Consider the following 72,089-nt stretch of genomic DNA (forward strand, 5'->3'; position numbering starts at 1 on the left):
TCACATAAGGCATACAGTACTACAACACAGTACAATGATAGAATACAGATACTTGAAAGGAGTAGTGGAATAGCAGTTTAAATAGCCGGCGAAAACCGGTTTGTCACAGAAACACCAGCGCTGATGCGCCTGACATTTACTAAAATGTGACAGAGAGGATCATGGGGAGTGTAGTTCTGTTATTTCCTCCGAGAGTGCTTTTCTCTCTGCGGTTTCACAAAGGATGTAATTCCTAAACAGTATCACTAGTAGATGCACACAGATTCAATCTACTTATTCAGGCACATGGCATGTGGCACACACAGTTACTTAACTGCAGGCACACAAAGACTTGATTCTACGAGTGAATGCAAAAGATAGAACTAGAACAGCTAGAATAGGTGGCATGTTTACATAAGGCAAACAGTGCTAAAATAGAGTACATTGCTAGAATACAACATGTCCTCCAACGTCCTCAAGACTATCTGGTACCCGAGAGGGATAAGATGTGGTCTGTCTAGACTTACAAATAGGCTATTCTACCACCTCTGCCATATATGTTGTACCCCACAAGAAAATGGATATAGAGGCATTTCCCCTTCTATCTGGTAGAGATGAGATAAAGTTTATCGTACTCAATGTTTTCTCCACTCAACAGACTATTCAACGAGGCAAGGTACTGGGAAGCCTTGCACACGAAACCATGCAATATTCCCCATCTAAGGGGACCACTCAAAACATTAGCAGGTTGAATAAGTCTCCAGTAGACCATCCCTTCCTCTGCCCAGAAGATCCAAATCCCGCAACACTGGATGTAGAAACCTGAATAGATCATCATCTCCCTTGGCAACGGAAGTACAAAAGTCTGTTGCTAAAGAATCTACCCGCTACCTCATACCAGGCAAGAGGGAAAGATGCACAGGATGCATCTCATTCCCAAAGTTGTAGGACAGAGGAAGAGGGAAATGTGGTGGTGGAAACACCCAGGGAATCTTAGTTGAGAGAAATACCCAAAGAGAACCCAATATATGAGATCTTCGGGGAAATACCATCTCATGAAACATCAGAAAGAGGTATTAAAATCCCTTCTACAGAAAATAATATTCTGGAACCCCATCGTCACTATTAAGAGGGGAAAATAGAGAGCGAACCATTAAGGAAAGAGGTGGAATAGCCAAGCAAGGAGATTCAAGAAGAACACAATATTAACAAAGAGAGACACTCTAGAGAACCCTAACACCCTGGAATTGATTTTCTAGCCCCCTGAATAAAAAGAGGAAATCCTTTACATCTACCAGGTCTCTAGGGGAAGAAGAGACTTCTTAAAATCGAACAGTGCCTATTCCATGGAGAGTGGGGCCACGGTGTGGAAATTGGCCCTGGAAAATTAGAAGAGGCATTAAAGGACCTTAGAGAAAGGGGAAGGAAAGTAGACAGAGAAAGAGAGGTGAGCCAACTTTCAAAATCATCTCCCACGTACACCCGAAATGACCAGGAAAGGGTTGAGAGTCCCAGAGGTTACAACCTCAGTATATGCTGAAATACTTGGACCAACAACCTGGATGTTCCACCATGGGATATCCAGATGAAACACCACTGTCCAACCAGCATAGGGTAACGGTATGTGAGATACCCGAGGGTGTCTCACATAGCAAACCTCAAGAAACCCTTATTCAGGTAGCCAACGAGGGGCTGATCCACTCAGATCCAAACTCTAGGGGTGAAAGAGAGAGAAAGAATTACTGGGATGGGGAAGCCCATGGTTGTACTCGGGGGACTAACCCAAGGGAGATGCAGTATGGTACCAGAGAGGAAGAAGAGGAGGGTGAGATCCCTGAAACCTTTGTAGGTTGTATTACATCTGTCTCCCTTTCCCAGTAGATCTCTCCTGTCTCAACCCGAAGTCCCCTCCATATCTGGTAAATACCCTATGAGCACCAAGCCCAGTAGACCCAAAAACCACACTACGAGAAACCCTGCTTTCCCACCTTCTACTTAAAAACTCTTAACCATTCTTCTTCCTGTTGCTCAGATTATTTTCCACACTCCCAACCTGCTCAAATAAAACAATACCGTTCCCAAAAAAAACCCTCTCTATTACTGTTGGCCTCACAGACCCTCATACTCATTTCAAAACCCCTCTAATACAAGGGTTGTAATCCCATATTCACTGTTTCTCCATCCTACCCAGTAGAACAATCTAACACTCTAACCCCCCTTTCTGACCCGAACACCTTTTTCTCCCATGAAAGACAACAGACTCAGAGCTGTTTACCTGACATGTCCTGACACAAGGGTCAGGCAGAGTCAGGCAAATAACCAGAATCACACACACTTGATGGCCCTTTCCCTTCCCCACAGGGATATAAAGGTGGAGCACAAGAGAACATGACGAGCAAGGCAGACAGCATGATGTGAAGGCTAACTCAGCATGGCAGTTCAAGAGGAGGCGAAAGACGGCGAATACCAAGAGGGTGACAAGGATAGAAGTGACCTTGTCTTTTCCGGTCCCTGGCCCGTGAAACCTCTGCAGATGGTAACTTAAGACCGCAAACAGAGGCCAGTGTGTGTTGCAGCATATGTCTATGGCACATGAGACCCTCCTCTGCTGATAACCAAGCCGAGGAGAGACACGTTGTCTCAGTGGCACGAACCTTGACTCCAAAACCAAGCAGTTCATCACAGCCGGTGATTCAGGGGGCATGTCGATAAGAAACCGATCTGTGTTGAAGGAAATGTAGCAAGAGCAAAATTGAACTTTGAAAATCAGAATAGGGGCAAAACCAACAACGGAGGAGGCCGGCACCACGTAGGTGCTGAGGCAGGATTACTCTGGGCGATTACCTGATGGTAGAAATACTACCATAACCAGAAGGCCTTAGGAAGAGGCAAAGATAGGTCAAAGTGGTCATACAGGGGTCTTGTCAAATCCTCTGTAACCGTTGAAGGTCTTTCACCAGCAGATCATTGAGAAAGCTAAGGGAAGTGAATCCCGCATGGTGAACATTAATACATGAACTTTGTTTCATAAAGATTGGCAAGAGTGGACCCGGTAGAGGGATGCTGATGAGGAGGTAAAGTCTAAAGTTCAGAGAAAGAGTGTGTTGACAAAAGTAAACCCGGCAGAGGGACGTCCACGAGAAATATTTGAAAAGACATTAAGACTGTGGAAAGTTAAAAGGGTGAACTGTTTTTGTGCAAACTCATAGTGAACCTAGAAGAGGGAGGCTGAGAACTGAGACAAATATTTGAAAGGGGTCTGTGCATAGAAGAGGGGGACTACAGGGTGAGGAATCTTCAACTCGAGTGCAAAAAGCAAGAAGCATTGCAATACAAGGGAAGTGTCGCCCTGTCATTTGGGATCTGAGTCCAGGTGAGGGAGATCCAGGGGTGAAAAGCTATCACCCGAAGTTGACTGAGAAGGGAACCGTCTTATGAATTTATTGAATAGAATAGTGTGAAAGGTCTGCTCGTGGAAGAGGGGAACCAGGAGTGAAGTCATCACCCAAGGTCTACATGAAGCAGAACGTTGTTCTTGTTTGCTGAATACATCAGGCCTCAAAGGAAAAGAGACTTTTATTGAAAAGAGACTTTACCATTGAAGAACCTGATAGCTGTTACAGAACTGTCAGCTCGTGCTGAGAAGGCTTGAGCGTGTGCTGTACCAGCAAGAACGGAACTGTCAGCTTGTGCTGGGAAGGCTCAAGCGTTTGCTGTGCTCTAAAGCCCCGTGTCCCATGCAAAAACTGTGGGGTAAGGAGACCTCAAGTCAATCACATCCTGACTTATTATTTGAACACTGTTTCCTTTATTTTGATACCCTATCCCACACTCTTCCTGTAATAAGCTGTAAGGAATTGGCTCTATTGTTTTTCTTAGTATAGGTCTTTTTATTTTGACACAATGCCACTAGGACTGCCTTATTTTTCATTTGATGGTTGATGCTTGCTCCCATTTTAGATTTAGGTTTAGGTTAGGTGTTTTTCCATCCTGCATTTAAAGTTCAATAAACACGCTTGAACTGTGATCCGTTGTGTCTGTCTTTACTGTTGCCACTGTGAGTTCCTTAAACTGCCTAACATTGAATTAATACATTAATCAAAATATATCTTACAACTTCACATGTGCAGGAACCAGGAAGATCTCCCTGCATCCTGGTTCCTGTTGCTTGGGAGCCTGAAGTAAATCATGGCCGGTTGCTTTTAGAGTCTAGGTGAGGCTGTAGGTAAGAAGAAAAGTAAATGTATGTATGTGTGTATGCATGTTATGTGTGCATATGAGAGTTTGGGTCTGTGAGTGAATAAATAGCTGTGTAAATATATTTTGGTCGATGTATATATATTTCATCAGCGGTGGGAAACCCCAGTCTACTAACCCCTACAATTCTGGGCAACAAGACACTTGAATTTAAATAAAGGCAACCGTGGTCTCCAGCTTTATGCGGGGCAAGTCAACATAATATGACACAATCACAGAAAGCAGGTATGCAAAAATGAAAATGTCTTGCCTGCATTTACCTCACTATTTCTCACACACAAACATTCATTTACATAATCAATTATATATCTAGATTACCTTTAAATTACAGTAGGTCTGACACCTTCACATCTGCAGCTCATCAACCAATATTTCAACATGTTGTTTGTATTAAAACATTTCAAAATTACACATGAAGTTGCATTTGAAAATGATACAAACACTTTGCTTTTCACAAGGACAGCAATACAGGCTGGAATAAAATACCTTTTTCAGGTGTCTTGCTTCCTTTGTAAATATAGTACTGTGGGCTGCTAACGTGTGTTCAGTTTACAATATGCTTATAATGACTTTGGGTAAGGTACTTAATGTTTTCAATTTAGAATGCACAGACTATTTTGACTCACTCACCCAACCTGAGCACAGTTTTCATATTGTATCGAAAACATGTAAATACCCCTGCCCTTTCAAATCGCATATTAATCTCAAAGTTGAATTTCAGACTGAGGTTTTGCAAGCGATTTACTTTTGCACTATTTATATCGGAATAGAAAGGACTCCTTTAAACTTGCCCTCACTTATCTCCTATTCCTTATTAAATAGGTAGGGCTGTCAGTCCGTCACAGAAAACCTATTATCAAGCCTATCTTCATTAGGCTCTGCTGTGGATGTCTTCATATCACAGCCCAATGTTAACTATTTCTGTGAAAACACTTTGAGTACAATTTATTGAGATATACTTTTTAAAGAGCATTGCACCAAATGCACAAGAGTGCTATCAGTTTGACACTACACTATCAGCACAATGCAATCAGTTTTTTTTTAAAGGGAAACCTCATTTCGCTGTTAACTATAGTGAGAAACCAAATGATTTCACATTACAATATTTCTGTATTCTATTGGGAATTAACATCTCCTAGAACTGACAAACCACCAACTACTGGGACAGCTAAAGGGCAAATGTGATTTCCATTAGGGTATTGTCAAGACCACAGGCCCTAGAATACAAAAACCACACTATCTAGTGATGCAGGAAATGGGTCACTTGACTCACTTATGTCCCTTCGGGACCCATAAATACAGGGGCCCTGGCTGGAATCAATCCTGGCGCCTTTGGCGCCTGGCTCATATAGAGATGTGAGCAGGAACACTTTATTTCAGTTCAGGAGTGCTTTTATTTTACAAGAACTTTCCAGGAGCTGAAAACCTTTATTCCAGAGAACATCCTCATGTGCTGACTCATCGAGTGTGGCTCCGTAGGCCTGGTCGTCATCTGCTGACTAATCAGGTGTGGCAGGCAGGCTGAACCTGGTGGTTGTGGCTTCAGAAGCTCAGCTAAATAAGCTGCTCCATCCTTAAGGCCGGTGCTTCACGTTACTGTGAACTTGCGTGCAACGTGATGCTCACCGCTGCTTGGACCAGTTTACTTACCTTTGAAACCAGGCGTTCTCCTGCTTACTCACCTCCAGGAAACCGGTGCTTCATCGCTTCATCTGCAGACTCATCTCCTGACATCCAGTGATCTTGAGCCCGACGCCGCAGCACCGCACTCCACATCCACAAACTCAGACTCAGTGATTAAGAAGAAAGACAAGGTTAGAACATCCAACCTAGGGCCACGCCACATTTGAACCATGCGCGCCCCCTAGTTAACAATTTACCAGCTACTGTACTGCCGCAGCTTCGTTCCTCATTCCCTTCGGCTGCCGCCTCAAGCTCCGCAGCTTCTGCCAGGCTGGCAACATCACCTGCAAGGGAAGAAAGCAAAAGAGCAAACATCAAATGTGGAACGGACAGCAATACAAGACAACAAACTTTACAATATAACAAAAACAGACAAGGAAAGACAAAGACAAACAGGAACACTTAACTAAAGTATTGTGGCTTAGTCGCAGCAAGACTGGTCTACCATGTGCAAGGGACCAGTGAAAGAACTCGGTCTAGATCATACAAGCACCCCTGCCAGAAGAAGTAGGATGGAGTGCTCGCCAAAACTAATCAACAGTTGAGCTTTCCAGGGACAGCGCATCCCACGGGTACCACGGTTTGGGAGAAGGGGTCTGGAAGGGGATCAGGCACAAGAGCTGGCATACTCATGCCCCCTATTCTCCACGCAGGAGCAGTCCTGAGCAGCATCACCTATTACCACCAGTCACAACATAAGCGCAGAGGACGAAGTTGGACCATAGCAACCACACCCCCGGGAGGGCTGCAACCGTGCCCCAAAACCCCTGCAGAGACCAGGTGAGTGTAACAGAACACAAAGCCTCTTCAAATCTCTGCCTGGGCATTATGGAAACTTCTGAAATGGACCAGTTGGCCCGATTACTGGGAGAGTTATGGGCTGAAGTTCATGCCTCAAGACAGGAAACCAATGCCCTAAGGAGAGATCTAGTTGTGAACTAGGAGCAGACAGATGAACTAGCAAGGCAAGTACTCCAGGCACAGGCAGGCCAGGTCCCACTGCTGGGGTATGCCCCTCCTGCCGCGCCTCCACAGCCCATGCCAGTACAGGTGGTTCTTCCGGGGGGGGTTCCCCTGGCCCCACCAAAACGCTTCACAGTCAATCTGAATAAGTACAGCATCTTTATGAATCAATGTCGCCTACATTTCTTGTGCAGACCTGTGGCATTCCCCAACGATCAAGCGAGAGTGGCATTTGTACTCTCATATTTGGGAGGTAGTGCAGCGGACTGGTCAATACCCTTGGTAAACCAGGATGATCCTTTGCTTCGAGACTTCAGAGGTTTCCAGCATGAAATGGAGAAACTATTTGCATGGCATACTCAAGGGCGGGCTCTGGACAATTAACTGTTATCACTACGGCAAGGTTATCAAGACTTATTAACATATATCACTTCCTTCAATCCTCTGATAGCACAAACAACTGGCCAGAGAAGAAAAGAACTACGCTCTTTTACCAAGGCTTGGAAGGGGAACTTAAGGACGTATTAGCCCAAGTAGTAAAATCCCCCAGAAAGATGTGCTGTATTCATTGACCTGACAGTGCAGCTTGATCACAGATTGCAGGATCGGAAAATGGATCAGGCCAAGGCCGAGGGGCAGTCGGTCTACATGCGACCCTGTGAAAATCAAACCAAATCACACGATTTGTCCGAGCCAATGCAAATCGGAGGCTTGCGGAGCCCACTCACCAATGTAGAAAGGGTGAAAAGGAGACAGCAGCAGCTTTGTTAGCACTGTGGTAAGGTAGGTCACTATCTCCAAGAATGCCTGGTGAAACCACAAAGGAAAGCAGTTGGAGGAACTGACAAAGGTGAATAAGAAGAACAGGACTTGGGAAACTCCAAAGCCCGGCAAGCGTAGGGGTCCACTTGTCGAGTGGTGAAAAGGAACCTATACAGACCTCACATCTAGTCACCCCTCTGCTCCTGGTAAACCACAAGCAACCATCAAAAATACATGCCTTGGAGGCATACATTGACAGTGGGGCTGTGGGAAATTACATGGACCAAATCTGGCTACCTGGATAGGCCTACCTCTCTGACAGAAGCAGGTTTCGGAAAAAAACGTCACAGTAGTTGATGGATCTCAGCTATTATCCAGCCCAGTGATGCATTACACCGAGAAGGGCACGCTTCTGTGTCAGGACGGTCACCAAGAGGACATCACCTTTGATCTCATCAGTGCTCCTCAGTTCCAGATGATATTGGGAATGCCCTGGCTGGAGACCCACAATCCCAGGATTGACTGGCATAAATGAGTTCTGACCTTTCCCCAAGACTGTGCCGACACCTGTTATAGCATGGGATTCTCATTAAACGGTCTTACCAACCCAGGGTCGTTGAAGAAAGAAACCATACTGGGCCTCACCAGTTCACTACCACCTGAATACCTGGATTACCAAGATGTCTTTCAAAAAGAGCAAGAAAACACCCTACCTCCACACAGACCGTATGAATGCCAAATTGATCTGGTACCTGGAGCTCAAGTTCCGTGCAGCCAGATTTACACCCTAACAGAACAGGAAAACCAGCATCTAAAAACCTACCTCGATCAGTATCTGGCAAATGGCTTCATTCGTCCATCCAAGTCCCCCGCATCCTCGCCCCTCTTTTTTGTGCCTAAAAAGGCGGGAGACCTGAGAACTTGCATTGACTACAGAGCACTTAACCAGATCACGGTAAAAATAACGGTACCCGTTACTGCTTATCGCCGAGCTCTTGGATCAAGTTAAAAACGCTCAGATGTATACAAAACTAGTCTTAAGAGGGGCCTACCATCTAGTAAGAGTCAAAAAAGGAGACGAGTGGAAGACAGCTTTTCGCACGAAATATGACCTTTATGAATATCAGGTTATGCCCTTTGGACTATGTAATGCCCCGGCGGCGTTCTAATTTTTCATAAATGACGTGCTCCGCAAACTGTTGGACGTCTGCGCTCTTGACTATATTGATGACATTCTTATCTATTCGACCACCAAGGAGGACCACGTCAACCATATCTGGGCAGTTTTGGGAAACTGCGGCAACACCGGCTATATGGCAAATTGGAGAAATGCTTCTTTCATGTGACAGAGGTAGAATTCCTTGGCTTTATTCTCACACCACGGGGCTTATGCATGGATACGCGTAAGATAGATGCTATCCTTAACTGGCCCTCACCGACATCCATAAAGGGAGTGCAGAGTGTACTCGGGTTCGCCAACTGTTATGGCTGGTTCATTTCCGGGTTCTCCCAGATCATCCACCCAATCACCTCTTAACTACGGAAAAATAAACAATTTAATTGGACCGCAAAGGCATAGAAAGCCTTGCAGGAGCATTTACCACAGCACCAATTCTACGGCATCCTCGACCAGAACTACCATACAATGTCGAAACTGATGCTTCCAATATAGCAATGGGAGCAGTCCTGTCACAACGAGACCCCGAAACAAGTCAGTTGCATACTGTGGCATTCTGGTCTCTCAGGTTTTCAGCCCATGAATTGAATTATGCAATCACTGATAAAGAACTGCTAGCAATTAAGGCAGCGTTCAAAGCCTGGAGACATTATTTTCTTGGAGCTAGACATACAGTCAGCGTCGTCACGGATCATCGCAATCTACAATATCTGAAGACCGCTAAAGCGCAATCATCATGCCAACTCAGCTGGGCTCTCTTCTTTGCAGAATACGACTTCATCATCACCTATAGACCCGGAGTACGCAATGGAAAAGCGGACGCCCTGTCTCGCATGAGTGAGGGAGAAGAGGCATTAACTACACCAGACCCCGTGGCCATCATCCCTGAAGGCATGATTACTGCATGATTACCGCAACCACCACTCTAGACAACTTAAAACCTGACCTGCAACACTTGATGAGTCCACCAGCACAAAAGGAATGGCTAGGGAATGGCTAGGGAAGGGAGACCGGTACAAGATCATGGACAACCTACCATACTAACAAGGACAATTGTACATCCCAGATAAGAAATTACAGAATCAAATCATCGCAAACTATCATGATTCATTAGTAGAAGGGCATCCGGGAATAGTCAAACCCAAGCTAAAATAAAGAAAAATTACTGGTGGCCAACTTGGCGAAAGGACATTGTCCAGTTCATCGCAACCTCTGGCACCTGTGCACAACACAAGTCCCAAAAACAAAGTCTGCAGGTCTTCTACATCCTTCAGAAGTACCCCAGCACCTTGGCATACGCTATCAATGGATTTTATTACAGACCTTCCCTCCTGTAACGGATACAATACCATCTTAGTCATCATAGATCTGTTTTCCAAAATGGCCCACTTTATTCCCCTGAAAGGTCTCCCAACTGCTTCTACTCTGGCTACCGTGTTTTTGGAACAGATTGTCTGGCTACACGGGTTCCCATCAATATTGATATCAAGGAACTCAGTTTGTCTTTGCATTCTGTGGGATATATTGACCCACTCAACATCACTGAGGTGCCTGTGCACAAGAAGCAGTAACCTGGCTGCGCTGGCTCCTGTTCAGCCAGGACCTCAAAACTGCTTTTGGCTGCAACAACAGAAAAATGGGTGCACCATTTTGCCTCACACACTTTGGGCAAAGTGGAACAAAGGGACACACTGAAAAATAGGCCAGTGTGTTCTGAAACATATATGGAATCAAGTGAAAAGGAAAGCCTGCCATTGCTGCAAAAGCCAAAATCCCTTTCAAAATGAAACCGTTTTCACCCTTTCAAAATGCTGCTTTGATGCCAATTTCATCTGTCATTGTGAAACCACTGTGAGTAAAAAGGCCCAGTTAAAACCAACTCTCATAGAAATCAAAAGCAACTTAATTTTCACTCGCATGGGAAATATGCATTTATTTCTTGACAAAATGTATCCAGGCACAGCAGTTCAAAGAGACTTTTTACCCTCTGAGCCAGGTCAAGGAAAACTGTATCTATACTTTAGAGAAGAGTCCTGCTGCAAGGAAAATGACTACAGCTGCCAAGACAGTGTTGATTTGAGGAGCTGCAAACCGAATTAAAGTAAGAAATTAAACAGTTTAAAACACATAGGCTGGAGTTGCAAGCTCTCAGAAATCTCAGAAACCTGTAATTGCAGTTGCCAGCTACTAAACCCCTCCTAGGACGTGAGATACACCCTAAATCCAGGACACTTAGGTGCTAAGTACCAGCTTTAAAAAAACTTTGAATGGGATAGGACAATGACAGTTCACATGCTCATCAGACATTCATCTTTGCTCCAGGCTGGGACAATAGCAGTCCTGGGACACTCACCTGTCAAGTGTGAAGGGCAATAAAACCTTCAATTAAGAGAGAGACCCCCCATCCTAATTGGAAGAAACTTTTAGTTGGTGTTAGCTGGGAAGAAAAAAATGACAGACAATGACTCCCATTTGTCTTAAGACTATTTTATAAAGAACTTTAAAAAGACTTATATCTCAGCTGTCAAAATTGGTAAAAATGTGGAATTTTAACAGCGTAAAAGTGGAATTGTGGCTGTGTTTGAAAACTTGGTAGAATGTCGTGGCACCCTCTGGACAGAAACGGTGATATTGCTGTATTACCAGAAAAGCATCCATGTTGCAAATGTCAAATTTTGTACATACATCCATGGGGACAATTTGCATCTGTGTATAAAATTGGGGAATTGTGGGCCAAATCTTTAATGAGTAAAATTACCAAAATGTGTCAGAAAGGCGAAACAAGGTTGCACAGGTTGGGGGTTTGGACTAATCTGTGTTGCACAAAAAAATGTAACCTGTCTATCTGATTTACTAAGAGGTGGCAACTGCATAAATATATGTTTTTGGCTAAATCAGATTTTCAGTAAAGGATATGTGGGAGTGTCTAGATACAGTAAAAATCACCTCATAAACATGACATCACTTTTCTGATATCCAACCAATTGTGAGCAAGACAGAGACTATGCCCTTGCCCAATCCTATTGTTAGGGGCGTGGGTAGTGAATCCTGCCCCTGTCATATACTCTAATGATGTCATCTGGCATTATACCTAAGGACCCTGACTAGCACTCAAGACACATACTGATTCCTGATTCCTATGCCGGCGTCCTGTTCCCGTCTGTTCCTGTCTTCATCTTGCATCTATCCATCTAAACTCCAGATCCCAACCCCAAGGCCAAGCATTTGCTGATCCTGCTTCAGCTAGGCCTCAATTCTAAAATAATCCCTATAACCAAGGGAAGCGCTGTAGTGTTTTGGAGAAGCATCCTGAATTTACCTGGCTTGCTGCCACTCACTGCTATCCTGCTATCCTGATGCCCTATGGGATCCAGTAACCAGAACTGCCAGTCCAGAAGAACTATCCTTTGGTATCCAGTCCCTGCCCAGCTGACTCTGCCCTGCTGAGTTTGTCCGGCTGCCCTGTGTTAGACCAGATCTGTGTGGTGATCCAGAGCACTGACTGTCCAAAATCCAAACTAAAAGTGGACTGTGAGTATCAATAGGAACCAAAGAAACATAGTAAACCTTGTCTTGCTTTGTTCCATCCCAATCCCTAAATCTTCCAATCCTTATCCTGATAACTGTAATATTGTCACAATCATTCTTGAAACCCTGCCTTTGATTCCTTGTGCTAGTGCAACTTCTTTAATTTTTTTATCTTGTAAAATCCTAAACCCCTAATCCTCCCTTGGGTGATCGGACTGGATCCGCCAGGGCGAATGCAGAGGTGCTAGGGTTGATTAAGCGATCAACTCCGCAGCTTACTGTGTCTCAATCTGGTCGCCTAGCCTGAATGCCCTAGTGTAGAGTAAATCTGTCCTCGTCAACATTTATTTCTGTTCCTTTTTCATGCCTTTATTTTTCCAAAAAATGTGCCTCTTTCTATCTTGCATAACTCACTCAATTTAACAGCTAGAGACCTAATTTCACTTTTATATTGCACCTAGGATCCATAGCTACCGGCCCCAAAACCGCATCCAGATTTACAATATTTCACCCGTTTTTATCAAAAACCGTTTGGTTAATTTCAGGCGGGAATGAACATTTTTGCAAAGTTTTACACATGTTATTTTTACTATCAATTGTTTTAAACCTTCCATTCATTTTCGAATTGCATGCTTTTGCTCAATCTATTGCTTATGATTGCTTGTAACTTTCCAGTGTTGCTGCCGTATAGAATTGTACTTATTTAAGGATTTTTGCACACATTCATTGTTTTATTCAGCCATTTCCGAGTGCCATGTCATCATTGCAAGGGTTTCAAATCTGTTTTTCTCTCTTGTTTGGAGAGAGAAGGTTGGATTCGAATTGTGTTTATTCCTGATGACCTGCTGCTTCCTTATATCTATTTAGAATTGATTATTCGTGGGTTGAGGAATATTGCAGGGGGAAATCCTAACTTGAGTGCTATCTTTCCCAAAATTCAAAAGTGTCTCGATTCCCTGGTGTTTTGTAGTTGTATCAATAGAAGGTTAAACTAAGTGCATTGCTTACATTCATATTGTTCTAATCACCCCATTGGTGATTGCTGCCCCATATTAAAATGTGTGTGATTTTCTTGAATTTCTAAATAAACAAATAAATATTACCTTTACCTACCAGCCTGGTTCCTGGTCCATTGTGACCCGGGGTATTAGAAAAGGGGGTGTGATATGAGTGGTGTATCTCTCACATATTGAACCTATATATATAATAAAATAAGCATTTCAGTTGTGCGCTGAATACCTGGCCGAGACCAGGGTGCATCGCGTGATTGAAATACCTACAAATTTGGGGGTTCGAGTCCGGGGACTTAGTTTGGTTACCACCCGTGACAGTCTAAAACAGCAGACTAACCTGCAGAGTAGTAATACTTTGTGGGGTTGGAATACTGTGCTACACTGTACAAGTGCCTCTCAAAACAAATACTCCAAAACCAGGCCTGTCTGTAAAAGTAAAATTAAATCAAACCCAAAATAATTAATAAAGAAAGCACCTCTCCAAAATGGTTGTTCCAGTAGAAATCAGCATGGCTAGGGAGCAGCCCCTGCACAAGCTTTTTGTCAGGGGTGAGTGGCCAGAACATGATGAACATGTCTGTCTACAGGAAATCACACAACAGGTCACTGACATGAACATGGATACATGGCAGGACAATGGCCTATTACACCAAGCTCTTAGTGAATTATACATGGCCCCAAAAGGTTAAAGAGGAGCAAAGCAAAATTGCCAGAATTGCGGCCTACCTATACCTCCACCTAGGAGTGATACGGGAAAAGCATGCTGAAAACACAGTTCTGGCACAGAATCAAATTGAATCATTAGAGAAAATCCAGACTGATCTAGACTCAGCAGAACAAAGGCTACTGAAGAGCCAAGAATTAGAGGCAGCATCTAGAGATTACATCACCAAATTAAAAGAGGATTTGGCCCTCCTATAGCACAAGATTGCAGATCAAGACACCCAATTACAGGCATTGAAAGAGGAGTTTAAGGAAAGGGTCGACTCTCTGCAAGAGAGTCAACACAAGCTGGCACAACAATTCAATTATAATAGAGCCTGCGCAGAACAGATAGTTACCCTAGAAAATCAGACAGAAATCTTGAAAGAGGAAAATAATAAATTAATTGTAAAAGACCTCCACTCTCAAGAGGACTTTGATCAGGAGCTCCCGAAATCTAACACTATCAAAAAACAAAGAGATGATCTGGCGGAGCAGAGGGGCACCCTAAATCAAGAGAAAGACGCTCTAGGCCAGGAAATAAGCGAGTTACAAACCGAGTTACAGGAAGGTAAGTTGGCCCTCCAAGAGCTAAAGGAACTACGAACAGCACATGGGAACCTACTACAGCACACCAGATGGGTAGAAGGTGGTTTGAAAGAGAACACCCAAGCCAAAGACACGCAAACCCAGGAGATGAATCACTTGTAACAGAGAATGTCCCAGTACTCCCAAAACATGCAGGAAGACAGAGGGACAATGAGGCCCTCTCTGAAAAGATTGATGGACTCCACCAACAACTAGCAGTGCAAGAGCGAATCATTGAGACCAGTAAGGCCTTGATAGATGAACAAAAGGCTCAGATTTTTGCTTATCACCAGGAAATAGGGGCTGAAAAAGAAAAGGCAGCAAGATTGGAGAAAGAGGGTGCTAGACTAAATTCTAACTGGAGGGTCCCTGAAGAGGTAGAGAGGGACAGGGCAACCCCTGATCATAACATAAGGACCTCTGTACTCAGGGACTCAAACCCCTTCAATACCATGAACGCTGCCAGCTTCATGTCTACTGGCTCATATGAACCGGGGGCCATGGGGATGGCAGAATTCAATGGGGTTGGTAAAATGGGACTGATAGATCAGCGTCCCCAGAAATTAATGGACGGGCGTCCCTGTACAGATACCCTGATATCTCTGACAAGGAAGACTCCTATGAGGGGAGGGTCAGGGAAGTAGATCCCCTAAAATACTGACTTCCAAGGGACCAGTTTGTGAAATTAGGTGGTGAACTGAAGGAAATCAAGCCCAAAAAGAGTATTCTGAAGGCCTCTACCCAGTTAGAGCAGTCTGGGGGATACTCCGCCAATCCTGGGGATCCAGAATCACAGAGTATGTGAAATGTATATTCTTCCCTGGAGGACCAGAACAACTCAAGATGGCCTACCTACAGGGCGGCCATCTTGAAACATGTCTCTGCACACAGAAAACCCCAAGAGGCCCACAAGGCTGCCTACAATCTGCACAGCGGGGAAGATCAGGCCCCACAAGAATTTGTGCAGGAGCACAAACGTGCCTTTGCACAGACCACAACGAGGGTGCGCACAGATAGTCAGGAGTTCATCACCACCTTCTTTCATGCACTCCCAAAATACATAATGACCCAGCTGGTGAGGGACTTTCATGAGAAAAGATCACTGGATTAGGTCATAGAACAGACGACCCACATTTATGAGGTACGAAAACCGGCGGATAACAAAAACACAAACAAAAACCCCAAACCAGCCAACACCCCTGCTGCTGCTAAGGCGGCAGAGGTGAAGGTTGCCCCCATTTTAGATCTGGAAATGGGTGGGCCCAAAAATATACGTGTACCAAATCTACCCAATGAAAGACCCAGAAGGCCCTCAGGCCAATCCCAGACAGGTGGAAGTCAGGGAGGTAATCCGACAAATGGGACCCCTAACTCCCCTGATTACATCAGCCCCCGATACAAGGGTAACAGACCAATCCTGGGGTATGCATGGACTCCCCCCTCCCAAGGGGGGGATCCATCCAGGTAAGTACTGCCCCAGGAAACTACCCTCCTAACTTTCCCCAGGAGGGCAGTAATCCCCCAAATGCTGGGTTGAGTTTCTTTCCCCGGTACCCACAAAACCTCAACCTGCAGGACAACCCTCCTTTCTTTCTCCGCTTTCAGGAGCCCAGACAGCTCAATCCAGGAGAGGGAAGGCCAAGGGTGGAGGGTTACCAAAATTCTCAATACCCAGGGTACTATGGGGGAAGAGATAGTTACCCTTCCCGTGATTCACCTAGGGTTGACTAGAGACCCCGTACCACCCGGAATGGGTGTCACAACTGGAGCGCCAGGTCCAGAACCTATCCCAGGAGCTGGGTCTCATGTTGAGGGCTCAACAGAAACCTCAGATGAACATGATGGCTCAGAACTCCGCAAAGGGTCAGGTACTCCAGAACAAGGATGTGGGGGAACACCCCGACAACTCACCGGTTCTAGAGTAGGAGGCATGGGGGAAGGGAGGTGTAAAGCCCTAGAGGAAGTGTCCTTCCTTACCCGTGAAAAGCCCCTGGACACCCAGTAACCAGAACCAAAATCTCCTGCCCCCAAAAACCTGCCACACAAGGAACAGAGGGTGGGTAGGAGAAATCCATAATCCAAAAAGGCCCATTTTGTGGAGGAGGTTAGTGTCCTCCAATTTGAAGGAGAGGAATCCTCAGAGGATTCTGGGAAAAATATCCTCTCCTACAGGGATGGGGGAACTCCTCCCAAAGACAAATGGGTCCCAAGAGATCCAAATGAAGACATGGGGAAAGTGGGGACTGAGTCAAAATCGCTGTCATTGAACTCCAGAGTGAGCATCCTGGAAACCACATGGTCCAAATCAAGTCAGGGGACTGCCTCCAAAGGGGGGGGGGCAGAATCAGAAGAAGGGGAGCCCCAAACTCCCCACATATCCCGATGCTAAATTCTCAGTTCAAATCCCCAAACTCCAACACCGAATCATGACCAAACTACCCCTGTATCAGAGTCAAAAATAAGGAAATTGACCACCAAACTTGCCCAGAATGCCCATTACCTTTGCCCATTGGAGGAGAAGGAGGGTAGATTGTATGCCTCAGTCCAAGTGCAAGGGCAATGTACATTTTCAGCACTGGTGGACACTGTATCCCAAGCCACTCTTGTGTCAAAGAGGGCCTTTGACCAGCTGAATTCAGGAAGGGGGGAGAAATATCAGATCCCTCTCACCCCTCTTCCTGGACAACTTCAGAACTTCGATGGGAATGAAATTCCTGTCGAGGAGACTGCGGATCTGGAAATAAAAATTGGGCAACACAAGGTGAAAAACCCGGTCATAGTTGTGACTGCAGAGGGCACACCCTGTCTATTGGGGAATGACCTCTTGCGTAGGTTGTCCCCCTAATAGACTGTGTGAACAAGGTCCTCTGGACCCAGACTAACAGACCGATAAAATTAAAACATAGCGTCAACCATGTTAGTTTAAATGGCACATGCCACATGGTTGAACAAAAACCAGATCATATTAAGTTTCATCTCCAGAATAATGAAATACCCGACGTTACAATAATTGCTGTGGGACAACAAACTCCTGATGGGAACTCCTCTCCATTTCTGAAAATCAACCTTCCTTCCATTCTCAAGTGGCATTCCACCCAAGAAGGAAATACTTTGAAATTTTATACCAATCCACAATCTGAAAATCCCAATTCTATAGCCAAAATTGATGACAAACCAGCACCAAGTGTGGCTGGCATTCAGAAGAAGGGTGAACAGCTCTTTTTCCCGATTCAGTAAAATGACGGGAAGGAGTCTGTCCTCGCCCGAGTTGACTTGAATAGCGAAGAATGCTTCATCAGCAAAGTATTATTCAAGAAACTTCCATAAAACCAGACCCTACCCGCTGTAGAGTCAGTTTATCAATGGGTATGGGGCCTGGAAATTCCCCGTTCCAAACATCTTCTGCTTAGCAGTTGTATGATCAAAATTTCTAAAGGTGACAAAAGCATAGAACACAATTGTTGGGTTGTGCGAGTTGTTCCTTCTGCCTTTTACATGGGCTGTGACATCCTCAACCGGCTTGAGATTAATTTGGATCCCAGTTATTGCCAAGCCTAGTCCCAAATGGAGAGTAAATCTCAGGGCCCTGGCAGTCCTAAAGAAAGCCTCCCGGTCAGCCCCAGTGCTTCTGTAGAAAATCAAAGTTCAGAAATGGAGGAGAGGTAACCATACCAGGCTTCGCCTACAGAATCTGCATCCCCCAAGGTGACTTGACAGAAGAGACGTGGGTCCACATCAATCAGCTAAAGAGTTGCCACCCCAGGCACGCTTTGCAACAGATAGAGGAGTCCATAGAAAACACAGTGGGGGATACATCTGAAGCATAGGAATATTAAAATTGTCACTGAATGCATGCATATCCCACTGCTGTCATCCCAATTGGAGGACAGTTAGTGGAAAATTGTCGTAACCGGTTTGTGTTCTCTTTTATAGATGTGTACTGGTTGAGCCTAACTAACAACCAAGGAGGACGGCCCTGGAAACCTGGAAGGGAGAAACCAAAGGATATCTGGAAGTGTCACTCCACACTATGAAAGGAAGATCCCAGGGAAAGCGAGGAGGTGTCGTTTCACGTTCCGACCAGAGACATCAAGAGGAGCAGGACTCACCGTTCTCTGATGGAAGAGGGACTTACACCTGCCTGACCCTGCTGTGACCCAAGGAGAAATCCCACTTGCCCGACTCCCCCTCGACTTGGAAAGCCCAGGAGAAGTCGGGGGGATGTGTGGGATATATTGACCCACTCAATGGCATTGCCTCACATCACTGAGCTTCCTGTGCGCAGGAAACAGTAACCTGGCTGCACTGGCTCCTGTGCGCAAACGGATCTCAAAACTGCTTTTGGCAGCAACAACATAAAAATGGCTGCACCATTTTACTTCACACACTTCGGGCAAAATGGAACAAGGGGAAACACTGAAAAATAGGCAAGTGTGTTCTGCTGCTTTGATGCCAATTTCATCTGTCATTCTGAAACCACTGTGAGTAAAAAGGCCTAGTTAAAACCAACTCTCAGAGAAATCAAAAGCAACTTCATTTACACTTGCACAGGAAACACACGTTTATTTCTTGACAAAATGTATCCAGGCGCAGCAGTTCAAAGAGACGTTTTACCCTCTGAGCCAGGACAAGGAGAACTGTATCTATACTTTAGACAAGAGTCCTGCTGCAAGGAAAATTACTACAGCTGCCAAGACAGTGTTGATTTGAGGAGCTGCAAACCGAATTAAAGTAAGAAATTAAACAGTTTAAAACACATAGGCTGGAGTTGCAAGCTCTCAGAAACCTTTAATTCCAGTTGCTAGCTATGAAACCCCTCCTAGGAAGGGAGATACACCCTAAATCCAGGACACGTAGGTGCGAAGTACCAGCTTGCTCATCAGACATTCGTCTTTGCTCCAGGCTGGGACAATAGCAGTCCTGGGACAGTCACCTGTCAAGTGTGAAGGGCAATAAAACCTTCAATTAAGAGAGAGGCCCCCAATCCTGCTTGGAAGAAACTGCCAGTTGGTGTTAGCTGGGAAGAAAAAAATGACAATGACTCTCAGTTGTCTTAAGAACTTTAAAAAGACTTATATCTCAGCTGTCAAAATTGGTAAAAATGTGGAATTTTCACAGCATAAAAGTAGAATTGTGGGCTGTGTTTGAAAACCTGGTAGATGTCGTGGCACACTCTGGACAGAACAATGATATATGTTGTATTACCAGAAAAGCATCCATGTTGCAAATGTTACATTTCGTACATACATCCCTGGGGACAATTCAAATCTGTGTATAAAATTGGGGAATTGTGGGCCAAATCTTTAATGTGTAAAATTACCAAAATGTGTCAGAAAGGTGAAACAAGGTCGCACAGACTGGAGGTTTGGACTAATCTGTGCTGCACAAAACATGTAACCTGTGTATCTGATTTACTAAGAGGGGGCAACTACATAAATATCTGTTTTTGGCAAAATCCGATTTTCAGTAAAGGAAATGTGGGAGTTTCTAGATACAGTAAAAATCACCTCATAAACATGACATCACTTTTCTGATATCCAACCAATTTTGAGCAAGGCAGAGACTATGCCCGTGCCCAATCGAATTGTTAGGGGCATGGGTAGTAAATCCTGCCCCTGTGATATACCGTAATGATGCATTCCTAATTATAAATAAGGGCCGACCCAGATATTTGGGACCCTACACTATCAAGGCTGTGATCAACCCTGCGGCCATGAAATTAGAATTACCGGCCTACATTCGGATCCACCCAGTGTTTTATGTCTCCCTCCTAAAACCATTGAGACCAGGTACGTGGATCAATACTCCACCGGATCCTGAAATAGTTGAAGGAGAACCGGAATACAAAATTAAAAGGATCCTAGACTCTAAAATGGTCCAGTCCATGTTATACTACCTTATAGACTGGAAAGGTTATGGACTCCAAGATCAGACCTGGGAACCCAGTGAGCATGTCCACGCTTCACGATTAATCAGGCAGTTCCACCACAATAACCCCACTAAACCATGGCCAGGGGGGAAACCACCCATGAGAGGGGCCTTGAGGGGGAGTGCTGTCATGGCCAGAGGCCCCAGAACACAAAAACCACACCATCTAGTGATGGGGGCAATAGGTTACTTGACTCACTCATGTCCCTTTGGGACCCATAAACATAGGGGCCCTGGCTGGACTCAGTCCTGGCACCAGGCTCACATAGAGATGTGAGCAGGAACATTTTATTTCAGTGCAGGAGTGCTATTACTTTATTTCAGGGCAGGAGTGCTTTTATTTTACAAGAACTTTCCAATAGCTGAAAGCCTTTATTCCAGAGAACATCCTCATGTGCTGACTCATTGGGTGTGGCTCCCTAGGCCTGGTATTCATGTGCTGAATGTGCTGACTCATCAGGTGTTGCAGGGTGTGGCAGGCAGGCTGAACCTGATGAGCCGTGGCTTCAGAAGCTCAGCTATATAAGTTGCTCCATGCTTAAGGCCGGTGCTTCGCATTACCGTGCACTCGCGTGCAACGCGACGCTCACCACCGCTTGGACCAGTTTACTTACCTTTGAAACCAGGCGTTCTCCTGCATACTCACCTCCAGGAAACCGGTGCTTCATCGCTTCATCTGCAAACTCATCACCTGACATCCAGTGATCTTGATCCCGATGCCGCAGCACAACACTGCGCATCCACGAACTCGGACCCTGTGAAGAAGAAGAAAAACAAGGTTAGAACATCCGTCCTCGGGCCGCGCCACATATGAACCCCGCTCATCCCCTAGTTAACAATTTACCAGCTACTGTACCACTGCAGCTTCGTTCCTCATTCCCTCCGGCTGCCGCCTCGAGCTCTGCAGCTTCTGCCGGGCTGGCAAAATCACCTGCAAGTGAAGAAAGCAAAAGAGCAAACATCAAAAGTGGAACGGACAGCAATACAAGACAACAAACTTTACAATACAACAAAAACAGACGAAGAAAGACAAAGGCAAACAGGAACACTTACCTGAAGCATAGTGGCTTAGTCACAGCAGGACTGGACTACAAAGTGCAAGGGACCAGTGAAGGAACTCGGTCCAGATCATACAAGCGCCCCTGCCAGGAGCAGCAGGACAGAGTGCTCGCCAAAACTAATCAACAGGTGAGCTTTCCAGGGACAGTGCATCCCATGGGTACCACAGTTTTGGAGAAGGGGTCTGGAAGGGATCAGACACACAAGCTGGCATACTCACGCCCCCTATTCTCCACGCAGGAGCAGTCCCGAGCAGCATCACCTATTACCACCAGTCACCACATAAGCGCAGAGGGCAAAATCGGACCCGAGCGACCTCACCCCCGGGAGGGCTGCAGCCGTGCCCCAATGCCTCCACAGAGACCATGTGAGCATAACAGGTATTCTTTCACTGTCTTGATATTAATGGTTTTAGTTTATGGGACCAGCATCAGTTAGGCATCTGGCCCCCCTGGTCTCTGGTCCCCACTGGCACAGGTGAAATCTGTCACTACCAGCTTCACTCTGCCTCTTAACAAGCCTTCTCATTTCCAGATATTCCCAGCTCAGCACCCTTCCAGTTGGTCAGATTGCTTGTTGTTATTCTTAAAAAGGTGGTCCGAATGTAGGCCGGTAATTCTCAGGTTTGTCGTCCAGGGACGCCACTACCAATTCAGAGCACTGCCGTTCGGATTGAAGTTGGTTCCCAGGGTCTTTACCAAGTGCCTAGCACCAGTGGCGGCGCGGCTGCACCTGCAGGGAATTCACGTCTACCCCTACCTGGACGACTGGCTCATCCGCTCAAGGACGAGGGAACTCGCCGTCGAACACACCGCGAGGACCGTCCAGCTACTCACAGACCTGGGATTCGCCATAAACTACCCAAAGTCCCACCTGGTGCCGTCGCAGGTGGCCCTGTTTCTGGGAGCAAAGCTCGATACAGTGAGGCGCCTGGCGGCCCCGTCGGAAGAACGGACGAATACCATTCTAGGCAAAGTGCAGGGCCTGCTAGCCACGGACGTGGCCAGGGTGAGGTCCATCAAGTCCCTCCTGGGGATGATGTCCTCTTGCATCTACCTGGTGCGCCTCTGCAGACTACGGATGCGCCCTCTTCAAGAATTTCCCGATGCCCGTTGGATGCAGGCGACGGGCACCTTCGAAGACAGGGTCCCCCTCAACGAGGTGTTCCGGCGGGCGATTCAGTGGTGGGGCGTTCAAGCGCACCTCACGGCGGGCAAAGACTTTCAGACGCCGGCGTACCAGGAGACGGTGACGACGGACGCCTCCCTGGAAGGTTGGGGTGCCCACAGCGGAGATCTCCACGCAAGAGGCCTCTGGCTCCTGGAGGAGAGGCTCCTGCACATCAACGTCCTGGAACTCCGAGCCGTGTTCTGGGCTCCCAAATCGTTCCTCCCGTCGCTCAAGGGCAAGGTGGTGCGGATATTCATGGACAACACCACGACAATGTTTTACATACGGAAGCAGGGAGGCACCAGATCCCCAACCCTATCCAAGGAGGCACAGGATCTGTGGCACTGGGCGGTCGCCCAGGGGATGTTCCTGGTTCCCTTCCACCTGGCAGGAGAAAGCAACACCATCGCCGACTCGCTCAGCAGGGACCTGCGCGCGTGTCACGAGTGGGAACTGCGCCAGGATCAGGTGGATCTATTCTTCCGACGATGGGGCAAACCCCAAATCGACCTGTTCGCAACAGCGATGAACTCGAAGTGCAAGAGGTTCGCCAGCAGGTTTCCCCAGCCGAGAAGCATGGGCGATGCGTTCTCGTTCCCCTGGGACGGCCTATACCTGTATGCGTTCCCTCCGTTGCAGTTGCTGCTTCGACTCATCAGCCAGCTCAAGAGGTCCCGGTGCAGGATGATCCTCGTTGCACTGCCGTGGCCGAGGCAGATCTGGTTCCCGGACCTTCTGGACTTGTCAACTTCCCCTCCCATCAAGCTGTCGGCGGACGCGGACCTTCTCTCCAGAGAAGGAGGCGCCATCTTCCACCACGACCCGGCGTCGCTGAACCTGCAGGCTTGGCTCCTGCAGCACTAGAGTTTGGAGGCTACGATATACCGGCCGATTGCAGAGAGGTTCTTGCAAAGGCCAGGGCGTCCTCGACTCTCAAATGCTACGGTCATAAGTGGAAGAGGTTCTCTATCTGGTGCCGAGCACAGAAGATCAACCCCCTACGGATTACGGCCCCTTAAGTGCTGCCGTACCTGCTATCGCTGGCAAAGGCTGGGCTAGCCCATGCCTCCATTAAGATTCATCTGGCGGCGATCTCCAGATATACCAGAACCACAGGACGGACGTCCCTGTGGTCCCATCGACTGGTAAAAGAGTTTATGAAAGGACTGTTCCGGTCGTTCCCGCCGGTGAAGGCTCCGGCCCCGGCGTGGGAACTTTAACGTGGTGCTGACCAGGCTCATGGGGCCCCCATTCGAGCCGATGCACTCCGCACCAATGAATTTTGTGTCGTGGAAGACTGCATTCCTGGTGGCCATTACCTCCGCATGACGAGTGGGAGAGATCCAGGCCCTATCCTGCAAAGCACCGATCTTGACTTTCCATGCCTCGAGGGTGGTGCTTAGGACGCACCCCTCCTTTATGCCCAAGGTGCCGTCGGACATCCATCTTAACGATCCCTTGGTGTTACCTGTTTTCTTCCCGTCTCCTTCGTCGCCGGCCGAGAGGACTTGCTGGATGTGGCTAGAGCGCTGAAGTTCTACGTGGACCGCACAAAGAGTTTCCGGAGGACATCACAGCTGTTCGTGAACTTTGGACCTGTGAATCAAGGGAAGGCTCTCTCGAAGTCTTCTATTTCCAGATGGCTCTCCGGCTGCATCATGCACTGCCACCGGTTGGCTAACCGACCGCTGCCAGGCCGTCCGAGAGCCTATTCGACCAGAGTGATCGCTGCTACTACGGCGTTCTTGTCTGGTGTGCCCCTGCTGGACATTTGCAAGGCTGCTACGTGGAGGTCGACGCACACCTTCACGAGATTCTACTGCATCGATCGGGATTCCAGGGAGGAGTCCAGGGTCGGCCAAGCAGTGCTGCGCAACCTGTTCGCTTAAGGTGAGCCTGGTGAGGAGGTAAGAGATGCTTAATGTTGAGTTTTTTGTATTGCTTAATGTTGAGCATTTTGCCACCCCCCGTGGTTGTGCATGTGTCTACTGCTGTTTATTCTTATATTCATGAGCATGTGACTCCATGCCAGACCCCATGCTGGAGAAGGAACAAGTTACTTACCTGTAACTGTTGTTCTCCAGCATGGGTCTGGCATGGATTCACATGCGAGCCCTCCCGCCTACCCCTCTGCGGCTCTTCACTTGGTCATACTGCCTCTTCACGTGCTACCAAATCTGAAGATGGCTGCCAGAGGCGGGGCTTAGGTAGAGGGCAGTCATTGGCTGTGGTCAGTATGACGCAGAGATCAGTGATTGGTTACTACTACGAAAGACAGATCAGAAACGAAACTGATACTGATTTTTTCTTTACCGAGGATTCCCAGCCTGACGACGGGGAATATTCATGAGCATGTGAATCCATGCCAGACCCCATGCTGGAGAATTAATATATTATTGACATGAGCAGAGGAGGGGTCTTATTTCACTCGTACAATTTACATGCTAAATTGTTTTTCTTCCATAATTAATGATAGCAATATGCTAATTAAATAAAATCAAGACTATTGGAATGTGTACCTGCAGATGCATGCTTGGGTATGCAATATACTATGTGGCATATTGCTTCATTAAACTATGATTTGTTTTCATTGTAATAATGAGCCACATTACGGGTCTGGCGGTAACCCTGCCGGTGCCATAATATTTTGCTGGCACATGACTTCCCGGTGCCACCGGGAGATTATAACTCTGGTGGCCTGGGAAGTCAGGCACTGGCAAAATGTAAGTCCCCAATCCCATAGAGTCCAATAGGACTCTATGGGAGTCTGAACACGGAAGCTCCGGCACCGTTGCTAACGGTGCCGGCGCTTCTGTGAAGTATTTGACTACCATGGCCGCTGCGCTTGGCAGGGTCAGGCCTGTCGAGTACAGTGGCCACAGCAGGCAAACACAGAGTTTGCCAGTTAGCTTACTGTCACCCTTGTTTCCGGACCGGCAAATTTATAATGAGGCCCAATGTCTGGTTGATGTATAACATTTGAATTGTCTGGCAGATAAACACGTTGTTCTGATCTTTGAAACACACTAAGGTTCATGTTCATAGTCCTTGTGGTTCAAGAATGATGAACACTCCCATCCCTGCACACCGTTAATACTGCTCAAAGTCAGTCAAAAATGAAAGTAACATTAAATATGTTTCAGACATTGCATGATCATAATTATAAAGGGGTAATGCAAAATCTTTGTACATATTCATATTTTCAATAAATGTTAAAATATTGCTCAGCGCGTTTGGGTAAATCCCTTCATTAGGAGCAAATTTCAATGTGAGGTATTTCAAAATTCATTATGAGTCTAAAGAATAAGTAAAGTATACCGTCAGCGCTCTATATACGATTTTGAAGTGGGAGTATTTTACACCCTATTTTTAAAAGTTGCTGATAAAAAAATTTTGTAGGTTGTAAAAATGTATGTCCAATTCCAAATGGGAGTATTTTAAAAGTGAATAAAAATATATGCTTTAACTGGAAAACAGAAATGTAGTTGTAACAATTTCTTTGTACCTTGTTATTCATGCACATTAAAAGATACATGTTTACTTCTTCCGATCAGGCAATAATAAAAGTATTTTCTTTTTGTGGTAGTATGCACACTACTGATACAAGCATATTGATGGAGCTGTGTGGGTGAAAACAGAGGCACAAAGCACTATGTGTGTTCCACTTTTTTGTTGGGAGTATTTTTACTCCTTATTCTTATTTTTTGGGAGTATTTGCTTATTTTTAGGGAGTAAAAGTGGCCAATACACCCTTACATGTAGGGCTGCGGTCAGTACCATTAGTTTATTAAATCTCTCTTCATATATTTTAAAATCTCATATGGTACTCAATGTTCATTCACATGGCTGACTCTTAAGGTACTACGATCCATGAGATAACTTCTCTTGGGATGAGTAAGGAGTTCTGTTCTTAAAATGTCCTAGGTATTCCCCCACGTATTAAGAACAATTGAAATTGAAAGAATCAGTAGATTCATTTGTATGTAATCTGAATTAATTACATCAATTCAGATTGTAGATAGATATCTATTTTAAGTATCAGCATAGAAGCTTACCTCTTGGCCAAGAGGGTATATTTAGGCAATTCTTTGTTGACTTTGTTTGAATTCAAAATGTGCTCAATTAGGAAATTGCTGTTATGTCGTGTATATAGTTCTGAAATGAGAATTTCTATTATTATTATTATTATTATTATTATTATGAGTATTATTATTATTGTATTCTATAATAATCCTCTAATAATTTCAGCACTGTACCTTGGTATTGTCATTAGATGTGGTCTTAAAAGTTAAATACTTGATGAGTCCACTCACCATTTAATGTTGAAATGATTGTTGACATCTACGATATTTCATGAAATCAACGGTATGCGTTTTCAGATCAGTTTCTCTATAAATGAATGATAAGACCCTCACAGGAAATCTTTCTTCATTATAACCAAAACGGGGCTATTCGATTAATAAACTCACCTGAGCAAGTTTAAATCTCATTCAGACAGTGTTCCGGATTGTAAAAAAATGCCACGTTGTGCGTGACAAAATAGCCGACTTGTATACAACGTGAGTGGGCGTGCTCACCTAATCACGTGATGAGTCATAGATTAAGTTCACTGTAGGATGTCACTGTAAAGTAAACCAATGGGGAGTATCTGTTAAATATCCAGAAAGTGAATAATAATAATTATGCTGTGCCTGATGGGCGAACAGTACAACAACCATAGGGGGTCTACACACAACACGTTACACCATTAGGTGCTTATATATGTGTGGATATTCAGATTCCACAGTGAACACGACAAAATGGCAGTCTTAAACAAAGCATGAACGGCCATGCTCACATTATCAATTGGTGATATCACTGTTTAAAAAAAAAAAAATTGGGAGCATTCAGATCATTTCCATTTTATGAATCAATTTAATGAGTGTCGCCTCATCTATGTGTAGATATTCTAAATCCAGGCTAGAATAACTGTTAAATCAACATTGAAAACTATAAATTAGCCGACTTTAACAAAGTGTGAGCAAACATGCTCACATAATCAAATAGTGGTGCCATGAGTTATGATGATATGATATGATATGGCATTTGTAACGCGCCTATACACAAGTGTTTCAAGGCGCGACGAGGCAGGGAGGGGGGAACAAGGGGAAGTCAGACAACGATCCTACTAGGCCAGGTGTCATTCAGACCGCGCAAGTGCAGGGGTAGGGGGAAGGGAAAAAGTGCAAGGGGAAGGCGGAGGGGGGGGGAGTGCAGTACAAATAAGTAGAATAGAAATAAAATATTAAATAAATAGGGCCAGCTGGTGGCAAGTGCAAGGTAAGTGCAGACAAGTGCTGGGGGGGGGCTGTAGTGATACAGAGACAGTCCCGCAGTGCAGGGGTTGCCAGGGAGGCAGTGCAAGTGAAGAGTGACTGGGCCCAGGACGGAGGTCGGTGAGAGTGGCCCAGTTGCAGAATCAGTGCAGTGTTGGTGAAGAATTTAGCAGGGGAGAGGGAGAGAGAAAGCAGAAGTGAAGAGGAAGGTTTTGAGGTGCTTCCGGAACCGGAGATGGTTCTCCTCAAGTTTCAGGGAGGCAGGAAGGCTGTTCCAGAGGGAGGCCCCTGCCGCGGAGAGAGATCTACCCCCAGCTCGTTGCTTCGAGAAGCGGCTGACCCTGAGGGAGTTGGAGACGGATGAGCGTAGGGCTCGGGAAGGAAGATATTTAGGAAGAGAGAGTTGAAGGTATTTAGGCCCCAGGCCCCAGAAGGCCTTGTGGACAATGCAGAGGGTTTTGAACTTAATCCTCGCAGCCACAGGGAGCCAGTGTAGAGATTTCAGTCCTGGAGAGATACGGTCCCTGGGCTTGAGGCCAAGGACAAGTCTCGCAGTTCTGTTCTGTTTGAGTTGCAGAGGGCGGAGAGTGGAGGCAGGCAGATTAAGATAGAGGCTGTTACAGTAGTCCAGCTTCGAGAGAACCAGGGCTCGGGAGACAGTGAGCTTCTGGGGGAAGGAGAGGAAGGGAAGAATACCTCTGAGGAGGTGCAGCTGGTAGTGTGACTTCTTAGAGATGTCAGATATATGAGGAGAGAAGGAGAGTGTGGAGTCGAAGATGACCCCGAGGTTTTTTGCCTTGCAGGTAGGAGCAGGAAGAGGGCCAAGAGAGGCCGGCCAGAGAGCTGCAGGGAAGGAGGGAGTGGGTGTGCCGACTAGTAGGATCTCAGTCTTACTAGCATTAAGGCAGAGGTCATTGGCAGCACACCATTCCTGGATAGGAGACAGACAGTCAGAGATGAGGGAGGGAGAGGAGGAGGCCGAGGGTAGCCTGAAAATGAGCTGGGTATCGTCCGCATAGCACTGAAAGTTGGGGCAGAGGGCGGCGATGCGGTGGGCAAGGAGTGCCAGATACTGGTTGAACAGCCAGGGAGAGAGATTAGATCCCTGGGGAACGCCACAGGTGGAGAAAAAGATGTCAGAGAGGAAGGGCCCAAGTTGGACCTGGGAGGGTCGTTTGGAAAGGAAAGAGGTCAGCCACACCAGAGCCTGACCAGTGATACCCAGGTTATCACGGAGACGGTTGAGCAGGATGGCATGGTTGACAGTGTCAAAGGCAGAAGAGAGATCGAGCAGAATGAGAACACACGGAGTGTTGAAGTCGAGGTTCAAGAGCAGGTCCTCACGGATGTTCAGGAGAGCAGTTTCCGTGCTTCTGGCCGCTCTGAAGCCAGATTGATGGTCATGGAGACTATCAACAGCTTCAGCATGGAGGTTAAGCTGGGAGATGGCCAGTTTCTCCAGGAGCTTGCCCAGGAAGGGAGTGATGGAGATTGGGCGATAGTTAGCCGGACAGGAGGGGTCGGCAGAGGGATTCTTAAGGAGAGGGTGCACAAGGGAGTGCTTGAGGGGGGAAGGGAAGACTCCAGAGGCGAAGGAGTGGTTGCAAAAGTCAGCCAGGGCAGGAGCCAGGGAGTCGATGTGGTCCTTGATAGTTTTGGAGGAACAGGGGTGAATCTGTTTAGACGAGACTTTCATAGATCGGACTTGTCTAGAAACCTCGTCAGCAGAAAAAAGGGGAAAGGCAGAGAAGGAGGGTGGAAGGGTGGCTGCAGAAGGGCCAGAGGAAGAGCAGGGAAGAGAGGGGGGGAGGTGATAGGAGGAGAGTGAGGACAGGATTTCCTGAGTTTTAGAGATGAAGTGGGAGGCCAGTGCAGTGCAGGGGGCCTGGGAGGGGACAGGAGAGGTAGAGACTGCAGCAGGGTTGGCAAGCTCCTTGCAGATTTTAAAGAGTTCAGCCGAGTTGTTAGATGCTGCAGAGATGCGGGCTTGGATAAGGGCTCTCTTCTTGGTGAGAACAGAGAGACGGTATTGCCTTTGGAGCAGGCGGCAGGCCAGTTTGTCAGAGGATGAACATGAAGCACGCCATTTCCTCTCTGCCACTCTGCACTTGCGTTTTAGGGTGACGAGATCCGAATCATACCAGGAGTTACATTTGGCTTTGGGCTTCAGGCGGATTTTCATGACAGGGGCAAGGATATCAAGAGTATCAGATATAGCAGAGTGGAGCAAGGAGAGGGCTGTGTCAGGGTGGGAGTCAGCCGAAGGGGGAGGGGGGGAGCGAGAAGGTGGCAGCGAAAGCCGCAACTGACACGCGCTTCATGGGTCGGATGACCGAGAAGGTGGGTGGCAATGATGAGGGTGGCTTTGCCTGTGGGGTAGGGAGGGTGAGGTGGGAGGATAAGAGAAAGTGATCACTCCAGGAGAGAGGAGTGGAGAGAGGGACAGAGAGGGGAAGGTCAGAAGAGATCAGAGCATCAAGAGTGGGCCCTGCAGAATGAGTAGGCCCAGACGGGAGAATAGAGAGTGAGAGAGAGTCGCAGAGGTCACGAAAGAGTCCAGTGGGGGGACAGGAGGCATCTAGGTGGATGTTGAAGTCACCAAGAAAGAGGAGTTGAGTGGTAGAGGACAGGAGTGAGGAGGAGAGGTCAGCCCACTCAGAGAGGAAGGAGGAAATTTGACCAGGTGGCCGATAGATAGTAGCCACGGTAAGGCAATGGCTAGGAGAGAGAGAGAGTCGGCAGACAAGACATTCAAAAGAGGAGTAGGTCTGCGTAGGAGTGACAGTGGCAGGAATCCACTCAGGGAAGATAAGGGCAACACCCCCCCCCTACACGGTTGGGCCTGGGCACAGAGAGGATCTTGTAACCTTCAGGTAGGAGTGTGTCAGAGCTCGTGACAGAGCTGGCTGTGAACCATGTCTCAGTGAGACCGAGGACGTCAAGGTCCAGTTCCTCAAGAAGGCGACAGATATCGGAGGAATGCTTGATGGCAGAGCGAGAGTTAAGAGTGGCAAAGTGGAGAAGGTTGCCATCCTTGAAGGACTTCCGGGGAGGGGTACAGATCAGAGGTACGCCCTGCGGAGGTGTAGAAGAAGGAGGTGAAGTGGGAGTGCGAGAGGGGGCAGGGAGGGAGGGTAGAGGCAAGGTAGCCGAAGACAGGGGGGGACAGCAGGGGAGGAAAGGAAGTTGATGAGGCGAGGGAAGCGTCTATCAAAGAGGTGAAGGTTGGCCTGAGGGCCTTGGACCAAGACGGTCCCATTAGCGTAGACATTAATGATGGCCTTAGAGGAGCGGAAGGGGGCCAAGAGGACATCCCAACGGGTGCCACCATTAATGGGAGAAGAGGAAAAAGGAGAGAGCACAGAGACCATATGAAGGGTCCATAGGTCAAGTGAAGGCACGAAAAAGAGGATGTCAGTGAGAGTTTCCTTAGAGCAGGCACTAGTGTAGGTGTCAGCGATAGGGAGGCCTGGGTTGGAGACCAGGATGTCCTTTTTAAACTTTGTCCTACCAGATTTAGTGAGGAGAACAGGATAGCCAATAGAGAAGCAGTTAGAGAAGATAGGCGAGATAGAGAGCACCATGGAGTAGGAGGGAGTGTGGGGGCGGGAAGACAGACGATACGAGAAGCACGCAGGCAGGACGTGAGTGGCAAGCCCAAGTTTACCACATTTCAGAACAGTGAATGAGCATTAGGTACAGAGGCCACCTAAGTTAGAGAATCCTGCGAGGGGAGAAAAAACCCAAGTTTACCTCAACTGTGGAACACAGTGAGGTGAAGACACCATGGGAAGGAAGTGACCAGGTGTAGGTGGGGTGGGCCGCGGGAAGGTGGAAATGGCAAAGTACAGGCGCCTTGCGTCCCCTGCGGACACCTGCAGACACACAGGGAGCCGCAACTGAAGGAGTCGCCCTTGGCCCTGGGGCCCTAGGCCGCAGGGGGCTGCCGGGCAGAGGGCTGCCGGGCAGAGTGCTGCCCCAAAGGGTGCAGTTATAGGAAGAGGGAGAAGAGGAAGGGGAGGGGGGGGTGGGCGGGCAGGGAGGTGGGAGGGATAGGAGAACCAGGAAGTGGGAGGGAAGGGGGAGAGCAGGCACAACAACGCGCTACGAGCGCAGATGAAACTTTGCTCTTTTTTAAAAAAAAAAAAAAAAAAGCAAAACACAATACAATCAACTCACGGATGCCGAGGCAGAGCTTCCAGGCCTGCAGTTCCCTCGGGGCCACCGGCGACCGCTCTCCCACGCTCAGCTACACAAAAGAAGCGAGCAGGGGGAGCGGGTCGCCGAGTAGCCCAGAAGGGAGGCAGGCAGAAGCCAATCAGAGGGGGAGGTGGGCGGGCTTGGGAGGCAGGAGGGAGAGGAGAACCAGGAAGTGGGAGGGGAGGGGGAGAGCAGGCACAACAACGCGCTACGAGCGCAGATGAAACTTTTCTCTTTTTTTTTTAAAAAAAAAAAAAAAAAAAAAGCAAAACACAATACAATCAACTCACGGATGCCGAGGTAGGGCTTCCAGGCCTGCAGTTCCCTCGGGGCCACCGGCGACCGCTCTCCCACGCTCAGCTACACAAAAGAAGCGAGCAGGGGGAGCGGGCGCCGAGTAGCCCAGAAGGGAGGCAGGCAGAAGCCAATCAGAGGGGGGGGTGGGCGGGCAGGGAGGCGGGAGGGAGAGGAGAACCGGGAAGTGGGAGGGGAGGGGGAGAGCAGGCACAACAACGCGCTACGAGCGCAGATGAAACTTTTCTCTTTTTTAAAAAAAAAAAAAAAATGCAAAACACAATACAATCAACTCAAGTTAAATACATTTTTGAGTATCCATTTATGATGAATCAAATATACATTACATATTCAATTAAGTAAGTACTACTAAATTCATGAATAAAACCTCCTAAGTTATCATCAATATTTGATTGAAGGGGATAGTCTACCTGAGTACAATGAAAATTGAGTTCCCACATTGACAATGTATGATTCCTTACCAAATATGTCCATTATAGATCCATAGACAGTCTTATTACAACAATTGCATAGTTACTCATGACATTCTACTGATGTTGTAGATATATAATTAAACATATTGTTCTACTCATAGACACTTAATGCTATCCATAATGTATGCATATATTTAGCATTCAGTCGTTAACATATTGTTACATAAGTATGGTATCTGTATACTCATTCAGATCTAGATATCCAATACATCATATATTACATTGTAGTGTATATATGGGTGTCTAACCCAAGTCTCAAGTGGTGAAATGTTGGTTGACTGAACTTTCATAAGAGACTTGACTTGCTTAATGGACACAATATACATGGAAAAAACCATAACTCATATAATTGTAGCAGGGAATTTGAATTTGCATTGTTTGGGCTTGTCCAAGACCAGTAGCAAACTGACATCATGGAATCATTTTATTGAGTCACATAGTTTGCAAATACTGAATGGTACTTTTATAGATGGCATACCCCCACAACCAACATGGCACAAAGTTAACACTTCAGCTATTATTGATTACATTTATGTGAGTCAGGCACTCATTGCCGATGTCATCAAATTTTGTGTCAATGTCAGAACTTTGAGTGATCATAATAGCCTATCCCTGAACTGGAATGTGATGGAAGTTGTGAATGACAATAGAGTCATGTGTCCGGCAAATCTTATAACAGTTAATGCTGGATGTAATAGGTTACGATGGTAGGAAACATCTTTGAAAAGGTTTAATCAATTTTATGCGTTAGAACTTCACAAAGTAATTCTGGGTCAATGTAAGGAAATTGTCTATTATGATCTAATGCAATTGTATCAACGCAAAACTAACAAACAAATGCTAACCAAAGCTAGTCCACTACATACTCATACATATAACAAGGAAATGGAACTAGCAAAAATTATGTATCGGTCAAAAAAACGGCAAGCCCTGAAACTTCCATTAAATGTCAGAGGAGTAGCTCTAACCCAATTGAAAACAACACATAAGAATTGGACACGGAATTATAAGGTTGTTCTGTACCAAAATGATGGGTCGAGAATGCTGAGTGCATTAGCAGGGAAGAATACGTCACAAATTTGGGCCATCATTAATCGACTGCAGGGCATCACATTTCTTTTCAATTAAATAATGTAACTGAACAGGTTTGGGTTAAACACTATTCGAATCTATACCTACCACCAGCAAATTCATGTTGCCCAAATATAACACACATCTCCAACAAGTTTCATTTAACTTTTGATAAGGAGGACATTCTTTATTATATAAATAAAGCAAGTCAATCGAGAGCCCCAGGGCCCGATGGCCTCTCTAATTATACCTTGAAGCAATATCCTGCATTATGGTGTGACATACTATACAATTGTTTTCTAACATCATTCAGACACAAACATTACCCCAGTCATGGAATCATTCCATCATGCTGTCCGTTTACAAAAAGGATGACAGATGTAACCTGGTGATCTACAGGCCCATCACCCTCTTAGACGCCCCGGAAAAAATCTTCAATCGCATTGTTCTCAGGGATCTGAACAATTGGCCGAGTAGTCTCAAAAAAAGGGACCCATTTCAAGCAGGTTTTCGTGTCTGGGCTAGGGACCTTGCCAAACATCATTACTCTGAATATGTTAAAATCTCGATGTGCTGCCCGGAATCAGCTGCTGTATCTCACATTTGTTGATTTCTGGGTGGCCTTTGATTCTGTTCATCGTGAACTGCTTTACAAAAAACTGGTTCACTATGATTGTCCATCTTCCTTAATTTCCATAATAAAGCAACTACATATGAACACATCTTTGCAAGTTCGACTTACAATAGAAGGTCAACTTGCTGAACTTATTTCTAGAGGGCGAGGCCTCAAACAGGGCTATATCTTGGCATCCTTTTTATTTAACTTCTTCATTCTCGATCTTGGTGAATCATTTTCAAGTATCATAAGTGATGCACCAAAATTGGGCATTCAATCTATACTCTGGATGTTATATGCAGATGATCTCGTTCTGTTATCACAAACCCCTAGTGGGCTCCAAAATCTATTGAGCAAATTATCCGCATATTCAATGGAAAACAACTTGATTATCAGTATAGAAAAGACACAGGTAGTGGTCTGTCGTGAAAAACAAAACACCTTTCAGAGAAAATATAGGTGGCATTTGCAAAATGCGGATTTAATGAATGTATAAGTATCTAGGTTTGACAATCTACAACACCTTGTCTGAAACCACATACATCATAACATTGAACCACAAATTACAAACTCTGAAGTCACAGGAAAACATATTGGTTGCCAAATATGGCAAGTTTTCATACAATCTTATAATGATGTTTTATCAAGCCAAAGTCGTGCCCATCTTATTGTATGGAGTTAAAACCAAACCCACAATGATGCCCAATATCTGGGATCTGTGCAAAGCACGGTTCTGGAAATTTGCGTTAAAATTACTGAAATGCACCCCACTTCCCATGATCCGCTTCGAACTGGGCTTGATCTCGCTTTCTGCGTATAATGGAACATGGAAGATGTGTAGCCTATTTCGGAAATGTCTATTAGGCCTTGCGAACAACAACATCTTAAGTGCAGTAACATACCATCTTGTCAGCTCAGCGCAGACTTTCTCATATAAATGGAGAAGTCGTATACTAAATGCGCTAGCTGATGCTTCAATATCCATAGAAACCTTGTTATCAAATCCAGATCGTGCTAAAACAAAATTATACCAACATGACTGGATTTGTAATAGAGCTAAATGTTGCACTTATAAGGATTTCAATGAATATCTATTTGGGGCAAAAAAACTTCGAGTCATGTCTGATTATTTGATAAAGTTTCCATCACCCTATGTCAGACAACAGTACCTGCGATTCAGACTCAATCTTTTCCCAACAGGTGAAATTTTGGCGAGGAGGAGCCTTTTACCTAAGGAGTCAAACCAATGTCGAGAGGCATTGCAACTTTTGGTAGTGACTTGACCAGCATTAATTATGGCAAGAAAAATCTATTTTAGTAACTTGTTACATCTGTATGTCTCGTTGAATGAAGATGAAATATGGCATAGAAAATTCACTAGTAAAGAATTGCCAATTAGAATCGCCATTATGCAATATCTAGATCTCATCTTATCATCAGTAAACATTGACCTCAAATAGTGACTGAAATGATAAACCAGATGAATATTTGCATAGAACCTGCAATAGTTTTGTTTTAATCACTATATGATTTGCCTTATAGAGTCTGCACATGAAAGCATAATTTATGATGAACTAATTATGCTTTGCGCGTTATACAATGACTATGATTTCATTCAAATAGTTGAATATAGGAAAATTATACATGCAATTGTTGCTGTTTATATCTCTGTACGTTTTTATTATATTTGAAAGGAGGATTTTGTCAGACAAACCAAATTTAAAAAAATTAAAAAATATAAAAAGAAATGTTGGTTACATTGTTGAATGAAAATCTACAGATTCATACCAACTCAAGAAACTTGATCAGGTCAAACATTTATGATTACATCTTAATCCAATGGAAAACATTCAAATCAGTAGGTCTGATTTTTGTCTAATCATAGGAATGGAAGAAAGGAAAATACTTTGTTCATTCCTGTCGGGTTAAGTGAATCCCCGCTGTGGCAGTGCACGGATTAGTTCAAGGACAATATCCCTTAGTTGTGCTATTGTTTGTCGCTTTAGGGAAAAATGTCTAGCTACTGGGGATTTTTGATTATTAGTACGTATGTTACATTTATGTTCTGTGATTTGTTCTTTTATCTTCCTTGTTGACTGTCCTACTTATATAATTATTATTATTATTACGTAATACATGCCACAAGAGCAAATCAAAAAGGGCACATCTCACAAAACCATACCTACCAAGACAATTTTCAAGATACTTACCATTGAAGACCTCACTGCCACCCTCTCATTGCTCAAAGCCACATTGTATGTGAGCAACATCCTCTCTGCCTCTGTACTCAAGATCCTTCCCACTGAAGCACTCCTTCCTTACCTGACAATCAACATGTCCCTAAGTCAAAGCATCTTCCCCTTAACCACCAATACTGGACAAATCCCCCTGCTTCTCAAGAAACCAACACTGGACCCTGAAAACAACTACTGACCCATCACCCATCTTCCCTTACTAGGTAATATCCTTGAGAAAGCAGTAGCCATGCAACTCCTCCTACATATTGAAGCCAATAACCTCCTTCAGTCCTACCAATCTGGCTTTAGAACCAGATGCAGCACAGAAACAGCTACCATCAAGGATATCAACAATGCCCTTGAAATCCTCAGTGATGGCCATCCTTGCATCCTGGCTCTCCTTGACCTCTCAGCAGCATTTGACACAGTAGAAGGCCAGACACGCACCGACAATCTACATTGTTGTATGGAGATCAGTGAAATTGTCCTCTGCTGGTTCAAATCGTACCTTGCTAATCTCTAAAGTCAGCACAGATGGATTCCTCCAGATCACCATCTCTATCATTCACTTGTGGAGTCCCACAAGGATCCATCCTGTCCCCCATGATCTTCAATCTTTACATGGGACAGCTCAGAGCAATTCTTGCTCGACCCAACACCCACATCCACCAATACACTGATGACACGCAGATCTACCTCAAGATGTGTTCCATTGCTTACCTGAATCTCAAACCCTCCAAGACTTAATTCCTACTGCTGATCAATAACACCGAACACCCTGACATCCAGACCTGGCTCTCTGCTATGAAGCTAGAGCACTTCACACCTGTTAGGATCATCCCCCACCCTGGATGGGGTGTCAATCACACCGCTTACCCTGGAAATTCGGAGTGTGTCCTTACCATCATCCACTGCGCCCTTAGGGACAGATGTAGAAACTCACGGCACCATATGCAAACGTGTCCTTTCCTCAGATTCGAGAACTGGAGACCAAAAAGTACCAAGAGATGCGTATCGATTCATTCTTGCAAGGTGTTGTTACCTGCATTACAGCTTGATACAGAGCCAACCTGGTATTTAGGTAATTAGAGTTTCCTTTTTGTGTACTTGCTTGTCCCAAGTCCTGGTTACTGCTGCAGATCCAGGAAAAGCTATGCGTCTTCATTGTTTTGATTTCTGGCATAGACACCCTACTTGCTACTTCCATTCTTCTATCTTCAAGGTTGACCTACCAGTAATCCTATGCAGTTTCAAGGGTCCTATGCAGTTTCAAGGCTCCTAGGTGAAATGGGGGTGGTGGGAAGGAGGTACTTGAACTTCCACACTTTGCATTAATCCCTTCTTTGCTTCTTCCCCTTTTTAGCATCTTGGGGGGTTATTGTTCTGCTCAGGGGGTGTGTCTAGTAGCACTCCTGCAACGGGGAATTGTTTCACAGTTGTTTTAGTATTGCTTGTGACTCTGGTTGGGGTGTGCATTACTTCCTGGTTCCCAAGACATTCGTCAAGCTGTTCGAGACCTGACAAAACCTCAAATGGCTACCTGCGTCAAGTCCCTTGGGTTTGACATAAACAGACAAATCACCTTCAAACAACACATATCAAGGAAGAAACTGACGGCTTTGTACTCATTTTCTCTGCTGAGGACAATCAAGCCCTTCATCCCAGAAAACAACTTCAGATCCACTGTCTAAGCTTTGGTCCGTTCCCGTCTGGATGGTGGCAATGACATTTTGGAACGTCTTCCAGCGACTACCTTGGCATCTCTGAGATGTGTCCAGCATGCAGCAGCACGACTCATCAAAGAACTCCGCAAATTTGACAACACATAGTGATCCTCATTGAACTGCACTGGCTCCCGCTGCAAGCCTCACATCCTCAAATCCTGTTTCATCATCTTTAAGGCTTTCACATTGAAGTCCCAAACTACCTCACTGAGAAACCCTGCATCTCCAGAGGCATGCAATCCACCAGAGGTAAGGACATGTGCAGACTTGCACTCCACGGGGTGCATCAAGGAAAGAACCAGAAGACAGGCCTTCTCTGCCTGTGCTCCAAGACTCTGGAACCGTCTCACTGTCATCATCAGACTTACCCATCACTTCTACATCAGACTCACCCATCACTGCTACAGTTCAGTAAAGAGCTCAAGACATTCCACTTTAAAGAATGGCTCCTACCTAATACCTAGGTCCACACACCCTCCACTCCCCACGCTACCTGAAACTCAGTGATCTGCTCCTCAGGGTTTCCTCTAGTGTTGCTTGTAGTTCCCTTGTTTCCAATTGCCTGCCCTCCCCTGTTGTTAGCTCCCCATTCCCTTCTTCTCTGCTTCACTTACTGTTTTCTCCCCCGTGATTGTAAAACACTCCATTGTTTCTCGAAGCTAGGTCGGCACTCTATAAATATTATAATAATAATAATAATAATAATAATAATAATAATATTCATAATCTTAATCATAATAATAATAATATCCCCCCTCTGACCACTCACTTATTCACTTCACCATCTTGGTACCTACCCACTTGCATACATCCCACTCCTGCCCCAGCTATCACAAAGAGAAAGTTAAGATTCACCTCCATGGCTCCTATTCGGACAAAGTAAAATCCTCTCTCTTAGCCCTCTCTCCACACCTTAGACAATCAATGAACTGGTCTTCACAGAGTTCAATAACACTCTTGCCACCTCCTTTGATTATCACTACCATGTGAACTGCTTTACCCTCCTTTTTCCCTCACCATTAAATAGGGACAACCCCAGCAAACCAATAGTTAAGGATATTCATGCACCTCTACCTGAGCTGATGGAATAACGACCACACCCCTACTCTACTTGCTGCTTATAATGATACTCTTCTTTCCCTCACCAGTGCCCTACACTCTGCCAAATAATCCTACTACACCAACCTGATTTCTTCTATCTGCTCCCACATTTGTAAAATCTCCCATCACCATCCATGCATTTTTCTCTCCTAAAAAAATGTTCTCTTCTCTCAAAGCTGACAACTTTGCCTCTTACCTCTGAGGTTAGGGCCCTTTGGGAACGTGCATGCAATGGATGGGTTCACAGAATATCTCTGAGTCCAAATAACCGAACCAACTAAGGAAGATGGCAAAGTACTGTTTTATTAACAATACATTTAGCAGCATGTAAGCCCAGTCCCAGGTGCACGGAGGTTGGTCTGACTATCTCCCCACCCAATTATCCCAACATCTTCCATCATCCAAGCCTTCTGCCATGAAGATTGTCTTGGAACTTGGCCTCACAAAGTATCCTTGTCTCTGAGAATACATGGGAGTGCGAGCAGTCACTATCATTGTTCTAGGACTCCAAGTTCGACTCTATTTTCATCCTTGGCTCACGTGATAGGAGACCACGATTTGGTCCATTTTGCACGTTTTAAATTTCTTAAATGAATAGAACTTGTTCTTTCTCTGCACCTTAACAAGGGATGATTCATCCTTTGCACTTTCACTGCTTTCCAGAATAGATAGCCAACCTTGGCTGCTTCAGTCTTGACTCCAGCCAGACAACCTTGTGATGCAGCTCCACGATTACAGCTTATTCTTACTGCAACACAATTCTTGCTTTCTTCTTCATGGGTCCTGGCTTACTAAAATTAATGATGCAGATGTCCAGCTCCTGTACAATGGTGGCTCTACCTGCATTCTATTTACTAGTGTAGAGGAGGTCCCAAGTACGGCTCGTACTCCAACCGTCCATTTTGAAGTACCAGGAATGTTCACGCCGAAGTATGTGACGTACGAGGAGCAAATAAACCAGCAGAGTGCCGCAGTGGGGCTCTGTCCAGTACCTATCAGAAGAAAGGCACCCATTGAGGTACCCACACCTAAGAAAACCTGGACAGTAATGTATCCATTGAGAAAACCATATCAACAAATGAAACGGAATGAAGATTGTCAGAGTATAGTCCCTGAAGAAGCCAAAAAAGTCTTAAAGAAAGACGAATGGTGATGTCACAAGACACCAGACTGACTCACATATAGACGGTATGACGACCTGCGAATGACAAAAGGAGATGAAGTGCCATGGATAAGGGACATCGTGAACCAAAAGTGAAAGGACAATGTCAAATATAAGAAGCTTATGCCATGAGCATGACGAAGAGATTCAGTTAGTTTACACGTGTACATATGCTTGGAACCACAAGAGAGCTAAGAAAATCGTGCGGCTTGCTATTCTTAGTAGTGAGATAGATTGCGGCAAGCGCCACCTATACATACCTACCTCAATAGAAGCACGTTATATAAGTATACTTCCACTACGCACAAGGGCAGAATCAACCATGGGTTACTAGAGGTCGCATGAGGAAAGCTTCATAGTTAACAAATCAAGAATAAAAGACAGAAGCTAAGAAAGAGGCAAATCCTGCCTGAAAGCCAAGGTCGTATCAGCTAAAATAGACCAACAGTAGCTACAATTAATGAAGCAAGGAACATAATATCCTGCTCAGAAAGGTCAAGATAAGAAGCAGAAGGCAGGTAGTGGACAAAACGAAAATCAAATATACAAATTACACGGAGAATGAGACAATTTTATGGTGTCTGAATCATTTGACCAGCCGAGCGAGAAGAAGTCCGACTTTCACACCTACGCATGGCGGTGTGCCATGCAAAGATATCAGAACATTTCCAGACAGAGATGCAGTCTCAAGGCCAACCAGCGTGAAATAATTGACACATGACCACTGAAGTGATGATTGATTGTAGCGATAATTGGAGAAAGGCTGGGGGAGCTGACGAGCACTCTGCACCTGGCCGACTATTCTGCATGCTGCTAGGCAAAGTGGAAAAGTATGAGTGGGGTTGATGCCAACCCAATCATAGTCTACCAAGTAATCTAGGGTCCTATAGTTAATAGAGCCAATGAGACGTCATACTTTTAGTGACGTCTATCGCAGCCATTTTGAAGGAAGGGCTCAGATGCCCCACCTGACACTGTTTATCCAATCCCCTCACTTCTTTACCATATACAGAGAAAGTACCTATGTTAAAGTTACCTTCCTAGAACCAATAGAATTGCACGCAACATTTTAAGATTCACTATGTGCAACAATAATTTTTTCATTTACATCAGTTGTTTCCACATTCATTATGGTTTCGTTTTTGGATGCCATAGGTTTGGCCTCTGTGTCTGCAGCTTGATTTCCTCGTGAGATAAAATCTGCCCGCTTTGTGTGGGTGGCACATTTCATGACTACAATGCCCACTGGGAGCTGTAGTGCCTTAATGAGCCTATCCAATAGGGCTGCATGCTGTACTGGCGTGCCGTCCGCTTGGAGGTAGCCCCTCCCTTCCCAGCGCCCTAGGCCTGCGTGCACCGTTGATGTCACCTAGGCGGAGTCACTGTACACCATTACTCCCTGGTCTGAGTGATTCACAATCGCGATTATCAACGCCAATAATTCTGCATCTTGTGCGGAATAATGAGATGGTAATCGTGCACTAATGAGTACTCGAAATTCTCTGTTTGCTGTGTGCTTCACCACAGCAGTGCCTGTATATCTTAGCCCATCATTTTGATTGATTCTCGAGGAGCCGTCAATGAAGACAATTTCTCCTTCTGCCAATGCATTTTCTTTCACTCTGGGAATCTCATCATAAAATTCTTCTTAATTCACACAGTCATGTATTGGCTCTCCCTCAGTGACTGGTTCTGCTATAAACATAGCTGGGTTTACTATCTTGCATTGAATTATTTTAATCAATGGATTTGATATGATCACTTTATAAGCAGAAGCTTTCTGAGATGTCAATGTGCCCTTTGGTTCCTCTAGAATAGCAAATAGCGCGTGCTTGATGTACAACGTCATGGAGCATCCCATCACAATGGTTGTAACTTTCTCTATGGCAAACGCTGCGGCAGCTAAACTTTGTTCACAAGGGAAGTGGCCTCTCATCACTGGGTCCAAATTCCCGCTGTAGTATGCCAGGGGTTTGTACCCCAGTGTGGTAGAATTCCTCTGCATAATTGGGAATCCCTAAAACTGGCACAGTGCAAATGGCTCTTTTGAGTTCAGTAAACCTGTTTTCCATGGTCTCAGACCATGGAATTTTCCCTTTCGTCACATGTGCCTTCTTTAGGGCCTTTAACAAGGGCTTGGTATATGAGCTGTAGTCAAAGGCCTAAACCCTGACATAATTGCAAAGACCTAAAAAACTCTGCTTAGCTGTGTTCAGTATGGCTTCAGCCCTTTCAGGGGTAACCCTTTTCCCTTCATGCGAGATCAGTTGGCCTATGTACAGCACTTCTCGCTGACAATATTGTAACTTTTCTTTGTCAACTTTATATCCTTTCTCAGCCAATATATTCAAAAGCTGAGTAGAATCACGTCTGCATCTTTCCTCTGTCGTGCTGCAAATTAGGATGTCACCCACATATTGCACATATTGCAAGACAACACTCTCTAATACAATATTGCTTAAGTCCATCTGCAGGACTCTGTTGAAAATTGAAGGAGACTCAGAGTACCCCTGGGGCAACCTTGTGCTTTTCAGACGTATCTGTCTGAATGTAAATGACGTCAAATCTTGTGAGTCTTTGTGCAATGGGATTGAGAAAAATGCATTTTTCAAGTCAATGACCCTGAAATATTGTGCCTCAACAGGTATATTAGATAGGATTGTGGCCGGGTTAGGGACTAAAGGGAACTCGGCCTCTACAATATCATTTATCGGGCATAAATCTTGAATTAGTCTCCAAGACCCTACCTTTGATTTTTTGATAGGGTACACTGCAGTATTGCATGACGACTCTGATGTCACTAAGATGCCCTGTTCCATCATAGCCGAAATTGTCTTGAAAATTCCTTCATCTGCTTCCCTAGACATGGGATACTGTCATGCTTTGGGTAAAATTGCTCCTGGCTACAATTTAATTCTTACTTCTCCAACTCTTTGCAATATGCCTACGTCATAGGGGCCCGTGGTCCATACTGAGACAGGCACCTGGGCCATGTCGTCCTCAAAATATTCAGAACAATTCTGTGCCAACATCATTCTCTGAGGCATTTCTCTTTTGACCATTTTCACCCAGAAAGTGAGATTTACCTTAACTGTTGTTTCTTCTCCATCTGCTTTCTCGTCAAACAGATCGGCATCAGTGACGTCAGTCAATCTGTACCCTTCTTCAATGGCAATTACTGTGCACCATTGTCAGCCTTCATTATCGCAACCATCGATGAAGACCATTTTCCCTCGCACTATAGCTGTTTGTATCGCCAAGGCAAATACTTGTCCCTTCTCCTTGTGCATAGGTATTCTTGGCCTAAATAGAAATTCATCTGGGGTCCTCATGGATTTTTTCTGCAAGGCCTAGTAGCCCTGCCATTAACACACGTACTCCATACGCAAATATTTCTGGCTGCAATGGGGTAGCTTTCATAGCTGTGTGTCCCGCATATGCTTTAATCATCTTGTATACATTCAAATAGTGCATTCCTGGAGTTGAACCTATTATGCCCTTCTCCGTGAACGAGATTGTCATGTTTAACTTTGTCATTAGGTCTCATCCCAAGATATTTACTGGGGTTTGTCTCGAATATAACATTAGTATATTCATATACATTCTCCTATAGAGACTGGAAGTGTATCTGTAAAAGGAACACGACTTGTTTCTCCTGTGAAGCCCTGAGTATTTATAGCATCGCCGGACAAGGAAAAAATGCCTTCAACTATACACGATCGTGTTGCACCTGTGTCAACTAAGAAGGAATATTCTTTATCCCCTATAACGGCATCCACCCTTGGTTCCTGGTGAGGGTCTGGTGTCACTGATGGATAGAACACATCAGGTTTCCCATTGAGCTGTCCTAGTCCATATACACCTTTGTCCCATTTTGTGTGACTGGACTTCCTCCATCACCAGTGTTAGCTCTTATTCCAGAGTTCACAGCCTGTCCTGCACTTACTGTCTGTGCCAGTTGTATTGGCAACTGTTGAGACTGTCCTTGTGGAAAAATTATCAAGTTCTGAGGCTGCAAGCTTTGCTGTGCTCCTGGTGTTTGCTGTTGCACCGTGTGATTCTGTGCAACTCCATTTCCTCCCTGCTGTAAAAACACAGGTGGATTCACCATACCTCCTCTTGTTCCTTGGTCGTTTTGCACCATGCCGTGACTTCTGCATGTGCATGCTAGATGCCCTGTCATCCCACACGTCCAACATATTGGCGGTGGTCTGATTATTTGCCCATTCAACATATCCTGATTGCCATTTTGCATGTTTCAAAAGCCTCCCTGATTGTTTTGAAAACCTCTCTGATGACTCTGCCATCCTCTTCCTCTAAATCCTCTCCCTCTGGGGTAAACCCCATTATTGCCCTGAATAACCTGTAGATTATTGACCTGCTGTATGTTCGATCCGTCTGTGTTAGTTATCATTGCCCCTTCAATGGCATATTTTGACAATTTTTTCTGCACTAATTTTGCCTCTTCAGCTTTTCGTGCAGCCTCTTTTTTCGCAATTCTTTTCCTGCAGCAGTCTGCAATAGTGCGCAATGGTCCTTTCAGACCACGGTTTGGCCTCGATTCCTACCAATTTCTTGAGCTGCTTCTGTACCTGATCTGGCAGCCCTTGGCATAATATATGGTAAAACACGGGTATAGATTTCCCCCAAGATTCCCGCTTTAACAGTACCCACGCTTCTTGGAAATTCTGGATGTAAAGCAAAGGGTCCTCTGTCTCCTTCATCTTACGTGTCATTATAGCTCCCATGTCGGAAGTATCCGGATATAGCAATCGTAATGCTTTCCATACCGCGGCTCTGCAATTGTTAAATGGCGCTCCGTTGTGCGCATTATTAACTGTAGTTACGCCAGGATAACCTGCGCATGTCCACACATCGTCAGGTCTGTCACAAAGTATGGCAATTAAAAGACCCTTGATATCCCCTATTACTAACGTGTTCCCTCCCGTCATTTTTTCTAGCTTGTGTATCCATTTTCCAGCTCCCGATGTCAACATTGGAAGCTTATTTTTCAGGTTTTCCCGATCCATGTGCGGCCATTGAATATACTGTGGCCTCATTCCTCCTTTCTCGAGCAACAGAAATTGTGACGCATAGCCCTCCTTCTCTTCTCTCACCATTTTTCTGTCTATTGCAGGAGTAATATTCCTGCATCGCCGCCTACCTGGTAATGTCCTTCGTCGGGTCACATAGGTTGGTGGAGACACCCCCCTCTGACCGTAAGATACTTCTTCGTGTTGGTCTGAGTGTGTGGCTGACTCTGAAGCCTTAGGTGCAGACTCGCTAGAATCTGACCATCTTATCCCTTTTCCTCTGGAGAAGCATTTTTCACGTCTCCTCTCTTCCTCCTTTTCCTCATGTTCCACTCTTTCAACGTCTGATATCGTCTGTGCCTAACTCGTGCAACTTCCTATTGATTGTCAACCAGTCTAGGGACAGTTCTCTATTTCTCCTACTTCGAGAGGCATCCTCAGCATCGTACAGCTGAGTGCTCTCCAGGCGCTCGTCCTCTCCTTTCCCTTGGAGTACTTGTTCTAGCCCCATTTCATCATATAACCTATTGATCGTCTCTCCGATACTTCTGGTGTCGAAGTCATCCTCGATATTTGCCCTAGACATGCCTGGTACTGAATCGTACTCAGGAAAGAATTCTTCGATGTCTTCCCAATCTACTACTGGATCGGGTTTTTAACCTCTCTTTCCAGATATTCAAGATTGCATGCTCTCTGTCTTCGTTTGCGCTCTACATCGTCATCAAATTCTCTGCACTTCCTTGCTTCCTCTCTGACCCTATCTTCTTCCCTTTTCTTTTCATCACTACGTTCATTTGCCCTTTGTATTTCCTCATACCTTCGTTTCTTCATTATTTTTTCCGGTATCTTTTGCTCTTCTTCTTCTATTCGCTTTTGTAACTGTCTGTCCTGATCATTAGCTGTTCTCTGTTTATGATTGCGTTGTCCTTCTTGCTCCTTGCGATACAACTGCTCTCGTCTCTGCCTATCTTTCTTCCTGATCCTTTCATCTCTAAATCCTTTTTCCTTTTCCTTCTCTTTTCTCTGTAAACTGTCTAGCTTCCCCTTTTGTCTCACGTCGTCGATGCCTTTACCATCGAGTTTCGATAAAATCTGAGCTCCAATCCATTTGTTCTGTGTGAATGCTATCTCATCAGTTCTATCCTCATTTCCTTTCCATCTTTTGCCCTCTCTCTCTGTATCGAGATATGTACTTGCTTGTGCCTGGTCTTCTTTCTCGTTCTCGCGCCTCTCTTTGTCTCTCAGGACCTTGGTGGTGATATCCTTATCTCTGTCTTTGTCTGGGTTTTCATCACTACTTTGTGTAGCTGACTCATATGCCGGGTTGCTATACCCCATGGCTGCCTTAAGTTCCCTTATCAGGTATAATCCTTCGTCTTTACTGACTTCACTTTTTGTTTCAGATGGGGCGGGTGGTGCGGAAGGCGTCTCACCCCCCTTTGTGCATACGTTAAGTATCCAATCTACTGGCAGCTCCTCCGCCTTATCACCTTGGTACATCTTCCAAAGCTCAAAACTAGCTAGGCGTTTGTCTAACTTTTTGCTAGTGTATGTGGCATGCAAATATGTCATCATGTGCTGCAGGACCATTTTAGACAGTGATTCACCCAGGGGCCATGGCATAAACATTTTGATCGCGGTTCCTTTAACCCATTCTGCGCTGTACTTTTTTAGCTTAGGTGCATGTTTTGGCAACTGCTTGCACAAGTGTATTAATGGTGTCATGTCTTCTATGCTTAAATCTGTTCACCTTCTCTTTATATAACACTTGTTGTGCTTTTCTGTTTCTTTAAACAACTCCAACAATATGAGCAAGCACCAATCGTCGCAAGCTCCAATCCTGTTTTTTCACAAAAACATATTCTTTCTTTTTCAATGAACAAGCATCAATTTGTATCCTACAATATCTCAGCTAAACAATCGTGTAATTTTTATGCTAGTTCCTCAAAGGAAAAACATTCATCCTATGACGTCACAACAAACAACACATAAGACAGATGTTGACAGACTAGACAGACTCCAGCTGGCTACACATCTCTGCACCTAAATTTTGCTCGCGACATGGGGTGTAAGCCCATCCCTTTCCAAAGGATCTTTAACCGCTTTGGTCTCCTATTTATTCTTATTTTATTCAGGACTTTGAATGCAGGATTCTTCTAACCGTTATATTAAGCATAGGAATTTGGGCGTATCCTCTCTTCTCAGGTGTCCGCCCCGGTATCTCTCTTTTCTCGGGTGTACTGCCTGGTATCTTTTTTCGCTATTCAGTCAGCCTTTGAGTCACTATTTTCTTCCCCTTATATATATAAATGCATTCTACTCTACTTCTAACTGTATTTTTGTTTCCTGCCTCCCTCCATTACCTTCCCTTACTTGTTCTAAGTCATGCACTTTTTTGCCAGAGCGTTCAGTCTTTTTCACTCACTGTTTGCATGTTTTCCTCTCTGTATGCTTGGGATCACTGCCTCCGTCACTGCCTCAACTGCTCTTCACCCGATCGGCTGCTTGTAGAAGTGGGAAGGGGTTTGTGGGGGAAAGTACAGATTCCTTCAGACCTTAACCTGCAGGTTTTACAGTTTATTCTAACCACTATCTAAGTGGAGCTTCTCGGTCTACTTAGCCGGATGGCAAAGGACTTGTGATATTGCCGAGGTCCTAGAGTTACTTTATGTCGACGGTCAATGGGTGTCTTATCTAATCGATAATCGATAAACCATCCCATCTCTGCTACCAATTGTGCACTAGGACCCCAACCGGCCCATAAAGCTGGGGGTTGCCCAATAGCACTTTAAGATGAAGTAGCAGCACCGTTGAGATGGATGGGGATGCAGTTTAATACTCTAGGATCAAATCAATAATGACAACTCAATGATTTGGCAAAGGGAGTCCGTTTAGTGACAAGTACAAAAAACGGGGAGTTTCATGAATATCAGCGGTTTCTTGATCTTCCCTCCCGCTTCACAACTCCAACGAACTTCATAAAAAACACATAATTTATACTAAAAACTCATCATCATTATCTGTATATGGTAAAGAAGTGAGGGGATTGGATAAACAGTGTCAGGTGGGGCATCTGAGCCCTTCCTTCAAAATGGCTGCGATAGACGTCACTAAAAGTATGACGTCTCATTGGCTCTATTAACTATAGGACCCTAGATTACTTGGTAGACCATGATTGGGTTGGCATCAACCCCACTCATACTTTGAATCTGAGAGCTATAATGGGGCAAACCCAGTTAATGGAACTCCAAGGGGAGGCATCACAGGATTAGAACCACCTCTGGAAGCGGCAAGGGTGTTTTTTAAACCCCTCTGAAAGCTTGTGGTGACAAGACAGCACTGGTAAACCAGTAATGCTTATAGCCTGTTAAAATTAGCATTGGAAAAGTTGCATATCCAGCACACATGACAAAAGAGAATCTTGCAGCAACGCTCGCTGAAGACTGGCTCATACCGAACTTAGCAGGGCACTTTGCATTTTTTATGATGAACTGTATTATCTGCCAGCAGTTCACAGCAGGGCATACACTACAAGTAATTAGAGGAGTCATCCTAAGGCCCAATGGACCTTTTCAGCACTTGCATGTCGATTACATCTATATGATTGAAGTATAACGGGTACAGGTACCCAATTGTTGTGGTGTGTCCATTCTCTAGATGGATCGAAGCAGGTCCATGCACACATCCAGACTCTACCTGTGCGACCAAATATCTGGTGAGAGAGGTATTTCCCAGGTGGGGAGTATGTGAGGTTATGAGATCAGATAATGGGGCTCACTTTGTTAACAAAGTCTTTGAACAGATTAGCTTGCTGCTTGGTATAAAGCACAAGTTCTTGTCGGCGTATCACTCGCAAGGTAATGGGATATGTGAGAAGCACAATCACTTGTTAAAGGAAAGGATAGCCAAGTTGAAGCTTACTCTAAGGAAGGGATGGTTACACTGCCTTCCTTTGGCAGTGTTTGCACTCAGAAACCAGTCTGGTTCAGACCATCATCTTACGCTGCACGAAATAGCAACAGGCAGAAGGATGCACACTCCCCTGACACCCCGAGACAGAGCTAGATGTGATGCACAGCCAACAGGAGAAATCTTAGGGTCTGAAATGCAAAATGACTTGAATTGCATGACATCTTGTCTTACTGTAATTTCAGGCCAGCTGCAGTAACGACGAAAAGGGTACAGGGCAGCACAGAACACAGAAGGATATAATACTGCAAACACAGTTCTGAGTTTATGTGTACCATCAATCTTCCCTGGAGACACAGGCCTGGTGAAAAACCAAACGAGAAAAAAGTGGGACGAGCCAAGGTTTAACGGACCCTTCACAATGGAAGACATCACTCCCTCTGCAGTCAAGCTACAAGGAAGAAGAGCTTGGCTCTTTCTGGGTGACATCAAGCCATACATCGGAGAAGGCCCCCTGCCCACACCCCAACATGTAGAGACTACAGACGACGGGGCAGTACCACACACCGTGCAGACGAGATCGATCACGAGGAAGAAGGACGCATGACCAGCAAAGCAAAGGCAAAGGACTTTTGTGCAAGGTTGTGGCTTAATTTTGGACATTTCCTCAATGCAAAAAAAAGGGTAAGGACATAAAACGGACACTCTGTGCATCCTAGTTGCAGGGTGAAGAAGAGAATTGCATGCATAAGACAACAGAGGTTATTAACTTTGAACTTTGGACTGAGGCACACTGAAGCCTTGGTAAGAAAAGGATATGCTAAATTTTGAATGAGGACACACAAATGGGAAGAAAATACAGTATCCAGACTCGTTCCAAACGGAAATATTGTTCGGACTTATGGTGCCCCAAAGTAGCAACATCACCAAAGACATCCTGAGTAATTTTGTCCTAAGGTCATACCCATCATTGGTGGGAAGGCTCGCCAGCATCACTGAATTAATTCAAGATCCTGAAAATGAAAAGACAATAAGGAGGCTGCTCACTGTGATTGCCGAGCAGTTCCTCCTGCGTCCGGAGTACAGAGAGGAAAAATCAAATGTCCCAAGCAGAAGAAGAAGTGAATAGGCTTGTCAGCGTGCTGTTCTTTTGCTTAATTGAAGACTGTCCAGATCTTGTCAGGAGAAACACAGAAGCTTTGACATTTCTTCGAGATACAGCAAACACAGAATGTTTAACTATAATCCTGAACGGAATTATAATCCAAGTTGCTCTCCACACACATCGAGATTGCAGAAACTGCTCACAGTGAGCGAGGGCCAAACAGTTCCAAACTTTAGCAAGGGCAGGACAAATGTCCCTGTCATCAGAAGATAGCAGATTGGCAAGCAACATCTTCTTTCGCCTAATTGAGTATTTTCCAGAATTTGTGGGGAGACCCGCCGGTGTTGATGTCCTCACATTCATCAGAGACACAGCTAATTCTACACAGATGAGCATGCTCTTGCATGTTATTGTGATGCAGGTGAACTTTCTAACCATCAACAGAATTATCTGCAAAGATTTTAAACTTTCTGCTGAGGGACAGATCGAGGAGGTATTGCCAGAGACTTCACTCTTGTTACACTGACAAGGATGCAACATGTCGTCTGGAGTAAAGCAAATAAGAGGCACTAACTGGGAGCTTGTCTACTTTGAACATGCACAGTAAAGAGACTTGCTGAACGTATTACCTTATTTGATATTCTCATAACCGAACAAAAGAACTGTATCCAGAGATGACAGACAATCCATTGTCCAGGCAAAGAAGGATAATTGTTTCTGTATCTGCAACCTACAAGTAGAAACAGTACAATCTGGATATAATAACATTGCATAGAATGTATTAAACAGTTAGCTTTCTTTCCTCAGATGATCGAGATGGGCAACCAAAGTAGTAATCTTGTCATCCCTCAGGAGGAGAGACGCTCAAATTGTCCTGGAACTAAGTGTTGCAGGTTAACCTATAGAGGAATCATGTACCTATGCATTGTATTCATCATTGTTTTACTGTCACTGATGATTAGAACTGCATTTTTTATTGGTGCACAAAGTGTTCCGATTCCAGTGCAACCACCTAATGATGTACACATGAAACCCACAAAGGCACCCAGACCTTACATAGTTATTACAGTCCCTAGAAGGTCTGATAGCGGAATGAGTGAACTTGAGATGGATGTGATTAGCAATGACACACACTTATGGTGACAAACAAATTAAAAAGCCGGAGACAGGGTCGTCAGAGTAAGAATGAAAGAAGGTTACTGACAACCACACGCAGGCAAACGATGAATGCAAACACACCAGGTCTAGTGTCAATAATTACAGAACCACAAGCCAAAGAAGATATGAATGTTGGACAACCAACAATGAGAAGCTCTACTATAAGTGAAGTTAAAAGCAAAATGAAGAAAGCTGAACTAGTGAAGAGACAAAAGGAGTTGGAGAGGAAGCCAACTGAAACAGCATTAATGAACACCCCTGATCCAACACCAAGAAGGGCAAGTGCAAGCCCAGAGAAAATCTCACATGCACAAATGATAGCAGAATCATTATGGCCGTTCATAGCCAGAGCCAGGAAAGGGCAAGAGAAAAAAGAAAGAATTGCCAGACTTTTGCCTCCTACTCAATTGGTGCAGATGAAGAGGCCCGCACCATGGATTGAGGTACCCGAGAATCCTCCAGCTAGAAGAAGCCATACGGATTCCTCCAGCTAGAAGAAGCCATACGGATGTGTTCAAGGATGTAGTTATAACAAACTACATGAGAACCTTGAGAATCAAGAGAAGCATACAAGGAGATGACAGTGAGCTAAACGACTACTTGGACGGCACAGCACAGCACAGCACATTTGGGAAACAACATATGGTACCAGCATATGAAAGAAGTTGGAAGACGGAATTCGGAGGGGGAATGCTTTGTTTATGCACTCCTACCTTACAGCATGGGTATTGATGTCCAGAAAGCACACTGTCTATCACACGTAGCAATGTGCACGATCATGGGCCAGTTCATGGGAAGTGATGCCTCACTGAAATGGGCAACTAAAGCAACTGATCCAAATGAAGATGATTATGTCCAGGGCATAAAGACAAGGAACAATGGGAAGACAAAACACATTGTGATCAGCTACGAGAAGCCTGGAGTTAAAGGAGCATAAATCAGAAGAGAAGCAAATCACAAACTAAACGTTCAAGGGAAGATGCCAGAAGAGGCTCGAAAGTGGAAAAACAGAGGCCAAATGCAAATTTGGGGACCAGTGCTTTCACCGGATGGATGGGAGAAAGGAGTAGTGATAAGCAGGGCATGGATGGTCTTTGGTCACTACAAGCCCACCAACAACATAGTGCAAAATGGATGCAAGCCATTATGGCCAAAACTTGCTAAACTATTGACCTGGGTCGAGGACAGAGGAGGACCCTTGCAGATAGTGCCATTGGAGAGCCCAAAATTCTACTTCAGGAATAATGGCACAAGGAAGATGGGGGAGAATCAGAACTGTGGACGAGTATTTGACGCTCCAGGAATGGTACATGGTACTGCAGTGATCATGGATCATTATTGGGCATGTGGATCCAAAGCATATATCAGACTGCCGAGAAACTGGTGAGGGATATGCACAATACTGAATATCCACGTTCCAGCATTGGTGATTCTGAAAAGTGCCTGAATATTGACAGTTTCCCGAAAGCAGATGCTCACCTGAGGAAGAAGAGATCTGTGGAATTGATGAACCGAATGAAGCGAGAGAATTACTTTTCTGCCAAATCCATAGAAGCTTTTGATGCTATCCCTTATGAACATAGACTGTTCAGTCAGACTTCTTGAGTGTTCTCAACATTTTCATGCCGAGAATTCAAGTTGGAGCAAATACTAAATGGTTGCAGGTCACCTGATGGGAGTTATTGCAGACCATCAACACGACCATAAAGGGATTCAACACAATCAAGGAAGAGTTAAGAGCGATTCGACTAATGACTCTCCAGAACAGATATGTCCTTGACATGATCACAGCCATGGATGGAGGTGTTTGTATAAAAATCGGAGAATCATGTTGCACCTTTACACATTCTTACGATGAAGAAAATGGAACTCTAACAGAGGCCATAGGTATGCTGATGAAACTACAGAATCAAATGATTGAGGAAACTGACGAAGTGGACGACGACAGTTGGTTTGGATAACTATTCTCATGGGTTCCACAATGGATGGCAGACGCATTCAAATTCCTAGGAGCCCGGCTAGTGATGATATTGCTCGGATTCTGTATTATCAAGATATTAATCTCTCAGTGTCAGAAAACTGCGAAAAAGGCCATAGGGATGAAGTTCATGATTGATGTTGAACCAGGGTGTAAGCCCAAAGACCTGAGCAATGAAGAAATAAGGGACTTTGTGAAAGCCAGCATTTATGCACCAGAAGGAGCAAAGTTTCGATATCCCAGAAAACATAGAAATTATTTGGGAAGATGATCTATTGCAGCCCAAATGGACAGTGTCAACTAATGACGTGGAACAAAGATGAACAGTAAGAACAGCAGGAAATCTAAAAGGAGTCATAAAAATATGGACCCCAAAGAGACATTTCTTCAGACCGTCATGTATGGACCCAGAAGATGAAGTAAAAATGAACCCAGAGGATGAAGTGAAAGTGAATACAGAGGATCCAAAGAAGATGGATACAAAGGAAGAAATAAAAGTGGTTGATGAATCGCCCAGAGGGGGGAGTGTAGAGGAGGTCCCAAGTACGGCCCGCACTCCAACCATCCATTTTGAAGTACCAGGAACATTCTCGCCAAAGTATGTGATGTACGAGGAACAAATAAATCAGCAGAGAGCCGCATAGGGGCTCTGTCCAGTATCTATCAGAAGAACCGCACCCATTGAGGTACCGACACCTAAGAAAACCTGGACAGTAAGGTATCCATTGAGAAAACCATATCAACAAATTAAACGGAATGAAGAGTGTCAGAGTACAGTCCCTGAAGAAGCCAAAAAGGTCTTAAAGGAAGACGCATGGTGATGTCACAAGAAACCGGACTGACTCACATACAGATGTTTATGACGACCTGCGAATGACAAAAGGAGACGAAACGCCATGGATAAGGGACATCGTGAACCAAAAGTGAAAGGACGATGTCAAATGTAAGAAGCTCATGCCATGACCACGATGAAGATATTCAGTTAGTTTACACGTGTACATATGCTTGGAACCGCAAGAAAGCTAAGAAAATCATGCGGCTAGCTATCCTTAGTAGTAAGATAGATTGTGGCAAGCGCCACCTATACATACCTACCTCAATAGAAGCACGCTATATAAGTATACTTCCACTACGCACAAAGGCAGAATCAACCAAAGGTTACTAGAGGTCACATGAGGAGAGCTTCATAGTTAAAAAATCAAGAATAAAAGACAGAAGCGAGACTCAGACAGAGACAAATCGTGCCAAAAAGCAAGGTCGTATCAGCTAAAATAGACCAACAGTAGCTACAATTAATGAAGCAAGAAACAGAATATTCTGCTCAGAAAGGTCAAGATAAGAAGCAGAAGGCAAGTGGTGGACAAAACTAAAATCAAATACATGAATTACATGGGGAATGAGACGATTTTACGGTGTCTGAATCATGTGACCAGCCAAGCGAGAAGAAGTGGGACTTTCACACCGACGCATGGCGGTGTGCCATGCAAAGATATCAGAACATTTCCAGACAGAGATGCAGTCTCAAGGCCAACCACAGTGAAATAATTGACACATGATCACTGAAGTGATGATTGATTGTAGCAATAATTGGAAAAAGGCTGGGGGAGCTGACGAGCACCCTGCATCTGGCCAACTATTCTGCATGCTGCTAGGCAAAGTAGAAAAGTATGAGTGGGGTTGATGCAAACCCAATCATAGTGAACCAAGTAATCTAGGGTCCTATAGCCAATGAGACGTCGCACTTTTAGTGACGTCTACGGCAGCCATTTTGCAGGAAGGACTCAGATGCCCCACCTGACACTGTTTATCCAATCCCATCCCCTCACTTTGTTACCATATACAGATATAGTACCTATATTAAACTTACCTACCTAGAACCAATAGAATTGCATGCAACATTTTAAGGGTTACGCGCCAGTGATGACGAGTTTTTAGTATAAATGATGTGTTTTTTTATGAAGTTCGTTGGAGTTGTGAAGTGAGAGGGAAGATCAAGCAACCACTGATATTCATGAAACTCCCTGTTTTTTGTACTTGTCATTAAACAGACTCCCTTTGCCAACTACTGAGTTGTCATTATTGATTTGATGCTAGAGTATAAATTGGCAACCCTATCCATCTCACGGATGCTGCTACTTCATCTTAAAGTGCTATTGGGCAACACCCAGCTTTATGGGCCGGTTGGGGTCCTAGTGCACACTACATACAGCCAGCTTCTCTGATGACCTAGTCTACCTTGCTTTTCAGCATTTGTACAATTATTGAACGTTTCATTCTCTTCAGCACTTTGTGCACATGTAATAGTCTTTTTTATATTAAAAGGGTCACTTGGCTCTTTACTTCGTCATTCGATCCATACATCTCTTTAGCCAATATCCAGAGACGTTGTTCAGACATCTTTGCTCTTTTTCATATTGCTTCAGGGAGTTGTTCCTCCCTCTGATTATAGTCCCTTCGGGGATACATTCGAGAGGGATGTCTCAGTGGGTACCTTCTTTCGAATATACGCTGCAGTATTGGGACAACTGCTGGTGTCAAACATGGCATAATCTCAGAGTTCCAACATATAGGAGGTAGGGGCAGGATTTCCTGCAGAGGCATGCAGCTGCTCCTCTACACTTCCCATGCCAAATCAAAAAATGTGTCACACCTTAACACACCTTCTATTCCTCCCTCCTACTTCCTCCTTCTTTGAATTCTGATCACCACCTCACTCTCCTCTTTATCTCACTTCCCCCTTTTCCCTCAATGAACTTCTACAACTCTTCTGCTCAGCAAACTGTTTCTGTTAACCTGTTGACCACGTATCTTTATTTTTTGATTGTTTAAAGCTCAGATCGAGCTAGAGCGCAGCAGAGTTCTATACAAATTGTGGGTAGCAACGCCTTCCTCTCAAAACACAGGACTATTCCTCAGGGATCTCATGGCAACTGTGCTTCAAAGGCAGCACCAACATAACAAAGTCAGCCTCACACAAGCATGTGGATAATTGGTGTCCTTTTGAAGCTAGCATGCTCTGGAAGAAGGCCAGTTTAGAGTAGCTAGAGATGGAAGGTAGCCCCGGAGAAGGGTCCCACCTTGTTTCTTTCTTTGCAGGTTCTCTTCCCTTTCCTGTTCTCTCAATTTTTTGTAAGCAAGGTTTGCTGGATGTGATGTCAAGAGGCAAAAGTCATTTGTTACTATGAAGGGGATTGGACCTCTTATTGCTCTGGACCAATCCCATGTTTCTTTTAAAAGGACAATGCACCCCATCATGCTTTGATTCATCTCTGGCTGCTACAAGAACAAGAATAATTCACCTGGAACTCTGTTGTTGATATATAGGAAAGTGAATAACTCTGAATTCCTAGCCCCTTTTATGGCAGACATTGACAAAGGGACAGGGTTGCTCATAGCAGTTAGAGCATTGTGGTATATAGGAGTCTGGTGGCGGCTGTGGGTGGGGTGTCATCCCGCTAGGTTATGACAGCAAGTGCAGGTTCAGTGGGGTGGACATGTTAGTAAATAGATTTTAAAAATACTGTAGTATTTGAATGTGATTCTTTTCCCCAAGTATATGGATGTGATATACTAGCTCCTATGATTAAGTTATTCCAAACGACACTGCCTTGGCACAGAATCATGCACTTATTAAAAGGGCAAAACTGTTGTTGTGCATCTTCTCAAAACCAGCCATTTTGTTTTTAGACCTGGAGGAGGGTTGTTTATCAATATCAGCTTCTGAAAAGTTTATCACTATTGATTTCATCTGACCAAATGGTGAAATGTACTCCTTTGTCCTTCCCTATTTTCTGGTTATTCAGCAAGAGGTGTTTCCATTGCAGTGGCTTCAACCTAGTGTTGGCTGATGTCAAGATTAAGGGCCTCAAAACAAGTTTGGCGGTAACCCTTAAATCCGGCGGTAGCGCTATTACCGTCGGATTTAAGGGTCTGCCAAATCCGCCGAAATTTCGCGCTCTTACTGCCGGCGGGAAATCCGCCGGCGGTAAGAGCGTGAAAATTCCCCATTGAGCCTAATGGGGAATGAAAATTCTTGAATGGGCTCAGTGGAGAATGGGCAATACCCGTTCCACCAAAACTGTGATCTGGCGCTATTAGCGCCGGGGGGTTTGGCGGTAGGGCTAATAACGCCAACGCTAATAGCGCCGCCATGATAAGGCCCTAAGGCTGTGTTTCCGAGTTTGGAGGCATTCCACTGGTATTTCTGTCAGAATGCCACCAAAACAGAATCAGCATTCCTGCCACCTGATATCCCGGTATTACTGATATACTACGGGTGCAGGAAGGCTGGTAACTGGACTCCATGGAGGGGATTGCCGCAATTAATGGTACTGGTAGTCCGGTGCCGTTAATTGTAGCATTTTATTGCTGTTGGGGGCCTGATCTACAGGCAGATCAACGCTGATGATAGATTTGTGGCCCTCACCAGCAAACTTCCCTGGTCTGGAAAAAAGCCAGTATTACCAGCAATTTTACCAGCATTTTGTCCGGAACGGGAACACTGTGATGATCCTGTTAGGCAGAATCACATGCAGTACCCTTGGGGAACACTACATGCAATGAAGACTGCAAGTGTCAGTACAATTTCGCCTTTGGTACAAGCCTGTACTACACAGTAATGTGGTAGCAGTGGCTGAGCAGCCAGACTTATCTCAAGAGTTGAATGAGCAGTAGAACAAGTTACACAAAGGGCCAACAAATACAGTGATTCAAACAAACACTTAGTCAAGGTTTCTTGGTAAAAGAATATACATTTATTTACACAGTCAGTTTGAAAACATTACACTAGCAAGAGCAGCTCAATATCATATACTAATATACTACAAATACACAACCAATAAGTTACTGAACAAGTTCAGCTCCCCTGAAGTGGGAGCAAAATGGCTTGTCAGAAGTGAATAGGCTTGTCAGCGTGCTGTTCTTTTGCTTAATTGAAGACTGTCCAGATCTTGTCAGGAGAAACACAGAAGCTTTGACATTTCTTCGAGATACAGCAAACACAGAATGTTTAACTATAATCCTGAACGGAATTATAATCCAAGTTGCTCTCCACACACATCGAGATTGCAGAAACTGCTCACAGTGAGCGAGGGCCAAACAGTTCCAAACTTTAGCAAGGGCAGGACAAATGTCCCTGTCATCAGAAGATAGCAGATTGGCAAGCAACATCTTCTTTCGCCTAATTGAGTATTTTCCAGAATTTGTGGGGAGACCCGCCGGTGTTGATGTCCTCACATTCATCAGAGACACAGCTAATTCTACACAGATGAGCATGCTCTTGCATGTTATTGTGATGCAGGTGAACTTTCTAACCATCAACAGAATTATCTGCAAAGATTTTAAACTTTCTGCTGAGGGACAGATCGAGGAGGTATTGCCAGAGACTTCACTCTTGTTACACTGACAAGGATGCAACATGTCGTCTGGAGTGAAGCAAATAAGAGGCACTAACTGGGAGCTTGTCTACTTTGAACATGCACAGTAAAGAGACTTGCTGAACGTATTACCTTATTTGATATTCTCATAACCGAACAAAAGAACTGTATCCAGAGATGATAGACAATCCATTGTCCAGGCAAAGAAGGATAATTGTTTCTGTATCTGCAACCTACAAGTAGAAACAGTAGAATCTGGATATAATAACATTGCATAGAATGTATTAAACAGTTAGCTTTCTTTCCTCAGATGATCGAGATGGGCAACCAAAGTAGTAATCTTGTCATCCCTCAGGAGGAGAGATGCTCAAATTGTCCTGGAACTAAGTGTTGCAGGTTAACCTATAGAGGAATCATGTACCTATGCATTGTATTCATCATTGTTTTACTGTCACTGATGATTAGAACTGCATTTTTTATTGGTGCACAAAGTGTTCCGATTCCAGTGCAACCACCTAATGATGTACACATGAAACCCACAAAGGCACCCAGACCTTACATAGTTATTACAGTCCCTAGAAGGTCTGATAGCGGAATGAGTGAACTTGAGATGGATGTGATTAGCAATGACACACACTTATGGTGACAAACAAATTAAAAAGCCGGAGACAGGGTCGTCAGAGTAAGAATGAAAGAAGGTTACTGACAACCACACGCAGGCAAACGATGAATGCAAACACACCAGGTCTAGTGTCAATAATTACAGAACCACAAGCCAAAGAAGATATGAATGTTGGACAACCAACAATGAGAAGCTCTACTATAAGTGAAGTTAAAAGCAAAATGAAGAAAGCTGAACTAGTGAAGAGACAAAAGGAGTTGGAGAGGAAGCCAACTGAAACAGCATTAATGAACACCCCTGATCCAACACCAAGAAGGGCAAGTGCAAGCCCAGAGAAAATCTCACATGCACAAATGATAGCAGAATCATTATGGCCGTTCATAGCCAGAGCCAGGAAAGGGCAAGAGAAAAAAGAAAGAATTGCCAGACTTTTGCCTCCTACTCAATTGGTGCAGATGAAGAGGCCCGCACCATGGATTGAGGTACCCGAGAATCCTCCAGCTAGAAGAAGCCATACGGATTCCTCCAGCTAGAAGAAGCCATACGGATGTGTTCAAGGATGTAGTTATAACAAACTACATGAGAACCTTGAGAATCAAGAGAAGCATACAAGGAGATGACAGTGAGCTAAACGACTACTTGGAAGGCACAGCACAGCACAGCACATTTGGGAAACAACATATGGTACCAGCATATGAAAGAAGTTGGAAGGCGGAATTCGGAGGGGGAATGCTTTGTTTATGCACTCCTACCTTACAGCATGGGTATTGATGTCCAGAAAGCACACTGTCTATCACACGTAGCAATGTGCACGATCATGGGCCAGTTCATGGGAAGTGATGCCTCACTGAAATGGGCAACTAAAGCAACTGATCCAAATGAAGATGATTATGTCCAGGGCATAAAGACAAGGAACAATGGGAAGACAAAACACATTGTGATCAGCTACGAGAAGCCTGGAGTTAAAGGAGCATAAATCAGAAGAGAAGCAAATCACAAACTAAACGTTCAAGGGAAGATGCCAGAAGAGGCTCGAAAGTGGAAAAACAGAGGCCAAATGCAAATTTGGGGACCAGTGCTTTCACCGGATGGATGGGAGAAAGGAGTAGTGATAAGCAGGGCATGGATGGTCTTTGGTCACTACAAGCCCACCAACAACATAGTGCAAAATGGATGCAAGCCATTATGGCCAAAACTTGCTAAACTATTGACCTGGGTCGAGGACAGAGGAGGACCCTTGCAGATAGTGCCATTGGAGAGCCCAAAATTCTACTTCAGGAATAATGGCACAAGGAAGATGGGGGAGAATCAGAACTGTGGACGAGTATTTGACGCTCCAGGAATGGTACATGGTACTGCAGTGATCATGGATCATTATTGGGCATGTGGATCCAAAGCATATATCAGACTGCCGAGAAACTGGTGAGGGATATGCACAATACTGAATATCCACGTTCCAGCATTGGTGATTCTGAAAAGTGCCTGAATATTGACAGTTTCCCGAAAGCAGATGCTCACCTGAGGAAGAAGAGATCTGTGGAATTGATGAACCGAATGAAGCGAGAGAATTACTTTTCTGCCAAATCCATAGAAGCTTTTGATGCTATCCCTTATGAACATAGACTGTTCAGTCAGACTTCTTGAGTGTTCTCAACATTTTCATGCCGAGAATTCAAGTTGGAGCAAATACTAAATGGTTGCAGGTCACCTGATGGGAGTTATTGCAGACCATCAACACGACCATAAAGGGATTCAACACAATCAAGGAAGAGTTAAGAGCGATTCGACTAATGACTCTCCAGAACAGATATGTCCTTGACATGATCACAGCCATGGATGGAGGTGTTTGTATAAAAATCGGAGAATCATGTTGCACCTTTACACATTCTTACGATGAAGAAAATGGAACTCTAACAGAGGCCATAGGTATGCTGATGAAACTACAGAATCAAATGATTGAGGAAACTGACGAAGTGGACGACGACAGTTGGTTTGGATAACTATTCTCATGGGTTCCACAATGGATGGCAGACGCATTCAAATTCCTAGGAGCCCGGCTAGTGATGATATTGCTCGGATTCTGTATTATCAAGATATTAATCTCTCAGTGTCAGAAAACTGCGAAAAAGGCCATAGGGATGAAGTTCATGATTGATGTTGAACCAGGGTGTAAGCCCAAAGACCTGACCAATGAAGAAATAAGGGACTTTGTGAAAGCCAGCATTTATGCACCAGAAGGAGCAAAGTTTCGATATCCCAGAAAACATAGAAATTATTTGGGAAGATGATCTATTGCAGCCCAAATGGACAGTGTCAACTAATGACGTGGAACAAAGATGAACAGTAAGAACAGCAGGAAATCTAAAAGGAGTCATAAAAATATGGACCCCAAAGAGACATTTCTTCAGACCGTCATGTATGGACCCAGAAGATGAAGTAAAAATGAACCCAGAGGATGAAGTGAAAGTGAATACAGAGGATCCAAAGAAGATGGATACAAAGGAAGAAATAAAAGTGGTTGATGAATCGCCCAGAGGGGGGAGTGTAGAGGAGGTCCCAAGTACGGCCCGCACTCCAACCATCCATTTTGAAGTACCAGGAACATTCACGCCAAAGTATGTGATGTACGAGGAACAAATAAATCAGCAGAGAGCCGCATAGGGGCTCTGTCCAGTATCTATCAGAAGAACCGCACCCATTGAGGTACCGACACCTAAGAAAACCTGGACAGTAAGGTATCCATTGAGAAAACCATATCAACAAATTAAACGGAATGAAGAGTGTCAGAGTACAGTCCCTGAAGAAGCCAAAAAGGTCTTAAAGGAAGACGCATGGTGATGTCACAAGAAACCGGACTGACTCACATACAGATGTTTATGACGACCTGCGAATGACAAAAGGAGATGAAACGCCATGGATAAGGGACATCGTGAACCAAAAGTGAAAGGACGATGTCAAATGTAAGAAGCTCATGCCATGACCACGATGAAGATATTCAGTTAGTTTACACGTGTACATATGCTTGGAACCGCAAGAAAGCTAAGAAAATCATGCGGCTAGCTATCCTTAGTAGTAAGATAGATTGTGGCAAGCGCCACCTATACATACCTACCTCAATAGAAGCACGCTATATAAGTATACTCCCACTACGCACAAAGGCAGAATCAACCAAAGGTTACTAGAGGTCACATGAGGAGAGCTTCATAGTTAAAAAATCAAGAATAAAAGACAGAAGCGAGACTCAGACAGAGACAAATCGTGCCAAAAAGCAAGGTCGTATCAGCTAAAATAGACCAACAGTAGCTACAATTAATGAAGCAAGAAACAGAATATTCTGCTCAGAAAGGTCAAGATAAGAAGCAGAAGGCAAGTGGTGGACAAAACTAAAATCAAATACATGAATTACATGGGGAATGAGACGATTTTACGGTGTCTGAATCATGTGACCAGCCAAGCGAGAAGAAGTGGGACTTTCACACCGACGCATGGCGGTGTGCCATGCAAAGATATCAGAACATTTCCAGACAGAGATGCAGTCTCAAGGCCAACCACAGTGAAATAATTGACACATGATCACTGAAGTGATGATTGATTGTAGCAATAATTGGAAAAAGGCTGGGGGAGCTGACGAGCACCCTGCATCTGGCCAACTATTCTGCATGCTGCTAGGCAAAGTAGAAAAGTATGAGTGGGGTTGATGCAAACCCAATCATAGTGAACCAAGTAATCTAGGGTCCTATAGCCAATGAGACGTCGCACTTTTAGTGACGTCTACGGCAGCCATTTTGAAGGAAGGACTCAGATGCCCCACCTGACACTGTTTATCCAATCCCATCCCCTCACTTTGTTACCATATACAGATATAGTACCTATATTAAACTTACCTACCTAGAACCAATAGAATTGCATGCAACATTTTAAGGGTTACGCGCCAGTGATGACGAGTTTTTAGTATAAATGATGTGTTTTTTTATGAAGTTCGTTGGAGTTGTGAAGTGAGAGGGAAGATCAAGCAACCACTGATATTCATGAAACTCCCTGTTTTTTGTACTTGTCATTAAACAGACTCCCTTTGCCAACTACTGAGTTGTCATTATTGATTTGATGCTAGAGTATAAATTGGCAACCCTATCCATCTCACGGATGCTGCTACTTCATCTTAAAGTGCTATTGGGCAACACCCAGCTTTATGGGCCGGTTGGGGTCCTAGTGCACACTACATACAGCCAGCTTCTCTGATGACCTAGTCTACCTTGATTTTCAGCATTTGTACAATTATTGAACGTTTCATTCTCTTCAGCACTTTGTGCACATGTAATAGTCTTTTTTATATTAAAAGGGTCACTTGGCTCTTTACTTCGTCATTCGATCCATACATCTCTTTAGCCAATATCCAGAGACGTTGTTCAGACATCTTTGCTCTTTTTCATATTGCTTCAGGGAGTTGTTCCTCCCTCTGATTATAGTCCCTTCGGGGATACATTCGAGAGGGATGTCTCAGTGGGTACCTTCTTTCGAATATACGCTGCAGTATTGGGACAACTGCTGGTGTCAAACATGGCATAATCTCAGAGTTCCAACATATAGGAGGTAGGGGCAGGATTTCCTGCAGAGGCATGCAGCTGCTCCTCTACACTTCCCATGCCAAATCAAAAAATGTGTCACACCTTAACACACCTTCTATTCCTCCCTCCTACTTCCTCCTTCTTTGAATTCTGATCACCACCTCACTCTCCTCTTTATCTCACTTCCCCCTTTTCCCTCAATGAACTTCTACAACTCTTCTGCTCAGCAAACTGTTTCTGTTAACCTGTTGACCACGTATCTTTATTTTTTGATTGTTTAAAGCTCAGATCGAGCTAGAGCGCAGCAGAGTTCTATACAAATTGTGGGTAGCAACGCCTTCCTCTCAAAACACAGGACTATTCCTCAGGGATCTCATGGCAACTGTGCTTCAAAGGCAGCACCAACATAACAAAGTCAGCCTCACACAAGCATGTGGATAATTGGTGTCCTTTTGAAGCTAGCATGCTCTGGAAGAAGGCCAGTTTAGAGTAGCTAGAGATGGAAGGTAGCCCCGGAGAAGGGTCCCACCTTGTTTCTTTCTTTGCAGGTTCTCTTCCCTTTCCTGTTCTCTCAATTTTTTGTAAGCAAGGTTTGCTGGATGTGATGTCAAGAGGCAAAAGTCATTTGTTACTATGAAGGGGATTGGACCTCTTATTGCTCTGGACCAATCCCATGTTTCTTTTAAAAGGACAATGCACCCCATCATGCTTTGATTCATCTCTGGCTGCTACAAGAACAAGAATAATTCACCTGGAACTCTGTTGTTGATATATAGGAAAGTGAATAACTCTGAATTCCTAGCCCCTTTTATGGCAGACATTGACAAAGGGACAGGGTTGCTCATAGCAGTTAGAGCATTGTGGTATATAGGAGTCTGGTGGCGGCTGTGGGTGGGGTGTCATCCCGCTAGGTTATGACAGCAAGTGCAGGTTCAGTGGGGTGGACATGTTAGTAAATAGATTTTAAAAATACTGTAGTATTTGAATGTGATTCTTTTCCCCAAGTATATGGATGTGATATACTAGCTCCTATGATTAAGTTATTCCAAACGACACTGCCTTGGCACAGAATCATGCACTTATTAAAAGGGCAAAACTGTTGTGCATCTTCTCAAAACCAGCCATTTTGTTTTTAGACCTGGAGGAGGGTTGTTTATCAATATCAGCTTCTGAAAAGTTTATCACTATTGATTTCATCTGACCAAATGGTGAAATGTACTCCTTTGTCCTTCCCTATTTTCTGGTTATTCAGCAAGAGGTGTTTCCATTGCAGTGGCTTCAACCTAGTGTTGGCTGATGTCAAGATTAAGGGCCTCAAAACAAGTTTGGCGGTAACCCTTAAATCCGGCGGTAGCGCTATTACCGTCGGATTTAAGGGTCTGCCAAATCCGCCGAAATTTCGCGCTCTTACTGCCGGCGGGAAATCCGCCGGCGGTAAGAGCGTGAAAATTCCCCATTGAGCCTAATGGGGAATGAAAATTCTTGAATGGGCTCAGTGGAGAATGGGCAATACCCGTTCCACCAAAACTGTGATCTGGCGCTATTAGCGCCGGGGGGTTTGGCGGTAGGGCTAATAACGCCAACGCTAATAGCGCCGCCATTACCTCCCAACTCATGATAAGGCCCTAAGGCTGTGTTTCCGAGTTTGGAGGCATTCCACTGGTATTTCTGTCAGAATGCCACCAAAACAGAATCAGCATTCCTGTCACCTGATATCCCGGTATTACTGATATACTACGGGTGCAGGAAGGCTGGTAACTGGACTCCATGGAGGGGATTGCCGCAATTAATGGTACTGGTAGTCCGGTGCCGTTAATTGTAGCATTTTATTGCTGTTGGGGGCCTGATCTACAGGCAGATCAACGCTGATGATAGATTTGTGGCCCTCACCAGCAAACTTCCCTGGTCTGGAAAAAAGCCAGTATTACCAGCAATTTTACCAGCATTTTGTCCGGAACGGGAACACTGTGATGATCCTGTTAGGCAGAATCACATGCAGTACCCTTGGGGAACACTACATGCAATGAAGACTGCAAGTGTCAGTACAATTTCGCCTTTGGTACAAGCCTGTACTACACAGTAATGTGGTAGCAGTGGCTGAGCAGCCAGACTTATCTCAAGAGTTGAATGAGCAGTAGAACAAGTTACACAAAGGGCCAACAAATACAGTGATTCAAACAAACACTTAGTCAAGGTTTCTTGGTAAAAGAATATACATTTATTTACACAGTCAGTTTGAAAACATTACACTAGCAAGAGCAGCTCAATATCATATACTAATATACTACAAATACACAACCAATAAGTTACTGAACAAGTTCAGCTCCCCTGAAGTGGGAGCAAAATGGCACTTCAGATACTTTAAAAAGGGGTAAAAAGTCAAGGTTATAAGAATCAACAGCACAAATACTTTCATTGGCAGGGCAAAGTGTTTCAGTAAACTACAACCAGCAATTCAGTTCATAGGCCTGGGACAAAGTCAATGGTTCTGAGTCTTTGTTTAGGATAGCACAGTTCGGGTAGAAAACGGTTAAGTCTTTGCCACGGATCTTAGAAGAATTTGGTCAGGCGAAAAGTTAGACAAATGTTCAGGGAAGGACGAGCCTTTGAAGGCGGGAAAGTTTCACAAACTTTCACTATGGCTGAAAAGATTTCCGGACCGCGTTTGCACAGTACCTTTCAAATGAAGAAGAGCTGTAGCTAAGGCAGTTGTTCCTGGCAGTTCGAGCAGATCTCGCTGTTCCTGAGCTTCAGTCGTGGGGACAAGAAGGAGGACGTCGGGAGGATCCTGCACTGCCCAGGGAAGAGGCCTCAAGCTTGGCTAAACGTCGGTTTAAGGTTTGAGTGCCTTTAAGTCAATGAGCTGGTTTCCTTCCCCCTGGCTATCCGGTTTTCAACAGAACTCTGAAAATAATTCGACCAGGATGGGGACGGTGTGCAGGTGGCTTGCGAGTTGGTTGTTCCCACCAAACTCAAGGGAAGAAGTTAACCTTGAAGGGCTTCTCTGTCGATGGAGTTTCAGGCAATTCGGACCGGCAGCGGGGCTTCACCAGTCATCCAGAAGTTGCAGCAGTCCTCTTCCTTCAGCTCGTCTTTGGTTCTTTCGTTCCAGTGGTCGACTCTGCTTTCCAAGTCCCAGAGACCTGCTATTAAACAGTTTTCCCCCATCCATTACAGTCAATCACACAGCAGGGTGGCTGTCCTTGCTGGACGGCCAGCTGGACAATCACGCCAGAATGCATTCTGGTCTCCTAGGAGACTAAGCACAGGGTGTTTTGGGCACCTCCCTCACATCCTGTCCATCCCAGACACTCAGGCGCAAGAGGGGGGCTTCAGCACTGAAGCTCGCCAAAGGCCAACAAACAAAGGGACCAAACCTGGTTTGGCGTGCAGAGACAAACACAAGAACGACCTTTCCTAAAGGAAATGGGGAAAAAAGTTGACCGGAGTCTGTTTTTACAGATAGGTCTTGGGCGCCATATTGAAAAACATGGCTGACCCGATTTTTAGCTACCGTTGTTCGTGGTCGGGAAAAATCATGGTAGTTTGATCTAAACCACTGCCAGCAGTCATTTCAAGTAGGAAAGGGTAATATTTGACTGTTACATGAGAGTTTTGACTCAGGGGATGCTATGCAACCCCTCCAGCACTCTATAGGAAGATAGGATGTGCTGGGTCTGTACATTTAAAAAGAGACTAGTAAATTCAATTTAACTTTACATGCTCTGGCAGACAGTAGTCCGTCCCAGAAAAGGTATTTAAACCTTGGGAAGTCTGAAAGACATCCCTGTGCCACTGCACTGAAGGTGCAGTGTGACACACAGAAAAAGATGATGCCGATGGAGTTGTTTTAAAACTCCATAACCAAAAGAGTAAAACACACATCAAAATACATGGAAGAGTGGGACAAAAGGGCTCACACTCTTCCCAGGTAAAAAAATCAAATCCTAGAAATCCAGCAAAGTTGCTGGGCGTTTCAAAAGGTAAGGGGAATTAGCACATTCTTGAGAATTCTCCCTAACATCCCCATAGTGTTGATTCTTTCTAAACATTTTGGAGACATTTCCTCTTCCTTAAAAATGATTCATTGTTCAATGTATATCGCCCACCTTTTGGTACAAATTGAAAATGGGTTGTCTTTTCCACCTCTGTGCCCAAGAAATGTACGACGTCAGATACTGCAAAAGAAAAGGTGATGGCTGGAAAATTTAGAATGATTCTCAACCACTGGCACAGCTCAGGGGAACACTCCAAACCATTTCTTTAGTATGTCAAGCCATTACAGAAAGGGGAAAGACAAAATGCAAATCAGGCTTGGTCCCACCTCTAACGTGGCAAGCAAGCCCAATTGCTTCGTCACATTCCTTCTGCACAAGACCACAAGCAACCCCAGACATGTTTTGGCGTGATTGGACATCATCAGTGAGGAGTAGCTTGGGTCTATAGGCCCAGGAGGCACAGGACCCATATCTGGGTACACCTGCCCCTCTCAGGGTGACAACAGCAAAACAAAAGTTGATACCTGGAAGGTTTTGAATTAATATTAACCTCTTGCACAGCTCTGGCACACCCTCCACACCATCATTCTTTAGCCTGCCAAGCCATTAAAAAGAGGTGAAGACCATATACTAATCAGGCTTGGTCCCCCTCCAAAAAATACAGGCAAGCTTGACCTGCTAGGTCACAACCCTTATGCACAAGAACACATGCATACCGAGACAGGTTTCTGCCTCATTGGGTGTCATCAGTGAGGAGTGGCTTGTATCTCAAGGCCCGGCAGGTTTGGGAGCCACGTCTGGGTATACTCGTCCCACTCGGGGTGACAACATCAAAACAAAAGGTGATGGCTGATAAATTGAGTACCATTAAATTGAATGATCACAAGAACAGTTACTACAGTGCTTGGAAGCAGGAGGAATCTGGCATAGTGCTATATAAGGACCCACATTATTATATTTGTGTAAAGGCGTTCTATGCCAACAACCATTGAGACTGCATTTAGCCATTATTGTTCAAATTGTGAGATAAAATCTGTAGTGTCGCAACAAACTGGTCATGCATGTAATCAAAACTTGTAAAAAAAGGATTCCAAGATGGCGGCTGATAGGAGGTAGTCGTGTCAGCCGCGCTCTCCGGCTTCCCAATGTGATCTTCGTGCGGTCCACCACCCCGCCGCAAGTTGGATCTGCCTAGGGCTTGGAGGAGACCCCCGGGTGCGTCTGCGGTGCAAGGCGCCTGGAAGAGTGCAGGGAAGAAGACGGAGCTGCGGCGCGAGCTCCGATCGGGTCGGTCCGGCCTGCGCTGCTGCCGCGGGCCCGCCTTCGGTGGAGGAGCCCCTGGGATCGGAGCACCTGGTGGGTGCCCAGCTCCCTCGGCCAGGTGTTGCCTAGTTGGGGGAGTTCGCGACCAGGAGGAGAGTGGAGGCCGGCGGCTGCGGCGCCAGTGGTCGGGGGGCGCTGCTGCTCTGGACAGGCGTCCGCCGCCGCCGGCGGCTTCGGAAGAGGAGGAGACCATAGCTAACCCCCCGTTGGCAGAGCGGGTTCGTCTGCCGGCTGGGGAGGAACGCTTGCGGCAGTCGCTGCGGGGAGTCGGGGCCCCCTGGGGGGGTCTCAGGACGGAGCGGGCGAGCCCCCCGGAGCTCCGGGAGAGAACTGAGGCGGGGAGTGTGGAGGGGGTCACCCTGGCTCCCCCCCCCCTCTCTGGAGCGCTGAGGATCGGCGGCAGGAACGGGGACCTGTGGCGGGAATCTGAGGAGAGTGGAGGCCGGCGGCTGCGGCGCCGGTGGTTCAGGGGCGCTGCGGCTTTGGTCAGGCCGTCCCCCCCAGGAGTACTGAGGATCGGCGGCAAGAGCAGAGACATCGGGGGTGCTGGGGCCCGGATCCCTCCTCCTCCCCCCTTTTTTTTTTTTCCACATACATACCCCGATGCCCCCCGGAAGATACAATTGAGGAGTGCTTCTGTCGGGAGGGCCCTCCCCCGCACTGCGCCTGTGGCGGGAACCAGGGGCTACCCCTTGTTCCGAAGGCAATAAGCGGGGGGCCCACAGAAGAGGAAGACCCCAGAGCACGGATAACGCCGCACATCAAGAGCCCGGGGAAATAAGTCTGGCGGCCTCTCTGCGGGGCGACAGGACAGGCGGACCCCTGCACAGTCAGCAGGGGGAGGCAGTCGTGTAGGGAGGAGAAGATCTGTGGGGGGGGGATCGGGGCTCGGGCACCACTCTGGTGTGTGTGGACAGCTGGAGAGATGGCGGCACGGAGCAAGGGGAAAGGGAGCAAACCGCCCCAGGACCAACGGGACCCGCAAAGTACCCTCCGCACCTTGTGGTCTACGCAGGAGAGGGGTGATGACTTGGAGGGCAGCATCGTAGGTCTGGATGGAACGGGTTCAGCGAGGGTAGAGCGGACCCCATCTCCGGTCAACAGGGAGGACTTGATGGGTGAGATCCAGGCCCTTCACTCCAGTCTGGCTAAGACATTCCAGGAGCAGTTCCAGCTCATGCGGGCTGACCTAAACAACGCACTGGGGGAAATTAAGCGGGACCTAAGGCAACTTGGCGAAAGGACTGACCTTCTGGAAAAAGGGCTCCAGGAGGCAGAGAAGGACACGACTGCTAATAGCGAGGCCATAGAGCGCCTAGATGTGGCTACCCGCAACCTGGAGGTACAGATGGAAGACTTTGAGAATAGATCATGAAGGATTAACATACGGGTGAAGTCACTCCCGGAGTCGGTATTGGACACAGACCTCAAACTAGAAATACAGAGCCTCTTCGCAGAGATCCTGGGGGAGACTCCCCCGAGTAGCATTGAGTTGGATCATGTTCACAGAGTGGGCGGGCTCCCCAGGGGTTCCTCCTCTAGGCCGAGGGACGTTCTAGCTGCCTTCTCCAGACAGGGCTGGACTGGGAACTAAAAGAGGCCCTGGAAATAATTACTGGGGACCAAAAGAGGCCCTGGAAATAAAGTTCAAAGTGGCCCTATATGACACATTTTCAGCAAGCCCAATGCTTTTCCTATGAGAAAATTTGGAAATACCACAGAAAAGAGGCCCAGTGTGCAGTGGCCCACCGGGAAATCTCCAGAGTTCCCTAAAGGCCAGTCCATCCCTGTCTCCAGATATGCTCAGAAAGAGGCAGTCCTCCAGGCTGCGAGGAAAAAGGAGCCAATTGTGTTCAAAGGCCATCAAGTTGCGTTATTTCAAGACCTGGCAAGTATCACCTTGATAAAAAGGAGGCAGATGGCGCCGGTGCTGAAGGTACTGAATGAGCGCGGAATGAGATACAAGTGGACGTTTCCATTTGGCCTTGTGTTTGATTGGG

This window comes from Ambystoma mexicanum, chromosome 6q, assembly GCF_040938575.1.
Source record: "Ambystoma mexicanum isolate Mex_15411 chromosome 6q, UKY_AmexF1_1, whole genome shotgun sequence".
NCBI classification, from domain to species: domain Eukaryota; kingdom Metazoa; phylum Chordata; class Amphibia; order Caudata; family Ambystomatidae; genus Ambystoma; species Ambystoma mexicanum.